This window comes from Schistocerca americana, chromosome 7, assembly GCF_021461395.2.
Source record: "Schistocerca americana isolate TAMUIC-IGC-003095 chromosome 7, iqSchAmer2.1, whole genome shotgun sequence".
Classification (NCBI taxonomy): Eukaryota; Metazoa; Arthropoda; class Insecta; order Orthoptera; family Acrididae; genus Schistocerca; species Schistocerca americana.
Window position 1 is genome coordinate 33,920,910 of NC_060125.1, and position 72,089 is coordinate 33,992,998.

General features: G+C 42.0%; 1 protein-coding gene and 1 non-coding gene across 2 annotated transcripts; both read right to left on the minus strand.

Moving 5' to 3' along the window:
* Nucleotides 1-15,141: 15,141 nt before the first annotated feature.
* On the minus strand, nucleotides 15,142-55,567 carry LOC124622466. Its single transcript, XM_047148170.1, has 3 exons — nucleotides 55,538-55,567; nucleotides 29,135-29,442; nucleotides 15,142-15,265 (listed from the first exon to the last, which is right to left on the minus strand). Exons 1-3 carry the CDS (start codon nucleotides 55,547-55,549, stop codon nucleotides 15,157-15,159), a joined length of 429 nt encoding a protein of 142 aa, XP_047004126.1. The 5' UTR covers nucleotides 55,550-55,567; the 3' UTR covers nucleotides 15,142-15,156.
* On the minus strand, nucleotides 22,579-22,653 carry Trnar-gcg. Its single transcript has one exon. It is a non-coding gene; the product is annotated as a tRNA-Arg (tRNA).
* Nucleotides 55,568-72,089: the final 16,522 nt, after the last annotated feature.

Below are 72,089 nucleotides of genomic sequence, written 5' to 3' on the forward strand. Positions count from 1 at the left end.
ATGTTCTGAGGCATCAAGGGATCACCAATTTAGTATTGGAGGGCAGCGTGGAGGGTAAAAATCGTAGAGGGAGACCAAGAGATGAATACAGTAAGCAGATTCAGAAGGATGTAGGTTGCAGTAGTTACTGGGAGATGGAGCAGCTTGTACGGGATAGAGTAGCATGGAGAGCTGCATCAAACCAGTCTCAGGACTGAAGACCACAACAACAACAACAACAACAACAACGGTACACAGATCGCTCTGGAGCGCTGCACACGTGTGGAACTGGTAGTGAGCGGTCACGAGGCGGTGCAGTAAGGCGTGCTGAGCAGGAGACGTGGCAGAGTGGCGCAGAGGAGGTGTCTCGTCTGCAGGTGCCCGTGACCACACCGTCAGCGAAGTTGCCGCATTTATTGGGGTATCGACACAGAGCGTCTGCTGTGCCTACAGAGGCTACTGCACAACTCACAGCATAATAGAACAGAGGTCCTAACGAGATTCTAACTGACAGGGAGACGAGTGTCGCGCCTTTTCGACGATAATTTCGTACCTGACAAGAACTGCTGCATTTTCGAGATGAACATTGTAAAGAGAACTGCACGTAACGAACGAACGGTGTTTGGTGCCTCACAGAAGGCCGTCATTCAGAGCTGCACGTAAAGCTCAAAGTTGCAGCTCGAGTTACGCACTGTAATTGAGTCGACAACTTCACGAGCGGTCCGTCATTCGAGTATTATTCTCGATGACTTTTACCTCGATTGTCTTCTCACACAGTTGCCTTTCTCAAATTTTCTCGGTGCACAGGACCTGCTACACAATGCCAAATATTACAGTCTGACTTCTTCTCCGTCTACAAAATACCGAGGGCGGGAAGAGAGCTTTGTAGTATTTACACTACTAAATGATGTAACAACTCTTTGAAGAACCATTATGTTTTCGGTTGTTCTTTCTAACAATTACAACACAGTGTGAGGGTAGTGGTGTGTAGTATCTGTAAGTGGTTGTTCTTTGGTGGGCGACAATGCCCAGTGGCGCAGAGAGTCGCTAAGTAGAGGCAGTTGTCGAGAGGCTGTGGACGGTGTAGGCTGCGTGAGCCGAAGGCGGTTACGTAGCGAAGGATTTACCTCTGTGTTTAATAGTAGTGGCACAGTTTGATTAATAGTGTGTTTATGTTTGTGCAGTGTGAGAAGGGAAAAAAATTTAATTTTACCATTTCTTAATGCGTCTCCATCAGTTAGTACCACACCACTGCATGTAACAATGAACGAAATCTCGATATACACGGTCAACTAAAACAAGAGGAATGTAACATAATAATCATTAGTTAAGCCATATAATCTCCAAGGAGACGGGAGCTTATAATTGCATCTCTTGTTAATCAGAAAAACATATCCAAAAGGAATCTCAGAACAGATCAGAAGAGAATGACACCTTTCTTCAGCTCCTTTCAACCGTCCGTCTGGACGTCGTCATTCTGGGTGGCCCGTCTCATTCTCTGCCTTCTGAGACACAGCCGTGCCACGACGCAAAGCACGAGTGACGCCTACACTACAGGTGGCGACACCTGACCGCTATCGCACCCTGGTGACATTCTGTGCTAGCTTGGCTCGCTCCGACTCTGCACACTCGTGAAACCGGCACGAACACAGTGGAAAATTCTCTGCAGCCCAACCACCTAAGCAATAGTTTTACACTGACACCTTCCATCTGACCGTGAGGAAGAGGTGGAGCAACCACGAGCTGCACACATTCGACGAGCCAAATGACACGGACTAGACAGTACCCAGTTGGAGTTGTACGGTTTGGTCCAGTGGGTCGTGATACTGCTCATTTTTGTACGACACGAGGTATCGAGTGTACTGGTGACCCAATGAGGTGTTTAATCTGCAGTATGTACCGTGACTTGAGCACTTTTGTTGAGGTTACTGTGAACATTAACAGTGTTTATTTCCACATTCTCAGTAACCAAACGTTTTCCTTCTGTGTATGTTCCTGATCAGTATGCTGTGGACCCTCCTGTCATTTGAGATGACAACAGCCATGTTCACAGGGCTGTAAGCATACATACCCAGTTTCATGAACATTCAATAGCCCTGCCACACCTTGACTTCTCCTCTATACCAGCCAGTATAAATCCCATTGGAGAATATGTGGGACTCATACAATGTAGGCTTTCACAGCCGGTGTTGTCTTCAGTTGAAACTTCCTGGCTGAGAGGCCGTGGTCGATGTATAAAATTTCCACCTGACGTTTCGTCTCCATCTGCGGGAGACGTCTTCTGAGGTCGACCGGCTACTGCCACTGAGGCACCATGTACTCTCGCATTTATAGAGCGCATAGAGGGCACCACCATTCGTCACGTGATGCCGACGGTATGCCTATCTTTGGGAGGCGTCATCATTCTCGATTAAGAGTAATTGATTGTCATTCTGCTGGCGCAACGTCGACATCCATATTTTGTCCAACTTTAAAACTTCCTCTTTTCTATTAAAGTTGTTATGGTGTTTGTGAATTTCTATTGCTTCTCTACACATGTGAGCATGATAATGGGATGTTCGTGCTAGAACGCTTGTCTCATTAAATTTAATTTCGTGATTCCCATCTCGAAAAACATGCTCAGCTACGGCCGATTTTTCGATGTGTCCTAAGCGGGTGTTTACACTTCTTTTCGTTGTTGAAATATATACTTGTCCACAACTGCATGGAATTTTGTATACCCCAGGTGTTGATAGGGGATGTCGGGCGTCTTTTGCAGTTCTTAAATATTCCTTAATCTTCTTGGTGGGTCTGAAGATTGTTTCGAACCCATACTTGGCCAGAACTTTCTCGATACGGTCCGTGACCCACCATGAAGTTTAAGGAATATTTAAGAAATGCAAAAGACGCCCGACATCCCCTAGCAACACCTGGGGTATACAAAATTCCATGCAGTTGTGGACAAGTATATATTTCAACAACGAAAAGAAGTGTAAACACCCGCTTAGCCGAACATAGAAGTAACTGTCGCTTAGGACACATCGAAAAATCGGCCGTAGCTGAGCATGTTTTCCGAGATGGGAATCACGAAATTAAATTTAATGAGACAAGCGTTCTAGCACGAACATCCCATTATCATGCTCGCATGTGTAGAGAAGCAATATAAATTCACAAACACCATAACAACTTTAATAGAAAAGAGGAAGTTTTAAAGTTGGACAAAATATGGATGTCGACGTTGCGCCAGCAGAATGACAATCAATTACTCTTAATCGAGAATGATGACGCCTCCCAAAGATAGGCATACCGTCGGCATCACGTGACGAATGGTGGTGCCCTCTATGCGCTCTATAAATGCGAGAGTACATGGTGCCTCAGTGGCAGTAGCCGGTCGACCTCAGAAGACGTCTCCCGCAGATGGAGACGAAACGTCAGGTGGAAATTTTATACATCGACCACGGCCTCTCAGCCCAGAAGTTTCAACTGAAAAATATGTAGGACTATCTCAAATAGTGGTGGGAAGTAGCAATCGATATCCCCACATTTTTTGTAGCTCTTTGTTTTTTTTTCTTTTCTTTCTTTTTTTTTTTTTTTTTTTTTTTAATCTCATTTTGTTCGTTGCATTTGCTCGGGGCGGACGTCGTAAGACGTCCATTGAAGTTCGTTGTTGATCGATTAACTCAGTTTTTTATTATAGAGGGCAGCTAACCCTCTGGCCGAACACGCTGAGCTACCGTGCCGGCGTAGCTCTAGATGATCTGAGCATTGACGAGTGGCTCCGGCTGGGTTTGGCATACCTGAAACAGCGTCTGGACTCTCAGCCACTGTGAAGGTGTTAATGTGATGTCTTTATGGGGTGAGTAACTTTGTGTACGGTGCACTTAGAATGGCACTCTCTGCTGGCACACGCAAATGTTCACTTAGGTCGTATCAAAGCCAATCACAAACTTGTGAAACTTGAATTTCTGCTGATGTATAAGATATTCAAACAACTTGAGGGAGCACAGTCAGGAGATGTTTTAGGCAACCAATGACACGTAGCCAGGTGAACAGCCCTTCATTTTCGCAGCACAAATGCAGTAGGGCAGCATTGTGTGAGGAAGTTTAAAACCTCAATATGCAGGTCACATTCAGATAAACACTGTGATGATAGATGTCAAAAGTTATCAATAGCAAATACTAAATGGTGACGTCTCTAGAAATGGAAGTTTTTGCTTAAATTCCATTTAAAATCCAGCTCTCTCCCTCTCTCTCTCTCCTGAAACAACAGAGAGACAGAGTTAATGTTGCTTCCTCTCCTGCTGATAATTAATATTCACAATCAATAACTTCCGGTGTTCATCATCTTTGGTTGTGCAGTGGAGCTAGTATTTACTCTCTCTCTCTCTCTCTCTCTCTCTCTCTCTCTCTCTCTGTGTGTGTGTGTGTGTGTGTGTGTGTGTGTGTGTGTGTGTGTGTGTGTGTGTGTGTGTGTGTCCTTTTTGACCAGCATACCGAGGTTTTAAACTTCCTTGCACAGCACACTCTCATCTCTCATTGCATATGTGGCTCTCAAACGGTGGGGTGTGTGCCTATCGAAATATTGGCGGTTGTCAAACACGTCACCAGCTGTGTTCTAATAAGACATTTGAACAAGTACACTCTCGAATAGTACCAGATACGAGAGTCGAGGAAAAAAATATTTGGTTTTTGGTTCTCCAGCACTTTTCATTGAAGATAATTGAAGAAAACTTATTTTACAACATATTTTGGTAGCTGAGCTACTTTTCTATGTAGCTGCCACTCAAATTTAAATACCTGTCACAGACTCATTTGCCATCAAGTTGTTGAGCCAGTCACTACTGACCTCTTTCAGTTTGTTGTCATTACCATTGTGCTCTCAGCTCTCAGTTCTTCATTTTGTGAAAAATATCATAATCATTTCATGACCAGATCTGGGCTATGACGTCGCTGTTCAAAAGCTTTCCACGTAAACTGCCATGGCGACGCAGCAGAATGCGGCTGAACATTATCGTGAAGAACCACAGTGCTGCCGGAAAACAACCCATGCATCAGTTTTGATTTGCCTGGCACAGTCTCCGAAGGGTCTGACGGCAGGCTGCAGCATTTTTGGTCTCTCCTTTAACCCTACAGCCAACGAGCAGGATGCCCATTCAATCCCTAAACACTGTGGCTGTAGCCTTTCTGGTGATCAGAATTTGTTGATTTTTTTTTGTTTTGATGTAAATCACGAATGGTGCCATTTGAATGACACGCACTTTGTTTCTGTACTTTTACATGGAACCCACGTCTTGCAACCAGTGACAATGCGATTACAAAAATCCCCACCATACTTGTTATGCTGTGTGAGAAATGTTGCTGCCAAATGTCAAGAATACCACCTGGTACACACTTTCTATAGCCGAAATCACCAGAATCAGTTTGATAAAATCCATGTGGTACACACTTTCTATAGCCCAAATCACCAGAATCAATTTGAAAAAACTGATCATGAAATTTCAGGAAAGTACAAGTTCAGTCCATCAAAAGTGGAACGTTTATGGCATCGAATTTTTTTCCTGGGTTTGTCAGTAGCAACTGCCAGTCTGGCTGATCGTTCTTCATCATAAATTTTCCTCTGTCTGCCACTAAATGTGATGCACAATTTTTGAACTAAAACTTCATTCAACACACTTCCATAATGTTTTGTTATGTGTTTATAAATTTCAATAGAGCAGACTTTTTGGCATTCAGAAACCACATTATGCTAAGAACCTCACACTTCATGATCATTACAAGGTGCTGTGACTATTGCCTACTTGCTGACACCATTTTCCATAGGTCAACTGCTTCCTGCGCTGGAATTTTCCTCTTTTGACTACATCCTACATTTTTATTCTACTCCTTCCCACTTTCTTCTGTGCTCTCACTGAACCTTCAAGAGCTGTTGTCAGAAATCCTTTTACTCATTTTATGTGTTCCGCTAAATCTCTTCCCCTTTTCTTAATGAAGTTTAGGAGATTTCTTTGCTTCTTTATGCTTTTCACTACCCCATTACTCCTCACTTTACCCACTCATGTTGTTTTCTCCATTCTTCTTTCAACCTCACATCTCAAATTCTTTAAATCTCCCTCACACACACACACACACACACACACACACACACACACACACACACTCTCTCTCTCTCTCTCTCTCTCTCTCTCTCTCTCTCTCTCTCTCTCTCTCTCTCTACATCTAGATCTACATCCACATAGATATTCTGCAAGTCGTCATATGGTGTGTGGCAGGGGGTGTTCTGTACCAATACTTGTCATTTCTGTTTCTGCTCTATTCGCAAATAGAGCAAGGGAAAAATGATTATCTACGTGCCTCCATATGAGCCCTAATTTCTCTATCTTATCTTCACGGCCCTTCACACAGAGTATATTACTGACAGTAGAATCGTTTGGCACCCTGCTTCAAATGTGGGTTCTCTACATCTTCTCAATAGTGTTTCTCGAAAATAACTTCACCTTTCCTCCAGAGATTCCCCTTTGAGTTCCTGAAACATCTCCATAACATTCACGTACAGTTCGAACCTACTGGTAACCAACCTAGCAGCCCACCTCTAAACTGCTTCGACGTCTTCCTTCAATCCGGCCTGATACAGATCCCAAACACTCGAGTAGTACTAGCTTCCTATATGCAGTCTCCTTTACAGGTGAACCACTCTTTCCTAAAATTCTCCCAATAAACTGAAGTCGACCATTCAGCTTCCCTGCCACAGTGATCACACACTCGTTCCACCTCGTATCACTTTGCAACGTTAATCCCAGATATTTAAATGACTTGACTGTGTCAAACACGACACTAGTAATACTGTATCTGAACATTACAGGTTTGATCTTCCTACTCATCCATATTAACTTACATTTTTCCACATTTTGGGCTAGCTGCTATTCATCACACCAACTAAATTTTGTCTAAGTCATCTTGCATCTTCATACAGTCACTGAACTTTGACACCTGCAAACAACTGCAGATTGCCACCCACCCTGTCCACGAAATCATTTACGTATACAGAGAACAACTGTCACACTTCACTGGGGCACTCCTGGAGAAACACTTGTCTCTGACAAACACTCACCGTCGAGGACAACATACTAGGTTCTATTATTTAAGAAGTCTTCGAGCCACTCACATATCTGTGAACTCATTCCATATGCTCGTACTTTTGTTAACAGCCTGCAAGGGGGTAGCGTGTCAAATTCTTTCTGGAAATCTGCATGTTGCCCACCATCCATAATTCTCAGTATGTCACGTGGGAAAAGGGCAAGCTGACTCACACAAGCGAAACTGTGCTGATCCGTGTACATAAGCTTCTCATTCTCAAGAAAGTTAATTATATTCTTCTTAAATTTATTATATTCTGTCTCTCTCGCCTTCAATTCCCAGCTTTCACAGCCATACAGAAAAACACTCTACACTCTCACTTGGTGGGATCATTAATTTTGTCACACGTTTAAAAATCATACAAATAAACAGTAAATGACACATGCTGTTTGTGTCATACTGGCACTGAAGACAATGAAGGTGTAAGACACAGTGGCGGGATTGGGGGTAGAATTGTGCAGCTCTCAGATCAAAACATTCTTTACTTTTTTTTGAAAGACCCTCTATTTCTCTGGATAAACTGAAAGAACCAGAGGATGTAGAGAGCTTCAGGGAAAGTATAAGGGAACAATTGACAAGAATGGGGGAAAGAAATACAGTAGAATAAGAATGGGTAGGTTTGAGAGATGAAATAGTGAAGGTAGCAGAGGATCAAGTAGGTAAAAAGACGAGGGCTAGTAGAAATCCTTGGGTAACAGAAGAGATATTAAATTTAATTGATGAAAGGAGAAAATATAAATATGCAGTAAATGATGCAGGCAAAAAGGAATAGAAACGTCTCAAAAATTAGATCAACAGGAAGTGCAAAATGGCTAAGCAGGGATGGCTAGTGGACAAATGTAAGGATGTAGAGGTGCATATCACTAGCGGTAAGATAGATACTGTCTACACGAAAATTAAAGACACCTTTCGAGAAAAGGGAAGCACTTGCATGAATATCAAGAGCTCAGATGGAAACGCAGTTCTAAGCAAAGAAGGGAAAGCATAAAGGTGGAAAGAGTATATAGAGGATATATACAAGGGCAATGTTCTTGAGGACTATATTATAGAAATGGAAGAGAATGTAGATGAAGATGAAATAGGAGATACGATAATGCATGAAGAGTTTGACAGAGCACTGAAAGACCTCAGTCGAAATAAGGTCCCGGGAATAGACAACATTCCATTAGAAATACTGACAGCCTTGGGAGAGCCAGGCCACATAAAACTCTACCATCTAGTGAGCATGATCTATGAGACAGGCGAAATACCCTCAGACTTCAAGAAGAATATAATAATTCCAATCCCATAGAAAGCAGGTGTTGACAGATGTGAAAATTACTGAACTATACGCTTAATGAGCCCCGGCTGCAAAATACTAACACGAATTCTTTACAGACGAATGGAAAAACTGGTAGAAGCCAACCTTGGGGAAGATCAGTTTGGATTCCATAGAAATGTTGGAACACGTGAGGCAATACTGACCCTGTGACTTATCTTAGAAAACAGATTAACAAAAGGCAAACCTACGTTTCTAGCATTTGTAGACTAAGAGAGAGCTTTTGACAACGTTGACTGGAATACTCTCTTTCAAGTTCTGAAGGTGGCAGGGGTAAAATATAGGGAGCGAAAGGCTATTTACAATTTGTATAGAAACCAAATGGCAGTTATAAGAGTTGAAAAGCATGAAAGGGGAGCAGTGGTTGGGAAGGGAGTGAGACAGGATTGTAGCCTCTCCCCAATGTTATTCAATCTGTATATTGAGCAAGCAGTGAAGGAAACAAAAGAAAAATTCGGAGTAGGTATTAAAATCCATGGAGAAGAAATAAAAACTTTGAGGTTCGCCAATAACACTGTAATTCTGCCAGAGACAGCAAGGGACCTGGAAGAGCAGTTGAACGGAATGGACAGTGTCTTGAAAGCAGGATATAAGATGAACACCAACAAAAGCAAAACGAGGATAATGGAATGTAGTCGAATTAAATCGGGTGATGCTGTGGGAATGAGATTAGGAAATGAGACACTTAAAGTAGCAAATGAGTTACTGATGATGGTTGAAGTAGAGAGGATATAAAATGTAGACTGGCAATGGCAAGGAAAGCGTTTCTGAAGAAGAGGAATTTGTTAACATCGAGTACAGATTTAAGCGTCAGGAAGTAGTTTCTGCAAGTATTTGTACGGAGTGTAGCCTTGTATGGAAGTGAAATGTGGACGATAAATAGTTTCGACAAGAAGAGAATAGAAGCTTTCGAAATGTGGTGCTACAGAAGTATGCTGAAGATTAGATGGGTAGATCGCATAACTAATGAGGAGGTGTTGAATAGAATTGGAGATAAGAGGAGTCTGTGGCACAACTTGACTAGAAGAAGGGATCGGTTGGTAGAGCATATTCTGAGACATCAAGGGATCACCAATTTAGTACTGGAGGGCAGCGTGGAGGGTAAAAATTGTAGAGGGAGACCAAGAGATGAATATACTAAGCAGATTCAGAAGGATGTAGGTTGCAGTAAGTACTGGGACATGAAGAAGGTTGCACAGGATAGAGTAGCATGGAGAGCTGCATAAAACCAGTCTCTGGACTGAAGAGCACAACAACAACAGTAAAGTGGAAAAGTGAAGGGACACATACAGCACAAAAGCGTACAGGCTGACCTCGTCTGTTGACTGACAAAGACTGCTGACAGTTGAAGAGGGTCGTAATGTGTAATAGGCAGATATCTATCCAAACCATCACACAGGAATTCCCAACTGCATTATGATCCACTGCAAGTACTATGACAGTTAGGCAGGAGGTGAGAAAACTTGGAATTCATGGTGATAAGCCGCACATCACACCGGTAAATGGCAAACAACGCCTTGCTCGGTGTAAGGAGCATAAACATACAATGGACGATTGAACAGTGGAAAAACATTGTGTGGAGTGACAAATCACAGTATGCAATGTGGCGATCCGATGGCAGGGTGTGGGTATGGCGAATGCCCAGTGAACGTCATCTACCAGCGTGTGTAGTGGCAACAGTAAAATTTATAGCTCGTGGTGTTATAGTGTGGACGTGTTTTTCATGGAATGGACTTGCACCCCTTGTTGTTTTGAGTGGCACTATCACAGTACAGGCCTACATTGACGTTTTAAGCACCTTCTTGCTGCCCACTGTTGAAGAGCAATTCAAGGATGGCGATTTTATCTTTCGACATGATCGAGCAACTGTTCATAATGCACCGCCTATGGCAAAGTGGTTACATGACAATAACATCCCTGTAATGGACTGGCCTGCACAGAGTCCTGACCTGAATCCTATAGAACACCTATGGGATGTTTTGGAGCACTGACTTCATGCCAGGCCTTACTACTGCCATCGATACCTCTTCTCAGTGCAGTGCTCTGTGGTGAAGAATGGGCTGTCATTCCCCAAGAAACCTTCCAGCACCTGATTGGACGTTTGCCTGCAAGAGTGGATGGTGTCATCAAGACTAAGGGTGGGCCAACAACAAAGTGAATGCCAGAATTACCGATGGAGGGTTCCACAAACTTGTAAGTCATTTTTAGTCAGGTGTCCAGATACATTTGATCACATAGTCTGTCTTACAACCTGCCTCATAACTGCTTGACAGAAAGTCACCTCAATTTTCTGCTCGGTCTATGTGACTAAATAATCTTAATCGGGGGCCAGTAAGCTCTATCTCACACAGCAATCCACACCTTTTATTTCTTCGCTTATGCTGTTATTATCAATTATCGGCACTTCTGAGCACTAGACTTTCTCTCATCTCTCACAGTTGGTCCCGTTCAACTCGATGTATTTCTCTTTAACAGCAGCATTTCTCCTGGAAGCAAAGAAGTACTGAGTTTTGATGTCGTCTACTCAAATGCTCAACTCTTCTGCTTTCTTTTCTAGTCTGCCAAATACTTGTTCCAGTTCTTTCAATTTTCTGGACAACATGCAATCATCATAGGGATATGCTCGGTTTTGGTTCACATGGTTAAACAGAGTACCACATGGGTTATTGATCTTTCCCCTTCTCATCACTTTCTCCAACACTATGTTGAAAGGTAGTGCAGATAGTAGATCCCCCTGTCGTAACTCTTGGTTAACTTCAAATTTTTAGAAGAATTTCTTTCTATTTGCACTTGGCATTTCATGCTGGTGAGGACCAATTGTACCAATCTCATTAGTTTATAATGAAATTTCATACCCATTACAATCTGATATAGCTTCTTCCTTTTAAAGCTATTGTAAGCCTTTTTGAAACCTACAATGAGCTGATGTACATCCACATTATGTTCATAGTGCTTCTCCATTATTTGCCTTATAGTAAATATACAGTCAGTCACTGATCTGCCCTGTCAGAAATCACACTGATGGTCTCCAAGTATCTCTTCTGCAAATGGAATGAGTCTCACAGGAATGACTTTGGCTAAGACTTTGTACACAACATCAAATAAGGCGATACCACAGTAATTTTCACAATCTGCTTTCTCCTTCTTCTTATAAATCGGGCAAATAATGGCCAAGTTCCACTGGTCTGACATCACTTCTTTTTCTCATATTTCAAAGATCAGCTGGTGGACAGGGTGTGTCAGATGTTCACCACCACCTTCAGTCATCTCTGCTGAAATGTTATTGTTCTCCGAGACCCCATTATTCTTCAGGCTTTTAACTGGCAACCTAATTTTCTCTACTATTGTTGTGGGTGCAAATATTTCATCCTAGCTACCACTGTGCATGGCCGACTGTGCCCTGTTTCATTTTCTTCCAGTATTACTACAGTGAAATCTCTCTATGATATTTTTTTTCAAGGGAACACGAATTCTCAACACTGCATCGAGGTAAACACTGTAAAGGTGAAGACTTCTAATTGATGATTATAAAAGTTGAGTCAAATTTTACTGAGGTTATACTACATAAGAAGACAGTAAATAGTAAAAATTAAAAAAGAATTAGCTACAAATAATTACTTTAATAATGAACTTGTAAAATACAACTTGTCAGACTTTCGCAAAAATCTATGAACTGACACAAATTGAACATCCTGTACCCAGGGTTCTTTGAAGTAATCAAGCAAACATGTTTGCTTCCTATTTCCTCTGGGCTGTATTAGAACCATTTCTTGCTCCAAATGAGAAAGTTGTGCTATTGTTGTACCCGAGGGGTCATCATAAATCTTCTGAATGTTTTGAATGTTTCAAATCCTTCAGCCACCTTTGTATAAATGGATCTTCAGGCCCCAGATTCCTTCTTCCCATCCAGGGTGAACCCAAAAACGTTTGTTTTTTTCATCACAGTCATTGACATCATCATCCTGCCCTCATCCTAATGGTTACAGGCACTGCCAGGGAAATATTCGAAAAACGGCTATGTCTACCGTGTGTAAATTTACGGCCTGTGTGGTTGTGTGTACTACTGCTGGAAGAAGAGTAAATGCTCAAAAGCTAGGATGAATGTTGTTGCTTTTAAGTGTTTCTATGTTCCACATACCAATCTGTTAGACCGTAGGTAATTGCCTTTCCCTTATTTTACGTATTGCTCCATCCTGGAATTTCCATTATTGTTATAAATTTAGATAAAGTGTCCTTGAGCAAACAACCATTATAATACAAAACAGTTGGGTCATAATTCAGAACAGTAATAAAATAATTTTGTGCTAGCTACGTAACAGAACAACAATTACTTTAAAAAATAGGAACCTCAAGGTCACACCTGTCAGAAATTTTTAATTCAAATGAATTATGTTACGAAAAATCACTAATTCTCCTTCCATTTTCACATTTTATTCCATCTAGTGTAAACACGCAGATTCGTGCCAGGGATACCCTGTGTGTACTGTGTAATTGGTTGACGTGAACCAATCTGCAGTTCCAAACACGTATGCCTGCAGTGCACCTCAGGTGTATAGTGTAATTGAGGTGGAGTGTTAAACACACCGTACAGCTGTTCACCATTTGCTCACACGAAAAACAAAAAAAACAGTGCCGACGAGACAAACGACAAGCACAATGTGTGTCACATCTCACATCTCACATCACGCGGGCACTGACGCTGACGTGTGGCTCACGCCCAGTGTGACCTTTCAGAGCTTGTGCAAGTACACAGGACGGGAAATGAAGCACCTCCACCAAAGGCTTAAATGCTATGAGGAGAGAAATAATTGGTTAGGGTTCCAAAAATATGAATGTTACATGGAGGAAAGTGTTGTACAGAGTAAACATACTAAAGAGGAAACTTTAGCAGTGGGCAAACGGGCTTTTCGTCGGGACTGGAAAAGAAAGACAGAACACGGGGGAAACATTATCTGAGGGAAAGTTATAAAGAGGTTTCCGTATATCTCTGATCAGCAGTTTACTAAAATATTCAGCCCACCATTCTAGAATCTGTTCTTCTCCTCCTATAAAATTTCCTCCTTTAGCACTGCAGAATACAGTACACGAATAAAAGCCTTTATTTAGTTCACGAACCCTTTCATAGAATTTTCTTACTTCTTCGCCGTTACATTTTTATTCTAGCTCCATACTTCGTGTCTTCTCTGATTTTCATTTCTTTCTTCTGTTGATTCTGTTTACTTCCTCCCTTTCCTTTGTGAAATCTTCCGTATTAGATTTTGTTGCCCTGTTTATCATTTTCTTTCTTGCCTCATTTCCCTCTGTCATTTTCTTTTTACAGTCTTCTTCAAACCATCCTGACACTTAACAGAGTTGGTACGAGGGTGAATCAAATACAAATGGGATTTTTGTTCCTGAGCACCAACAGTTGGTAGGACCGGACCTGTGCTGCTAGTATTGTCGGGTGGTTCCGTGAGGAGCAGGGAGAGCCGGCTATCGCATACCTCCGACAGCTCCGTCCGTAATGCGCAAGATATCTGAGTGACAGGTCTACCTCTCCACTGCGCGATGCATAATTATTACAAAAATTCTTGCTCGTGAAAGAGTTAGAGTGATAGAAATCTTCCAGAGACTGATTGCACAGTTCGGTGATCAAATACTGTCAAGGATGCGTGTGTTTTCTGGCATAAAGATTTTGAGGAAGAATGGGAACGTGTGGAAAATCAGCAATACGATCATCATCCTCGGACCAGTATTACAAACTGAGACATTTGTGCAGTTCGATACATTCTCGAAGGCGACCGATAGGTGAGAGTATCAGAAATAAGTTACGGGAGCTTTCGAGTGATCGTCACAAATTACCTACAGCTCCGGAAAGTTTGTTCCACATGGATACCTCGCCTTTTGATCAAAAATCAGAAGCTGACACATTCGGAGGTCTGTCAAAGTCTTACAGCAAGGTTTGAGAAATAAAGTGATGCACTTTTGAGTCGGATCGTCAGCTGTGACCTGTGTGTCGGTCCACCACTGCACTCGCACATCCAGACGGGCCAGTAAGGAGTGTTGGAGGAAGGGGGAGGAAGCCCCAGGGAAAGACAGGGCTCAGCTGTCAACTGGCGTGGTTCTTTCCACCATTTTTCATTTTTACCGGTAAGCCATTTTGCTCACTGCATTTTTACATGAGCAATGCACAATCGGTGCTGCACGCTACTGTGAGCTGCCGAAGAAGGTGAGGGCTGCGTATCGCCTCAAAAGACGAGGTCGACCGCTTTGACAGATCGTCGTCCTCTGTGACAGTGCTGGACCCGATACTGCAGCTCTGGTGATCTCCAAATTACAGAAAATGCACTGGACTTAACTTAGTCGTCCTCCTTACAGCCCGCACCTATCACAATGTGATTTCAATTTATTTAGACAGCTTGAAAAAAGCTCTAGGAGAGCACCAATTTGAAGATGACGGGGGTGTGGAGGAATCCGTGCGCAGTTGGCTTCTGACGTGACCAGCTGCATTCTATAATGCTGCAATAAAGAAACCTTCCTTCTCCCTGGGAAAAATGTACTTCTAAAGCAGGGAATTATGTGGAAAAATAAATTGTAACTGCCTTTTTTTCAATAAATGATTTTTTTAAAAATAAAATCTGATTTATATCGACTCAGCCTTGTACCTATAAATAGTGAGGAATGACTTACTGGAAGGCGAGAGAGATGAGGCGAGGCCGGTGCGGGCAGAGCTGGTTGCAGTGCAGTTCACACAGGTTGTGCAGCTCTCAGAGATCTGCAAACGTCGCGGCCTCCTCCTCGGGTGCCACGTCAAAGAGGCGCAGCTGCAGTTTCTCGAGAGAGCTGGCGGCCTCTTTCAGCACGGGAACCACACATCTGTCAGCAAGTGACACACTTTAAGCTTTTTAAAAATTTTTATTATACGGGATGTACAGAAATACCAAAATTTCCAATACCGGCTGTATTAGAGTGGAAAACATATTTTAGGTATTTATTAAGTGGACAACCTTACACTGTGTGTGCCCTAATTTTACGTCTGTGCAGATGAACTGTAAATAATGTCAGCTCCAGACATCAGCAAGGCACGACGGTGAATAAAACACTCCACCTGCCGTGGCAGAGCACTTTTTCTTTGGGATGTCGCAGCTCAGTGGTGGCTTGAAGGACGAGGAGTGAAAAGAAGTGTGCAAGAAAGTCAACAGAGAAATCAAATGATGAAAGTTGTTAGAACTGTCACTCAGTCATTGGCTAATATCAAAGCAAGACTTATGTATGTTGAGACTTCCTGAGACCTGTTCACCTAGAGTGTCACTGAAGTTGTACACAGAGAAGTAGTGAACATATAATACAGAAGATTTAACGATACACTGTTTACATCTTTGTGTAAATAGTTGACGTACATCTGCACTCTCTTACAGACTGAGTAATTTTTCCTCCTATCTATGTAATTATGTAGTTATGTAGTTCTCAATTCGTTCAAGCAATCAGTCATTCATAATAGGAAACACAATCATATCTCAGTCACTCAAATGATTCAGAAATTTTACTTGTTAGAATGAAATCAGGCGATGATTCTTCTTCTCTGCAGGCTCGTGCTTTGTGGCAGTCTGCTAATCTGTACAAATAAAATGCCTCGTAATTTTGGGAGCGTTGTATAATCAGTCGGGAAACCGCAGATTATGCGGATATTTGGCTTTGATGAAGTTTAACCTTCTGAAGAAGTAATGGAGCTCTTGGATTATTAAATGCAGGTTCGTATCCAGTCTTTCGGAAGGTCCCTTCTGATTAACAACTACGCAATATATTGATGGATATCATTAATTCTCAAATGTCAAATACACACCTTTTGTATAAAGGAGCAATATATATATATATATATCCCTTTTAATCGTACAATTTCGTATCAGTTATCTTTTGTCATAAATTTCAATATTCAGATTACAATTCTTCAAACAAAGCTCAGGCTAATCGGCACGAAGACAATCTCGGAAGCTTTTTCTGACAACCACCAGAGAGAGTACTACAAAGATTAATTATGTGCTCATGGCATAGCTATTGTATGAAACTACTTTGCGCATGGATTCTGGAAGTATGAAGATAGAAAGTTAGTAAACATCATTCAAGGGTAGAATTGTATCAGAATAATTCATCGAATATAAAGAGGTATTACAACCTCGACCTTCTGCAGGAGGAGTCGAAGTCACACGGCCAGAAGTAGTGGCACTGTGCAGCATTTCCACAGCGTCGAGAGAGCTACGAGAAGGCAAGCGTCGGGCTCAAATGAGACAAAGGTGATCGCGTGAAGCATCAGAATGACAGACAGATCTATAAACAAGGACTCGGTTACTACCGACAACCGGAGACCATTTTATTTCACTTCAGAACATGAAACTAACATGACGCTTGAGAATTATAGATTTTTGGGCAGGGAGAAACAAAATTAAAAGACATTCCTAAAATAAACACATTCTTGAGCAAAGTATTATGGAATGATCAATGTACAGTTGAAATGTTAGTGTGGTTGGGCACTGGTGAAGTCAATGAATGTGAATGGAAGAAAATGATCACAGTACACAAGGATCTGTAGTGTAGCTATAAGCCTAGGCTACTTTGGAATGTCACAGTTTGGTTGCAAGATGGTGAAGCCAACAAATGTGAATCAAAGAAAACTCACTGTGATGACAAACACATATGTAGCATAGCCTGAAGTTTATGTTAATGTGGAATGTTTAATTAATTGTCAGTTGGGGAAGCCATCAAATGTGAATGGAAGAAAACTGGCTGCCGCGGCAGACTGATCTGTAGTGTAGCCCAAAGTCTAAGTCACATCTGAATGTGGGAGTTTAAATAATAATCTCAAAAACGTAGCGTGGTTTTTGTTTTGTTTTGGAATGCTCCATTTTCCAAGGGCGTGATTTCGCAGGAGCCTAAAAGAACAGCTTAAATATTACACAGCATTAAATTTCATATGTCAGCATTCTGCACACCTATATTTCATTATACCGCCCTGTATTTTCAGTTACTCACCATGATTACATTTATCATACGCTTTTGTCTCACTGGTTCCCATATTTGATCTATTTCTCTTAAAAGATACTTTTCAGTGCACTGCTTAGCAATTTTGGTGATTTATATAAAATGACGTACTTCTTACAATATAGCAGAGATGCTGAGTTGCAGATAGGCACAACAAAAAGACTGTCACAAAATAAGGCCTTTGTAAAAATAGACAGACACACACACACACACACACACACACACACACATGCACGCACGCACGTGTCCACAGTCTCTTCAGCTTCCTGGATTTTTCATTGTTCGATGTACTTCTTACCTACATGTCAGTGCCTAAAATCTGATTTTGATATATGACAATCTCTTTTAATTGGATTCAGATATATTCTTAAGTTTTATCACACTGCCCCACACTCTCTCTCTCTCTCTCTCTCTCTCTCTCTCTCTCTCTCTCTCACACACACACACACACACACACACACACACACACACATCTTTCCCTGCTAATGAAGTTCGTGTGTGTGTGTGTGTGTGTGTGTGTGTGTGTGTGTGTGTGTGTGTGTGTGCACGTGCGCGCGCGTGTGTGTGTGTGTGTGTGTGTGTGTGTGTGTGTGTGTGTGCACGTGCGCGTGTGAAGGGGGATTTTGCTTGGTAAGTATATTTTTAATTTTTTGCGTTTTAAGAAGAATGTCGTGGATTTATTTGATATAGCAGAATGTGATTCAGTTGTATACCTAAATATATGAGTGTCAGGGCCAGTGAATGCTGTGTGTCTGATGCTCATAGGTTGGCAATGTGTCAGTTATGCATGTACATCAAGTGATGTTTTCAGTAACAGTTTTTGCAGCATGTTTTGCTTTCTTGGTACTGAGGACAGAATTCTAGTTATATAGGTCAAGTGGAGGTTTCAGTGCCAATTTTTGTAGCAAGTTTTGCTTCCTTAGTATCGTGGACTTCTTTCTAGCTATGTGGTCAATTGAAGTTTCCAATACGAGAATTTGTAGTGAGGTTTGGATTTTTGGTTAGACTTTTTTGATACATTTTCTTACAGATTTACTCATTAATTGGTATTATAAAGCTCGGTTTACCTAAACAGGTTAATAAAAAATGACAATACCAAATTGTGTGGGTTTTTGTGGCCTTCATGCAATGTAGATGTTATTGATTCCTGTGTATTATTTTGCTTGGGTATGTGAGTTAACACAGAAAGTCATTTGTTTTGTTTATCACTACCCAAAATCCCCTAATTCCTACGTGTTTCCTGTTACTTTCATGTTATTCTTTAAATTACTATAATCAAATTTTGTATTTGTTTTTGTTTTGTTAATTTACTGAGTTTGTCAATGTGGTGGACAGAGGTAATATGGCTAAGTATGCTATATTCGTGACTTCTTGGATCAAAGGTGACAGCCAGTAATGTCTCGACATTTCCACTGTCCACATTTCTCGTAAATTTTAACGACTATAACTCTGAAAGTAAGTTTCATGAAATTAGTAATTTTTGTCCCAGGTTGCTTTATGGAAATACTGTTTTGTATGCTTATTGCTTCAGCACTTAAAGGTAATTAGTAATACTTTTAGCTTAACAAATCCAGAAATTAAAAGAGAATCAGCAGACTTATTTTAAAGTTATTTGTTGCTGTTTAGTAAAACATTGCACCCGCCACAACGGAGCCTCACTGTGAAGGCTGTTCTCAAACATGGGATGAGATAGATGGAAATTGCCTAACTATTGTCAAACAATTGGAAACTGCTTTGAATATGTGTGTTGGGAGAGCTCCCCAGAGTTTTGTACCAGAGGTAACAAAGTTACCTCCAGCACTATCCTCTCCTGTCTCCTCTACAGAAGACTATTCATCCACTCGGCTGTGGGTGACGTGTCAGTGGGAGGGCTAGGCAACATTTCCAGGGGAGAAAGGAACCAGGAAGAACTCCGTGTGTTAGACCCATCTCAATAACAGACAAGTTCAAAATGCTGACTTTCCCTGAAACTACACTCAGCCAGTGAGACTCACTTTCACTGTCGGAAACCTGTTCTGTCTCAGGTCAAGAGAAGGGAAATGTGAAAGTGTACAGTCTATCACTAATTTGTAGTTCAAATGTATGGCAAATAATGGTACCTGTTAGGGAAATGTCAGCTAGGGATGTAAAGGAAGATAAGATTCACCTGCCTGGGGGGTCTCATTCAGCATACCGAAGAGGCTAGTCTGGCAGCCGTTGACAAAATGAGGTACAACCGAGAACCGGTTGTGGTGGGTGTTGGAACAAATGATGCCTGTCATCTTGGCTCCGAGGTCATACTCAAATTATCCCAAGCAGATGGCAGGAAAGGCTGAGGAGACCATCCTTGTTCAAAGGTCACGGTTTACAGCACTGACCCCAGAACTTACTGTGGCACCACAGTTCTGAATGGAGTGGAAGGGTCGAATGACAGGCTTCAAAGGTTCTGAAACTTTCTGGAATAGCAAGATAACATCGAGAACTGTACGGTCCCCCTAAATGGGTAAGAAATGCACTACATATCAGAGGCTGCTACCCAGGTAGCTGAATGTGTATTGAGTGCACCCAAGGGCTTTTTAGATTAGGTAACCCAATATTCACTCCAGACAATGACAGATGTAGGGGACGCAGAAGTGTCCGTATAAGATTCAAAGAAATGCCTCGTACAGGTGAGAGTCTTAAAATCCTACTGATTAATTGCAGCAGGATTCAGATGAGAGTGACTCACATAATGCTAGGTGCAGAAATCCGGTTAAAACCGGAAACTGATGGCAGTGAGATTTTTGTGAAAACTTTAAATGCGTATTGAAAGAGTAGGCTAATGTAAATGGATGTAGTGTATTTCTCATAGTAGATGAGAAGAATACAGTTTTATAAGTGGTGGGCATGGCAGGGTACCCTGCAAAACATTATTAAACCACCTACTTCATACTGTCTGGAAGACCAGTCACGATAGAAATATATTGGATATAACAATAATAAATAAACCTGAGCTCTTTGAGGATTTACACATAGGCCGGTATCAGTGACTGAGGCAGCTGTAGTAACAATGATTAGCAAAATACAAAAAGCACCAAAATGAGTAGAAACATTCACAAATTCAGTAAACTAGATAGAGATGACGTAGTGCCATATCTCAGTAAGGAACTCAAAACATTGAGCTCTAGTGAGAATACTGCAGACAAACTGTGGCTTAGGTTTAAAAAAATAATTGCCCATAAATTTGACAGATATGTACCTAGTAGAGCAGTTCATTTTCTTTAAACATTGGGCTACGGACAGAGAGGCGCTACAAATTTGGCTGCCAAGAGAGCAATGACTACCGTCACAGAAATTTATCGAAGGCCTGTCGAGAAACCAAAAGAAATTCAGATCGCGAGTAAAGGCTGTTGCTGGTATGTCTCCAGACACTCGTGGGCACGACAGGGACTGAGACTGAGAGTAGCAAAGCAAAAGCAGAAATGCTTAACTTGATTTTCAAATGTTCTTTTACAAAGGAAAATCTACGGGTGCTGACTCAATTTAATTCTTGCACCACTGCAAAGATAAGCAATATAGATTTTAGTGTCAGTGGTGTTGAAAAATAACTGAAATCACTAGAACTGAACAAATCTACAGGGCCTGACGGAATCTCCATCAAATTCCATATCAGACCTGTGGCTAATTTACAATAATCTATCGCAGATCACTCAAACAAAAACCTGTGCCCTTAGTTGGGAGAAAGCACAGGACACACACTTCCACAAGAAGGATGGCAGAAGTGATCTACAAAACTACCATCCAATATATTTATTATCCATCTGCTGTAGAATCTTAGAATATATTCTGAGTACAAATGTAATGCTGTATGTTGAACAGAATGACCTCCTCCATCCCAACCAGCATGGATTTTGAAATCATTGATCGTGTGGATCCCAACTCATACTTTTCTCACAGGAAATCTTAAAAGCCACAGATCAAGGCAGTCACGGAGATGCAACATTTCTCAATTTCCGAAAAGCGTCTGACTCAGTACCGTAGCTATCCTTATTACTGAAAGGATCATTGTATGGGCTGTGAAGTGAAAGTTGTGAGCAGGCTGAGGAATTCTCGGGAGGGAGGACACAGTGTGCTATCTTGATGGAGAGTCACTGTCAGGTGTTGCAGTAACTCAGGGTGTGCCCCACAGAAGTGTGTCCAGACACTTCTGTTCATGTTGTATATTAATGACCTTGAAGACAATATTAACTGTAATCTCAGACTTTTTGCAAGTGATGCAGTTATCTATAATGAAATACTATCTGAAAGAAGCTGCATAAATAATCAGTAAGCTCTTGACAAAATTTCAAAGTGGTACAAAGATTGGCAACTTGCTCTAAATGTTCAGAAATGTAAAATAGTGGACTTCGAAAAATAGAAAAAATGTAGTATCCTATGACGAAAATATCAATGAGTCACTGTTGGAATCGGCCAAATCATATAAATACCTGGGTGTAACACTTTATAGGGATACGAAATTGAATGATCACATAGGCTCAGTAATGAGTAAAGAAAGCAGGCAGTAGAGTTCAGTTTATTGGTAGATTACTGGGGAAGTGCAATCAGTCTATAAAGGAGATTGCTTACAAATCATTTGTGCGACCTATTCTAGAATATCGCTCAAGTGTGTGGGACCTGTACTACGTAGGATTAACACGAGATGCTGAACGTATACGGAGAAGGGCAGAATGAATGGTCACAGGTTTGTTTGAGCCGTAGCAAGAGACTGTCACAGAGATGTTGAAAGAAGTGAACTGGCAGGCTCTTGAAGTGAGACATAAACCATACCAGGAAAGTCTACTGAATTTCTAAGAACTGGCTTTAAATGCTGACTCTAAGAATATACTACAATGCCTTACATATCACTCACACAGGAAGATTTTCACTGTACAGCGGAGTGTGCGCTGATATGAAGCTTCCTGGCAGATTAAAACGGTGTGCCGGACCGAGACTCAAACTCGGGACCTTTGCCTTTTGCGGGCAAATGCTCTACCAACTGAGCTACCCAAGCACGACTCACGCCCCGTCCTCACAGCTTTACTTCTGCCAGTACCTTGTCTCCTACCTTCCAAACTTTACAGAAGCTCTCCTGCAAACCATGCAGAACTAGCATGGAGTGTGTGCTGATATGAGACTTCCTGGCAGATTACAATGGTGTGCTGGACCGAGACTCGAACTCGGGACCTTTGCCTTTCGCAGGCAAATGCTCTACCAACTGAGCTACCCAAGCACGACTCACGCCCTGTCCTCACAGCTTTACTTCTGCCAATACCTCGTCTCCCACCTTCCAAACTTTACAGTAGCTCTCCGCTGCAGAGTGAAAATCTCATTCTGGAAACATCCCCCAGGCTGTGGCTAAGCCATGTCTCCGTAATATCCTTTCTTTCAGGAGTGCTAGTTCTGCATGGTTCGCAGGAGAGCTTCTGTAAAGTTTGGAAGGTAGGAGATGAGGTACTGGCAGAAGTAAAGCTGTGAGGATGGGGCGTGAGTCGTGCTTGGGTAGCTCAGTTGGTAGAGCACTTGCCTGCAAAAGGCAAAGGTCCCGAGTTTGAGTCTCGGTCTGGCACACCATTTTAACCTGCCAGGAAGTTGCAAGATCAGAATAATTACAGCATGCACAGAGGCATTAACAATCATTCTTCCTGCACTCTGTACAAGAGTGGAACAGGAAGAAACCCTAATAACAGGTACAGTGGGAGGTACCCTCTGCCAAGCACCTCACAGTGATTAGTGAAATCTTGATTAGATGTAGATGTACGTTAGTGATGCTAAAAGTGCTGGGCACTATCTGGATTCTGACTGCCTCTGAACTGAGAATTTAAATTCAAAACAGTTGTGTGTGCGTGCGCAAACTACTGCAAGACCGCCTTACATTGATTTCGAGTCTGGACAATGGCTAGATTGCAGAGATGAAATTAGCTTCCACACTGCCACAGAGAGGAGAGGGACAGATATAGAAGAGATAAAAGGTTTCACACTTTATGCAACACCATCCATAACTTATCAAGCACCTCTCGTCGAGCTTGTAGTCGACACTGGAATGTATGTGCCAGCCAGCTAACTAATGGGCTGCTTCAAGTACAGACTACACAAACCTGCAAAGCTCAGATCCAGCAAAAATGTCTATTGGCACAGCTTTACCTTTCTTAGTAGATATGACACAGCTGATGAGGTAAGCTCTGTTGCCTCATCTCTGAGACAACTACATGCTCTCATTAATACAAGGGTTGCCCAGAAAATAATGCAAAGCATTTTATTTTTTCAGCCAGAAACAATGCTACAAATGCAAAACATTACATACGTATTATTTGAAGTCTCCCGAGAGAGTGTGCCAAGTTTCAGTCACTTCCGACGGATAGCGTAGCTTCGGGACAGTTTCAGAATGGCGTCTGTAGGTGACAGACGTTACGAGTGATGTGCCATCATCGAATGACTCGCTGCAGGAAAAGAAATTGTGGGGAATACTCAAAAACGCTTGTCCAGAGTTTAAGGAGCACCTGCTGTTGACAGAAGTACAGTCAGTTGTTGGGCACTGAGGGTGAAGTGACACGAAGGCAGTTCGGCAGAGCTCCACGATTTTCAGCGGTCGGGGAGACCGTTGACAGCTCTCGCACCTGACCTAGCCCCCTCGCACTTCCACTTGTTTGGGCCATTAAAGGATGCAATTCGTGGAAGACATTTTGAGGGCAATGAGGAGACGATTCAGACAGTGAAGCACTGGCTCTGGCCCCAGAACAAGGATCGGTACCGACAGGGCACACACGCCCTCGTCTCGTGCCGGAGGAAGGCTGTAGAACAGGATGGAGATTACATAGAAAAATAGGGTGTGTAGGTTAAGGAAAGGCAAACCTACGTTTCTAGCATTTGTAGACTTACAGAAAGCTTTTGACAATGTTGACTGGAATACTCTCTTTCAAATTCTGAAGGTGGCAGGGGTAAAATATAGGGAGTGAAAGGCTATTTACAATTTGTATAGAAACCAAATGGCAGTTATAAGAGTTGAGGGGCATGAAAGGGAAGCAGTGGTTGGGAAGGGAGTGAGACAGGGTTGTAGCCTCTCCCTGATGTTATTCAATCTGTATATTGAGCAAGCAGTGAAGGAAACAAAAGAAAAATTCGGAGTAGGAATTAAAATCCATGGAGAAGAAATAAAACGTTTGAGGTTCGCCGATGACATTGTAATTCTGTGAGAGACAGCAAAGGACTTGGAAGAGCAGTTGAACGGAATGGACAGTGTCTTGAAAGGAGTTACTTTAAATCCGTCTTGATTGCAAATTTTTTTTTATTATTCATATAATTTGCTAATTATATGAATAATAAAAAAAAAATTTGCAATCAAGACGGATTTAAAGTAACATAAAATCACTGATTGCTGTTATCCCAATAGACATTATGTCTGTTTTTGCAAAATCTTGAAAGGAGGATATAAGATGAACATCAACAAAAGTAAAACGAGGATAATGGAATGTAGTTGAATTAAGTTGTGTGATGCTGAGGGAATTAGATTAGGAACTGAGACACTTAAAGTAGTAAAGGAGTTTTGGTATTTGGGGAGCAAAATAACTGATGATGGTCGAAGTACAGGGGATATAAAATGTAGACTGGCAATGGTAAGGAAAGCATTTCTCAAGAAGAGAAATTTGTTAACATCGAGTATAGATTTAAGTGTCAGGAAGTCGTTTCTGAAAGTATTCGTATGGAGTGTAGCCATGTATAGAAGTGAAACATGGACGATAACTAGTTTGGACAAGAAGAGAATAGAAGCTTTCAAAATGTGGTGCTACAGAAGTATGCTGAAGATTGGATGGGTAGATCACATAACTGATGAGGAGGTATTGAATAGGATTGGGGAGAAGCGAAATTTGTGGCACAACTTGACCAGAAGAAGGGATCGGTTGGTAGGACATGTTCTGAGGCATCAAGGGATCACCAATTTAGTATTGGAGGGAAGCGTGGAGGGTAAAAATCGTAGAGGGAGACCAAGAGATGAATACACTAAGCAGATTCAGAAGGATGTAGGCTGCAGTAGGTACTGGGAGATGAAGAAGCTCGCACAGGATAGAGTAGCATGGAGAGCTGCATCAAACCAGTCTCAGGACTGAAGACCACAACAACAGCAACAGATGAAACACCATTATTTTGTGTGTGTAATTCTCATTACGTTCAATAAAGAGTTGTTGAAGAAAAAAAAATGTGGTGCATTACTTTCTGGGCAACCCTCGTAAGTCGACGTGGAAGGAATCGTGCAATAGAAGGCAGGACCCGACCTAAAAATAGTACAAATCAATGCAGTCCAACCAGTTTTATTCCAAATACCTTAGTATGGGGGTATGCTGGAATGGTAGAGTGGTGATTCCGAAGTTTAACGATGTTGCTTACTTAGCCTCATAATTGTGTGACACACTACTGATCCTCGTGTTAGCACATTGACGAGATATCTCTGAGGAAGACGGAGGTGAAAAATTGGCTCAGTCAGTCATCCAACACTCCCTATTCCAGTGCTGTCACCCTATCAGGGGCCAGGCCTTCTGTGAAAGCAGCCACGCCATTTACCAGCTCTGTTGCAACCACTCCACAGCTTTTCATATCAGTACGACTACCAGCCAGCTGTCCACCGGGAGGAACGGCCACTGCCAAACTGTGGCCGAGAGCGAAGTGGACCGCCCTGGGGCACGGCGTGCAGCTGAACATAATTTGCTCGATTTCGACGCCTGCATCATTACCTGGGGCATCTGGGTCCTCCCATTCACTACCAGCCTTTCCGAACTGTGCTCCTGTAACTATCCCAAACTCAACCTACAGTAACATACTGTTCCTGCACTCTGTATCCGACAGTTTCCACTCCCCTACATTCTGTTATCTCCTCTCCATTCCCATCTCCCACCCTCCTTGTTTGCTATTCTCTGCCATTACACCTGCCCACGTTTCCTCGCTCCTCTCCTCGTTTGCTCCTTGTTTTCCCTACCTACCTGTCCCACGACCTCCTAACGCCGCACTCGTCAGCATTCGAGTCCCCACTCACTCCGCTAGGCAGCGTTCGTCTCTCTCTGCACTCGTACACTACCGCCCCTTCCACTTCCTTGCCCCTCCAGATTGTCGCTCGTATCCCACATCGCAGTCGCATTCCGGCCCGAGAAACTGAAGTCGGTGGTCGTGTCTGCGTGAGGTATGCTTTCTTGTATGTACGAATGGCACGTGTCTCTCTTTTACTGATGATGGCTGTGGCTGAAAGCTTTATATAAATGTCTTTAAATTGTGCTCGTCTGTAACTTAATATGTCTTCTTTACGGTAAGTAGCAATCTGTCTTTTCCTACATTGTCGATATTCCTACCCTGAGTTTCCATTACAACAAATCTTCTCGAGAGAGAAAAGCTCGTATCCAAAAATCGATAGGGATCTAGATATCACCATTCCGGTGAAACTCGGCTCGTCCTCTTCTCACACGATGTCCTGCAAACTGTAAATCGAGGGCAACAGGCAAACTGCAAATTCCTAGATCTGCAGGAAGCATTCGACACGGTGCCAAACAGCAGACCATTAATGAAGGTTCGAGCTCGTAGAATAGGTTCTCAGATAAGTAAGCATCTCTAAGAGTGTTTACGTAATAGAAAAGTTAGTTAGTTCATTTCGTGTTCCACGGATCATTTTTGCATGATAAATCGTAATCGTCAAACGAGTCTTGTTTGATGTTCACACTGCAAATTAATTTGTAAATATGGCTATATGCTGAACATTTATAAGTTTTTTTTATTATGTATTAAATATACAGATGTGAGTTAGTAACTCTTACCCACAACATTTTACATGTTACAATAATGGAAATTCTTGTACAGAACAGGAGTTGTCAAGTAGAAAGTTTTTTAATTTCTTTTCAAATTTTACTTGGCTGCCTGTCAGACATTTTATGTCCTTGTGTAAGTGATCAAAAATGTTAGTTGCAGCACTGTGCACGCCTTTTTGTGCAAAAGACAACCTTAATGTGGAGTGATGAATGTCATTTCTCCTTCTCCTATTGTAATTTTGTACATCATTGCTCCTTTCGAACTGTAGTGGATTATTTACAACAAACTTCATGAGGGGATAAATACACTGGGAAGCAGTAGTCAGAACTCCTTAAACAGATGTCTACAAGTTGATCACAGGTGAGCAACACATATTATTCTTACAGCCCTTTTTGAGTTATGAAGACTTTATTTTTTAAAGATGAGTTATCCCAGAAAATTATTTCATATGACGTTATAGAATTAAAAGATACAAAATGTCAGCTTACTGTTTTGTCTTTCCGTGGGATTTTCAATGTTTCTAAGCGCAAATGTGGGTGAACTAAGTTGTTTCAGGAATTCCAAAATTTGTTTTTTCCAATTTAAATCCTCATCAATGAGGACAGTGAATGTTCCTCACAGAGAAAGTAACCATCAGGATTTCCCCAGGGAAGTGTGCTAGGACCACTCTTGTCCTCTGTACATCTATATACACAAATTACCAGACAGATAGGGTGAACAGCAACAATTTTCTGACAATCTCAGTCGGTCCGTTGCAATTAGGGGACATCGGCTAGTATGTACTTTTCAATGTCAATAAACCTTACCGACAGCTGTACACTTTAAGATATTTTATTTTATTTTGAAAGCAACCAGTTTCGGCAATTTGTGTTCGTGTTGCCATCTTCAGGCCCCGTACACTATACAATAAGTTCTGCACGGTTCACAGAAGAGTTTCTGTGAAGTCTGGAAGGTAGGAGATGAGGTAATGGCAGAACTGAGGCTGTGAGGATGGCTCATGAGTCGTGCTCGGGTAGCTCAGACGGTAGAGCACTTGCCCGAGTTCGTGTCTCTGTCTGGCACACAGTTTTAATCTGCCAGGAAGTTTCATACAATAAGTTCATTGACACTGAAAATTTTCTGATGCTGTAGTTTATGGAAAGTGTCATCTTTGAGTGATTGTAGGAAGATTCAGGACGTCTTAGACAGAGTTTCTATTTTATGAGATGGATGGCAGCTTGCTCTAAATGTGGGGAAATGTAAGTTAATAAAAATGACTACGAAAAACAATTCTGTAATGTCTGAATACAGTATTAGTGGTGTGTGACCTGACAGAACATCTAGGCATAATGTAGCAGAGTGATAGGAAATGGAATGAGTGTGTAAAGAGAAGGCAAGTGGTTGACTTTAGTTTTTTGGGAGAATTTTATGGAAATGTAGCTTAGCTATAAAGAAGTCTGCAAATAGAATACTTGTGTTTTGAATGCTGCTCAAGTGTTTGGAATCCGTACCAGATTGGATTAAAGGAATACATGCAATTATTTCAGATTTGAAATCTGTTACAGGTTTGATCAACGCGTATTGCAGAAATACTCTGAGAACTGAAATCCGAATGCCTGTAGGGAAGAAAATATCATTTTTGTGAAGCACTATTGAGAATATTTAGATAACTGGCATTTGTGACAGACTGCAGAATGATTCTACAGCAAGCGACATACGTATCACATAATGACCACAAAGGTAAGGTAAGAGAAATCGGCACTGGTACAGAGGAGAACAGATAGCCACTTTTCAGCTTGCTCCATTTACAAGTGTAGCAGGAAAGATAGTGACTAGAGGTGGTAAAAGGTATCCTCCGCCACGCACCGTACACTGGCTCGTGGAGTATTTTACGTCTGTGTGAATTTAGGTGACGTACCAGAACGCGGAGAAAGATGCCGACAGGCTCACCTCTTCCCCGCCATGGTCCAGCGCACGGTGGCAGAAGTGAGTGTGTCCCTCTTGGCCTTCACGAAGTACTCGACGTCCTCCAGTGGGTGGTAGTCACAGCTGAGGTTTATCTCCCGCAACTTCGAGCAGGTGTCTGCCAGGAAGCGCAGCAGCACGGGCCCCGCACCTCTCCGATTCTCGAACACTTCCAGGCTCTGCAAGTGTTCCAGGCGTGACACCAACTCCGCGTACTGTCGGTCGGCCAGTAAGTTGTTGGCGATTATCAGCTTCTCTATCTTCGGACACTTCTCAAATATGTACTTCAGGAGCTGCAGGGAGAACAAATTGCAGTGTATTTGTTAGTACATCAGTATTTTCCATAGATTACATCTCATTATGGGGTGTAACTATTCCTTTACTATTGTCATATTTCATACACTGAAACCAACCTTCTCAATACTAGTATTGCTATTAATATTCTCTACGAATTTATACAGCTGCATTCTCGTTAATGTGAAAATGAGTGTAAGAACACCATCTACATCCACACTCAGCAAACCGCAGTGAAGTTGGAGCGCGCCGGGACATGTATCGTGTATTAGTGCCACTTAAAGTTCATGTCACAACTGGATGAACCGGTTTTGAAACATTTCCTCACCCAGTAGATAGTGCGCAGTGTTCTCGACCTACCTTGCTTTGCTTATTCAATATTGTCTTCCCGGTAGCTGCGTCTGTCTCACCTAAATCACACTGAAATTAAGAAGCCAGGATCCTAGGTTAAGTTTTCCAAAATCAAAAGTCAAGATCGTATTCACTGTTGAACATTTATGTCAACCACAGTGCGATTTATTTGTTATCACTCGCAAACACAATATTCATGTGACCACGCCTCTTACACTTAATCGTCAAGTTAATATATCATACTTTATAATTTCCCAGGGTTAAAATGATCCTTTCTAATTGGTTTTGAAGTTAACTATAGGGTTTTATTACTTAAATAACATGAGTGAGCTGTATCAATTTAAATACAGGGAACTAACTTATGCATCCGCCGTGGGAATTCCCGACTTATAACCATGGCACGTCTTGAACAATAATTTTTACATATTCAAATTTACTTAATTCTTAATTAATGCACTTACAAAGTTGAGACTGGAGTCATTTTACGAAGAAAATATAGGCAGCAAAAGTATCAAAACAGATCTCGGAATTATACAGTAGTTTGGTCCCAATTGGCACTTAAAGTCATACAGGCTGCAGATTTCAAGTCTTAATATCTATTTAATTAATAGACTTTAGGTTAATTTAAACACTTTGCTGGAATCAGTAAAATTTAGGCTTTCTTTTGGATGCAGTCTTCTAGCTGAATTCGATCTATTAGCTCACTCAAATTTTATTTAATATGTATTGCACAATATATGTCATTGTTCATAACTGTTAATATGATGCATTTCCAATAAAACTAATTAGCTCATTACTTTCAGAATGGACATTAGAATGTACTGAAATAATAGATTTTACAAGGGGAATTTTATTTAAACTATTTCTGAATTCTGTACGATGAGGCTGAATGTCACAGAATCTGTAGTCGGAATCTGAGTAGTGAAAATGAAAAAAAATACAAGTTCATTGCTTAACTAAGTTACTAAAGCAGTGTAAAACCAAAACAGGATATCAGTGGGCAACCCTGCTTCATTACAAAGTGAGTGGAAGAGGGGATGACCCACTGTGTCATCTATTAGGGTTTCTTTCCATTCCATTCATGTACGGAGCACAGGAAGAATGATTGTTTGAATGCCCCTCTGCATGCTGTAAATAACCTACTCTTGTTCTCACAATCCTTATGTGAGCAATATATATAAGGGGATGTAGTATATTTATAGAATTATCATTACAAGCATGTTCTTGAAGCTTTTAACAGGCTTTCTCAAGATATATGTAAACTATACGAGTTGGTCGACGTTCAGAAGCAGTCGGAAATTACCACGACTACTGACAAACGATTGACAGCTGCTGCGAATTGGTGTGTCGGAAGAACTCCCGAGAGTCGTGTACCTGTGATACCTCTACCAGAGGTACCTCTTCTCCTGTGGATCCTGCCTCCTCTGCAGAAAGTACAGGATCTGTCATTACCTGTCCAACTGACTTTGCGTGGCTTGTACAGGGCGGACGGTGACCAAGGAGGACTCAGGCTGTCGTACCGATCCCCCTAACCGACAAGTTCGAAGTGCCGTCTTTCACTGAAACTGAGCCAGTGGGACCCACTACACCTGTTGTGGGGAAACCTGTTTTGTCCAGTGTCGGGAGGAAGCAAACGCAAAAGGGTAGGGGTCAATTAATCGTCAGCACTTTGAATGTACGGTGAATGGTGGTACCCCTCAGGGAAATGGCAGCAAGGGACGGGAAAGAACATCAGGTGCACTCAGTGCCTGGGGGGGGGGGGGGGGGGGGCCTCATTCAACATGTTGAACGGGCTGTTCCAGGAGTCATTGAAAGAATAAGTTGCAGCCAACTACAGACTGTGGCACACATTGGAACAAATGATGTCTGTCATCTGGGCTCTGAAATCATTCTTGTGTCATTCCGACAACTGGCAGAGAAGGTTGAGAGGACCAGCATTGTGCGTGGAGTTTCAATGAAGCTCACAATTTGCAGCATTGTCCCCAGAAGTGATGGTGGCCCTTTGGTTATGAGTAGAGTGGAAGGACTGAACCAGAGAATTCAAAAGTTGTGTGACAAACTAGGCTACAACTTCCTGGACTTGCACCATAGGGTTGAGAACTGTAGGGACTCCCTAAGTAGGTCAGGCATGCACTACACATCAGAGGTAACTCACTGTGTGTGGGATTCACACAAGGGTTTCTCAGGTTAGGCGACTCTCCATCCAATCCAAATAACAATAGATGTAGGAAACCCAGAAGTATCAGTGTAAGATCGAAAGAAATGTCTCCCACAGGTGAGAGTATTGAAATCCTAATGGTTAACTGTACAATACAAGAAGAATGGGCAGCTTTGAGAGATGAAATAGTGGAGGCAGCAGAGGATCAAGTAGGTAAAAATATGAGGGCTAGCAGAAATCCTTGGGTAACTCAGCAGTTATTGAATTTAACTGATGAAAGAAGAAAATATAAAAATGCCATAAATGAAGCAGGCAAAAAGAAATACGAACATCTCAAAAATGAGATCGACAGGGAGGGCAAAATGCTTATGCAGGGATGGCTAGAGGTCAACTGTAAAGATGAGCGCAGATGGAAAACCAGCCCTAAGCAAAGAAGGAAATGCAGAAAGGTGGAAGGAGTATATTGAGGGTCTATACAAGGGTAATGTACTTGAGGGTAATATTATGGAAATGCAAGATGACGTAGATGAAAATGAAATGGGAGATATGATACGGCTGAAGAATTTGACAGAGCATTGAAAGACCTAAGTCAAAACAAGGCCTGGGAAGTAGACAACACTCCACAACACTCAGCCATGTGAGAGCCTGTCATGGCAAAACTCTTCCATCTGGTGAGAAAGATGTACGAGACAGGTGAAATACCCTTAGACTTCAAGAAGAATACAATAATTTCAATCCCAAAGAAAGCAGGTGTTGATAGATGTGAAAATTACCAAACTATTGGTTTAATACGTCACGGTTGCAAAATACTAACACGAATTTTTTGCAGACGAATGGAAGAACTGGTAGAAGCTGAGTCACCGAAGATCAATTTGGATTCTGTAGAAATGTTGAAAAATGTGAGGCAATGCTGGCCCTACAACTTGGAAGATGGGTTAAGGAAAGGCAAACCTATGTTTCTAGCATTTGTAAACTCAGAAAAAGCTTTTGACAATGTTGACTGGAATAATCTTGTTCAAATACTGAAGGTAGCAGGTGTTATTTACACGGAGCGAAAAACTATTTACAACTTGTACAGAAACCAGATTGCAATTATAAGAGTCAAAGGGCATGAAAGGGAAGCAGCAGTTGAGAAGGGAGTGAGACAGGGTTGTAGCCTATCCCTGATATTATTCAATCTGTATATTGAGCAAGCAGTAAAGGAAACAAAAGAAAATTTGGAGAAAGAATTAAAATTTATGGAGAAGAAATAAAACCTTTGAGGTTTGCCGATGACTTTGTAATTCTCTCAAAGACAGCAAAGGACCTGGAAGAGCAGCTGAACAGAATGGACAATGTCTTGAAAGAAGGAAATGAGATTAATGTTGTAAGGGATCTGTGATCCCACGAACACAGATACTAGTATCCGACGCCCAGGTCAATAGTAGACAGGAGTCGATTGTCGAGCACTGCAGGAGGCAGTGAGAGGAGTGTCGAGTGAGCGGCAGTACTGAGAAGACGGGCAAGAAGGGTGGTCGAGCCAAGTATGGTGTCAATGGCGGATGTGCCGAATGAGGAGTAAATTGTAAATTCACGGAAGTGTAACAAATGAGCGCGTCCCCATTATCGTTGTGGGGTTGACCCTCATCAATACCGATTTGTGAGTGATATAAAACCGAAAGTGACAAGTGCCGAATTTTGTGTTTCGCATGAACCGCGTCTGCCAGTAACGACCGTCGATTGCATTGAGGATTGTTGTGAATGTTAACCATCATCATTGTGTGTGACAAAGTACTTAAAAATCAGCAACCAATAACAGATATAACCGTAATTAAGCGTGTAAGGCGAAGGTAGCCACTGCCTCAGAATTTGCACGCAGGTTGCAGGCTGAGCTGTCTATTTGTAGCATCGTACCCAGGGTCGATCGTGGTCCTCCGGTTTGGAGCAGAGTGGAAGATCTAAACCAGAGGCTCAGACGACTCTGTGGCAGTATCGGATGCAAATTTCACGACCTCCGCTATCGGGTGCAGAATTTTAAGGTTCCCATTAATAGGTCAGGCGTGCACTAAAGTGCGCATCATTTACGACGGCGGGCAAGTTTAGGTTCTTTCTGCGCATCTGACGTCACAAAACACAGTCAGCCGATGAACAGAGAACGACGTTGCCAGAACTCGACTGCAGTGCAGAGCACGGATGAGTGTCTTAAGTTTTAGAAACGTTCAGTCATAAATAAAGTAATCGAACAAAAGCAAAGTCTTGATAGCAGACTTTTTTTATAGAAAGTTTGGAAAAAGCATTCTTTATACCAACTGCTTCATATTATATTAATTAATTAAGCCAAACAAGCAATAAGCCTCCTAATTCAGGTGATAGCAAGGAAAGGTGTTTGTATCATTCTCACGAACCGCTTTTTTGCAATAAAGAAAAGCGGTAATACCAACAGTGTTTGTCGGTATTTTGCTTGATATTTTAGAGTACTCCAGGACTTTTGTTAAACGGAATGCGGGGAGCACGTCTCTTAGCAGCGAAAGGGTTAGTGCGGCCGTGGTGGCTTTACTTCATAAACTGCGCGCTCCCGCCTAAACGTAAGTTGGCGCTGCTTCTCTTGGCGTGTACGTCGTTTGCAACTGGCAACGCAGCAATCTCCCGCATCTGGGCGGGCATGCGCAAGCCGCCAAGATAAAAGAATTGAACTATAAATGCAGGATGCGGCTACTACAGTAGTGGAGTACGTGTGGTGTGCACACGGAGCTGTTTCAGGTTAGAGAACTCCTCCCTTGGGAGCAAAGATGATTTGCATGTCAAATCAACCACAGCAACCACGGAGATTCTTGGTCCTCGCAGATCAGAGATAGAAAGATTAATATGATTTTAGTAAACTGCAGGAGCATCCCAGGAAAGGTCCAAGAATTAGTATCGCTTACTGAAGGTGGCATTGCACAGTTAGTATTGGGAACAGAAAGCTGGTTGAAACCAGACATCAGTGACAATGAAATCCTAAGTTCAGACTGGAATGTTTATCCTAGGGATAGGTTAGTCGCCAATGGTGGCAGCGTGCATATTGCAGTAAAAAATTCGATAATATCTAGTGAGGTTACCACGGACTCCGAATGTGAATTAATCTGGGTGAAATTGAGTATCAAATAACGGTCAACAATGGTTATCCAATGCTTTCATAGACCACCTGGGTCAGGATCTGTAGTTGTAGAATGCTTCGGACAGAACTTGCACAATATCATTAGTAATTTTTCTGATTGTGCCGCTGTAATAGGGGGTGACTTCAACTTGCCAGGTATAGATTGGAAGTGTTATGCCATCAAAAGTGGTGCCAGAGACAGAGAATCATGAGCCATTGTCCTGGATGTCTTGCCCTAAAATTACTTTGAGTAGATAGTTAGAGAACCAACTCGAGAGGATAACGTTTTAGACCTCCTGGCAACAAACATACCTGAACTTATAAAATCAGTTAACGCAGAGAAAGGTATCAGTAATCACAAGGCTGTGACAGAATCTATGATGACGGGTCCTACAAGGAATGTTAAGAAAGGTAGGAAGACATATTTGCTCAGCAAGGGTGACAGGATATAAATTTCAGAATATCTCAGCAGTTAGTATCAAATATTCGGTGATGAGGACAAAGATGTGGAGAACAAATGGAAAAAATTCAAAGGCATCGTTCAATATGCCCTACACAAGTATGTTATGAGTAATGTTTTAAGAGATGGAAAAGATCCACCATGGTGTAATAGTCATGTTAGAAAAGCACTACATAAACAAAGAGCACTTCAACTCAGATTCAAGAGAAGTAAAAACCTAGGTGACAAACAAAAGCTGAACAAAGCAAAAATGAGTGTAAGGAGAGCAATGAGAGAAGCGTTCAATGATTTTGAAAGTAAGACATTGTCAACAAATCTGAGAAAAAACCCTAAGAGAGGCTGTGTCGCCTGGCCACCAAGAGCTGTTGCACAATGATTTGAATCACGGATCCAGTTATATGGCTCCCTCCGTGTATAGCAATTTTACGACTATGACGTGTGGGGCCTGAAGATGGCATCAATGTAATGCCGAAACTGATAGCACATAGAATTTCATAAAATAAAATAAATTTCTACAATACATACGGCTGTTGGTAAATTATCGCATCAGGAAGTTCATGCCAGCGTCCATAATGGATCAACGAAGACTACGAGATTTTGGTTGTATGTAAAATCAGTAAGTGGGTCAAAATCATTTATTCATTCTCTTGGTGACCACACTGGCACCAAAATGGAAGATAACAAAGAGAAGGCCAAAATACTGAATTCGGTCTTCTGAAGTTGCTTCACCGTGGACTTTCAACCATCGTACGAACATCGAAGTGGCAGATATTGAGATAACTGATCACGGAACTGAAAAGCAGCTACAATAGCTTAATAGTGGAAAGGTTTGAGACCCAGATGAGATACCTATAAGATTCTATAAAGATTATGCAAAAGAACTTGCTCCCCTTCTAGCAGTAATTTATTGCAGATCGCTTGAGCAATGAAAAATACCTAACAACTGGAAAAAAGGCAGGTCATTCCCGTTTTTAAGAAAGGCCGTAAGACAGATCCAGACAGTTACAGACGTATATCATTGATTTCAATCTGTTGTAGAATTATGGAACATGTTTTATGCTCAAGAATTATGACATTTTTGGAAAATGAACATCTCCTTTATAAAAATCAACATGGATTCCACAAATAGGAATCCTGTGAAACTCAGCCCACTCTATTCCTCCATGAGATCCACAGCACAGTGGACAATGGTGCTCAGGTTGACGCCGTGTTCCTTGATTTCAGTAAGGCATTTGACACCGTCCCTCATTGCCATTTAATGAAAAAAATATGTGGTTACGGAGTATCACAGCAGACCTGCAATTGGATTCAAGACATTCTTGCAGACAGAACTCAACATGTTGCTCTTAATGGAACTAAATCGACAGGTGTAAAGGTAATATTCGGAGTACCACAGGGAAGTGTGATAGGACCGTTGCTGTTAACAATATACATAAATGATTTAGAAGAAAGCATCGGATGCTCTTTAAGGCTATTCGCAGATGACACAGTTGTCTATACCAAAGTAGCAACATCAGAAGATAATAAGAATTTGCAGAACAACCTGTAGAGAATTGATGAATGGAACAGACTCTGGCAGTTGACCCTGAACATAAATAAATGTAACATATTGCGCATACATAGAAAAAGAAATCCACTACTGTACAGCTACACTATTGATGACAAACATATTGAGACAGTGTCTGCCATAAAATATCCAAGTGTAACTATCCAGAGTGACCTTAAGTGGAATGACCATATAAAACAGATACTGGGAAAAGCAGACACAAGACTCAGATTCATCGGAAGAATCTTAAGGAAATATAACTCATTCACAAAAGAAGTGGCTTATAAGGCACTTGTTCATCTGATTCTTGAGTATTGTTCATCTATCTGGGATCCCTATCAGGTAGAACTGGTAGAGAAGATAAAGAAGATCCAACAAAGAGCAGCACATTTCATCACGGGATCTTTTAGCTGGCGAGAGAGCATTACAGAGATGTTATACAAACTCCACTGGTAGATGTTACAACAGAGGCATTGTGCATCACGGAGAGATTTCCTATTGAAATTTCAGGACAGCACTTTTCAGGAGGAGTCCGACAACATATTACTTCGCCCCGACATACATCCCGTGTATTAACCACGAGGAGAAAATTCAAGAAATTAGAGCCAATACAGAGACTTACCGACAATCAATCTTCCCACACACTATTCAGGAGTGGAACAGGGTTGCAGGGTCAAAAAGTGGTAGTGAAAGTACCCTCCACCACACATCATTAGGTGGCTTGCAGAGTATGATGTAGATGTAGATGAAAGGGTGAAATGCTTAACTCAATTTTCAAATGTTCCTTTACAAAGGAAAACCCAGGAGAATTGCTCCAATTTAATCCTCAAACCACTGGAAAGATGAATTAAATAAGTGTTAGTGTCAATGGTACTGAGAAACAGCTGAAATTGTTAAAACTAAACAAAGCTCCAGGGCCCAATGGAGTTCCTGTCAGATTCTCTGCTGAATTTGCAGCCAAGTTATCCCCTCTCCTCACTACAATCTATCGTAGATCCTCGAACAAAAAGCCGTGCCGAATTTTTGAAAAAATGGCACAGGTCACACTCATCTACAAGAAGCGTTGTAGAAGTGATGCACGGTTTTTTAAAAAATTGATCATGTGAAAATCCCAATTTGCACTTTTCTCACATGTCATACTGAAAGCTTTGGATCAAGGCAACCAGGTAGACGCAGTGTTTCTCGATTTCCAAAAAGCATTTGTCTTAGTACTGCAATGTCAAAAGTTTGATCATATGGGTATCAAATGAAATTTGTGACTGGGTTGAGGACTTTTTGGTAGGGAGAGTGCAGCCTGTTATCTCGGATGGAGAGCCATCATCAGATGTAGAAGTAACTTTGGCTGTGCACCAGGGACCATTGCTGTTCATGTTGTATATTAATGACTTGTAGGCAATATGAATAGTAAAACCAGTCTTTTTGCAGATGATTCAGCTATCTATAATGAAGTACTAATTGAGAGAAACCGCATAAATATTCAGTCAGATCTTGATAAGATTTCAACATGATGCAGAGTATGGCAACTGGCTCTAAATGTTCAGAAATGTAAAATTTTGCACTTCACAAAATGAAAAAAATGTAGTAACCTATGACCAAAATACCAATGAGTCACTGCTGGAATCAGCCATCTCTACAACCAGGTGCTTGTATATGCTTTGTAGGTACATGAAATGGAATAATCACATAGGTTCAGTCATGGATAAAGCACGTAGTAGACTTCAGTTTATTGGTAGAATCTAGGGAAGTGCTATCAGTTTACAACAGAGATTGTTTACAAATCACTCGTGTGACCTATCCTAAAATATTGCTCCAGTGGGTAGGAGCCGTACCAGATAGGACTGACAGGGGATATTAATGTATACAGAGAAGGGGAACACTAATGGTCACAGGTTTTTTTAATCTGTGGGAGACTGTCACAAAGATACTGAAGGAACTGAACCAGAAGACTCTTGGAGATAAATGTAAACTATCCCAACAAACTCTGTTAATGATCCCTCAAGAGCTGGCTTTAGATAATTACTCTAGGAATGTACTACAACTCCCTACGTATTGCTCACAGAGGTGGCGCGATGGTACGATTAGAATAATTACTGCACACACAGAGGCATTTAAACAATCATTCTTCCCATGCTCCATACACGAATGTCACAGGAAGAAACCCCAGTAACTGGTAAAACGGGACATACTCTCCGCCGTGTAGCTCACCGTGGTTTGCAGAGTATAGATGCAGATGTAGATGTAGATGAGTCTGTCAATTCAGTATCCGCAGTATATCTGTGACACTCTCTCACGGGTCAGACAAGCCTGTGATCATTTGGGCTGCCTTTCTTTCTATCCTCTGAATATTCCCTATCAGTCTTGTCTGGTATGGGTCTCACACACCTGAGCATTATTCTAGAATGGATTGCAGAAGTGTTTTGCAAGCAATCTCTTTTGTGCACTCATTCTATTTTCTTAGTGTTCTACCAATGAACCAAAGTCTGCCACCTGTTTACCTATGGCAGAGGCTACAAAACAGTTCAGTTCAATTTCCCTACAAATTCTTACATCCAGAGATTTGTATGAGTTGCCTAGTTTGATGCAGCTGTCTGCCTCTTCATCTCTGAATAACCACTCAGCCTACACTTGTTTGAATGTCTTTCCTTCTTTCCTGTAATTAAGTTCTGGTCTGCCTCTAAAATATGTAGTCTTACTAACATTCCCTGCCCAAATGACATCAGGCAAACATTCATAATTTTATACTTCACAGCATTTACGTTAGCTTCATCTCAATACATTTGGCAGTGGCCTTGCCATAGTGGTAACATCTGTTCCCACCAGATTACCGAAGTTAAGCACTGTCGGGCCGGGCTAGCACTCGGACAGGTCACCATCCGATCTGCCGACCGCTGTCGGCAAACGGGGTGCCCTCGGCCCTCGCGAGGCAAACTGAGGAGCTACTCAATCGAGAAGTGGCAGCTCCGGTCTCTTAAACGTACGTACGGCCGGGAGAGCAGTGTGCTGACCACGTCCCCCTCTGTATCCGGTGACACCTGTGGGCTGAGGACGGCACGGCAGCCGGTCGGTACCGTTGTGCCTTCACGGCCTGTTCGGGCGTAGTTTAGTTTAGTTTCTTTTCGATACATTTACTCAAATGTTTTCTCATTCTCCATTTCGTGTGGAGTTTACAATACTGACAGTGTGGTATCATCTTTCTCATCTGATGCAACACCAGGCACCACGATTTTTTAGCTGACAGTCAGCAAAGGTGAGAACACGGCAGCTGTATAGTCAATAAAAAAAAGGTGACGGCTCTGTAACTGTACCGTGTAATTTATATTAAGAAAATGTTCAGTTATTGCCTATTGCCAGTAGAATTATTTTCCACCTGTTCATCATAGGAAATGATTTGTGAATGTATAATGTAGATTCATAGTGAGTAGTGAGAGGAATTATCACAATTATCACAATTCACAATATCACATTATCTGTAGTGAGAGGAATTATCCACAATTTAAAAAAATTTGCAACTGGGTATTTTTATTTATTTTGCACAGAGTTTGGGAAGTTAGATGGAAAAGAAGCATTAAAGACCCATTTAGCCCAAATGGAAGATTGCAATTAGAAACTCAGAGAATGTAATAAGCCTTTTATTACAGCAATGAGTGGTAGTTGTCTTTGACTTAAAAATAAGAACAAATTATTTTACTAAATCCAAGAAAACTGATCTACTAATAGTTTTCTACACTGAGGTGGGTAAACAAAAGAAGGAAGTATTACAACAAAACTATTATATTATTGCGATGAAATGGAGATTTATTATGGTGTACAGAGTTTCCTCATATTCCTTCAAAGTCCGCTCCATATAGCAGGCACCAGTAACTGAAAAGTATTTTGAACTTCAGTCCAAGTAAAGCATTATAATCAAATATACTTCCCTTCACCACCAAATTAATTACTCCTCAATGCCGCAGATTGTGCTGTATCGAGCTACTCCTTCCTTTAGCCATATTGTGCCAGGGAGTTATTTTCCCCCCAATTTATTTATTTATTTATTATCATCCCAATGATCACACTTGTGATATAGGATTTGTCAGGATACATTTCAACAACTATATAATATCTTAACAAAATGTTTTTCTATGCTGAATTCATATGAATCTATCTTATGTTTAATACAATATACAACTAATAAGTGTTTTTATAACATAATTTCTTATGTGCTTAACAGACCTATTCCTTGATGTTGTGATTTCATTTGTCACATTTATGATATCATATATTCTTATACAGTTGAGCAGAGCTATTCACTTATCCTGTAGTGACATTTGTCAAGCATGTGGTTCTTTATATTCTAATACAGTTGAGCCTAGAAATTCACTTACACTGTATCAACATTTGTCAAGCATGTGACTCTTTATAACAGTTTTAAATTTATCTTCATTTTCCAGCTCTTTGATATGTTTTGGTAGTGCATTAAAAAAGTTTGATGCCTTGATTACAAACATGTTTCTGACTTCGGGTCCTTGTTACAGCTTGTAAGGGGAGATCTTTACATTGCTGTGTATCGTAATTATGATAGTCTGTATTGGTTTTAATTTTGTCCTGATTTCTTTTGATCATCAACAGAAATTTCAGAATGTATAATTATGGAATTGTTAAAATGCTTTAAAAAGGGGCCTACAATGTGTTTGAGGTGGGCTCTGGCTCATTATCCGAATAGCGCATTTTTGCAATTTGAAAGTCTCATTTAGACGACAATTTATTTTTTCCCAGAATACTATCCCATAGGACACAATGGACTGAAAATAGCCAAAATATACTAATCTGGTACAGTCATTACTACAAACTCTTGAAATTATTCTACGTACAAAACATGCTGAATTTAGTTTTAGTGCTAAGCTCACCAAATGGTCCTTCCAGTTTATCTTCTCATCACTGTGCATACCGAGGAATTTTGCACACTGTACTCAAGTTGTTTGTCCTCCATGGTGGCATTTAGGTCATCATGTTCACTTATTTTTCCATATTGCACATAATTAGTTTTTTTTTTTTTTCATTCACTGTTAGCTTGTTTGCACTAAACCATTTTTGTATATCTTGTAAGACATGGTCCACAGCACTGTGCAATGACTGCTTCATATCACTAACTATTAAACGTATAATCAGCAAATAACACGATTCTAGCTTTTCTCTCTGACACCCGGATATCACTAATGTAAATGAGGAATAGCAAAGGGCCTAATACACTTCCTTGGGGTACTCCTACAGTGACCTCCCTTGGACCTGACCTTAGTTTAATTTTTTGGTTAATATTTGGTGCTGTAATTTCAACTACCTGCCTCCTCTTTTCCAGATACGACTCAAACCACTTTTTTACCGGTCCTCTAATACCTATAGCTTCACGTTTTTCCAAAAGTATGCTGTGGTCAACAGTGTCAAAGGTTTTTGACAGATCTAGATTTAATCCAACTACACTTTTTCCCTCTCTCAATTTACTGATTATTTCTTTTGTGTATTCCAGTACAGCTGTTTTGGTACTTCTCCCAGCTTGAAAACTGTGCTGATTACTGTTTACCAGATTGTGGATATTAAGATTAAGGTTTTACAGATACAAATGAAATATAGAGTCACACATTGAGAAAGTTGGGAGAAGTGAGACAGGTCTGTAGTTTTCTATTTTAAGCTTAATTCTCTTTTTCAACAGGGGGACGACTTTAGAAATTTTCAGTTTCTGTGGAAACACTCCCTCAGCCATTGACACGTTTGCTACGTGCACCAATGGTTTCACTATTTGATTAGCTGTTTTCTTTGCTATTATTATTGACACCTCAACTACTCCAGCTGACATCTTGGACTTGAGACTTTTAATCATTTTTAAAACTTCCTTTTCATATGTTGGGACTGCCATCATACTGCTGGGTGCCTTGGGTGCTGCTCTCCTCATCTGCTCCCCAAAATTCCTGCTTAATGTCTGGGGTGTATTTAAAAAGTAATTATTTATATAACTGGGCATGGCATATTTATCTAACATTTTATTCTCCTCATCTTTTAGAATAATTTCCTTATCTTTGATAGGTACCCCAGTTTCTTTTCTCACAATTTCCCATGCTATTTTAGTTTTATTTCTGGACTGTTTTATTTCCATGTCATTACTTATTAACTTTGCATTTGCAATTACTCTGCAGTATATTTTCCTATACGTTTTGACATATTCTATAAAATCAGTATCTGCACACTCCCTCAACTCTGAATTGAGTTTTTTCATTTTTTCACATGATTTATTAATGCCAAGAGTCATCCGAGAACCTGACTTTATGTGTCCATTAGACTTGATTCTGGTCAGTTTCTTTGGGAAACACATATCAAAGTTCATCAGATAATTCGATGAAAATACACTATATGCCTCATCTGTACTTGTTTGTTTCATAACATCTAACCAGTTTTTCTTTTCTAAGATACTTATGAACAGATGACAGCTGTCCACAGAGAAGTTTCTTTTGTAAATATTATTTATACCTTTACCGTCGTTTGACCTTAAAGGGATTTCAATGGTGAGAGCATTGTCGTCAGACAATCCTAAATCTATGTTACCTCTATTTCACAGAGTACCTCTTTGTCAGTTACTCATCTAACCTTCAGCTTTCTTCTGTAGCACCATATTTCAAAAGGATCTGTTTTACTGTTGTCTGAATTGCTTATCAATCACGTTCCAATTACATACAAGTGTAGACTCCACACAAGTGCCTTCAGGAAAGGTCTCCTAACATAAACGTAAACACCGCTCACGGATTAGGCCTCAGGCCTGTTCTGGCTGGCCAACTGCTGCCTAAAAGGCACTACGAGGAGCGGTCTACGACGGTGGAACGTGTGATCGGCATGCTGACAATTGCTCCAGCCGTTGTAGCCACCAGATGAATCCTGATGATGCTGTTGCTTCTTAATTTGACCTCACAAGGGCTGAGTGAATACCGTACCATATCTCCCTATCTCAAAAGATATCTGAAGAGGTACCAGGAATTGAACCTGCGACCTCCACACTGAAGGCAGCAACATTAATCGTTTGGTTGCAGAGGTGGACTTTCTGACACTTAAGTTTGAATTTGATGTTAACAGAGTCCTCTTTTTCAGAAATGCTTTTCTTGTTATTGATAACCTGCATTTTATACATCCTCTCTAATTCAGCAATTATGTTATTTTGCTACTCAGATAACATAACTCCTCCACTACTTTTAGTGTCCAATTTCCCAATCTAATTCTCTCGCCACAGCCCGTTTTAATTCGACTATATTCTGCTACCCTGTCTTGCTTTTGTCGACGTTCGTCTAATATCCTCCTTTCGAGACATTATCCGTTCTGTTCACCTACTCTTCCGAGCCCTCTCCCGACACTAACAGAAATTACAGAGTCATCAGGAAACCTCAAGCTTTTAATTTCTTCTTCCTGAACTTTAATTCCATTTTCAAATTTATTCCCAGTTTCCTTTACTGCTCGCTCAGTGAACAGACTGAACGACACCTGGTTTAGGCTACAACCCCATCTTCCTCGCTTTGCAGCACTGCTTCCCTTTCGTCGGATCCGCACGTGGCGGGTGTCATGGAATAGCGGGTGCTTAGACAGAGAGCAGATACGATTAGAAGTATGCACAATCGCAGTGGCACTGCTGTTTACGTAAATTCATACAGCATGTCCAAGAGATTCCATTAGACAGAGCCTAATCATTATAAATGATCAAAATACAGAAATGCCACTATAACCTTCACTCATAGACTACTAGTTGGCTCATTGCAGTGTCTTCTTATCCAGTTCAGCAGTGGTGCTACATACGTGTATGACCAGAGATGTGGCTTCAAGACGGCAGCGGATGCGTTCTGCCTGGCACGGTATCGATACTGTACGGCACTGCAACTTTCGTGCCCTTAAACTCTTACATCTGCAGTCTACTTTCTGTACGTGCCATAAATATCCTTTCACTCCCCGTATTTTATGCCAGCTAACTTCAGGGGCAGTATTGCCCTGTGTGTTTCTACATTTCTCTGGAACCCAAACTGACCTTCCTCCAGGCCAGCTTCTACTAGTTTTCCCGTACCTCTGTAAGCATGATGGCGTGTCAATAAATAAGTTGCAAAACAGGCTAGAGGCAATAAAAATCGAAGTAACTTCCTGAAATTTGTTTCACTTTGCTACATATTCACACTGTACATTCAGACACTTATCCCACCTTTTTACAAGCCTTCAATAACTGGCAGCAAAGAAGTCTTCCGAGGGTAAGTTGGGACCATAGGGCAACTGTTCAAAGCATTCCCAATTAAATATCGGTAACAGGTCCCGTATTTGTCTTTCTGTACGAGGGCAGGCACTGTCATCTAGAGGAATCACTACATTTGTGGTGAATGGTGTGTCAAGAGTTCCCACACACTGGTGCAGTATGACACGGCATTCGGTGCCTCACCGTGAGGCCGGAATTTCACCAGTACAGCCCTCACGTGTCCCAAAACGTGGTGAGCAGAATCTTGCAGGCTGATGGAATGGCCTTCAGTGTTTTTATTGTCGAGGAGGTAGAATGCTTCCGTTCCGTGGATGGTCGTTTGGTCTCTGGTTGAAAGTGGTGAATCCAAAACTTGACCCCTGCAACAATTTGTGCCACTAAATCCTCTCCTTCCCTCCTTCCTTCCCCAGAGCATCGAATGAGGTGCTGTTGAGAAAAGCCCATTATATTCATTTTGTGCTCCTCAGTCACCATGCTAGGCAACCACTGTGCACAAACTTTATGAAACTTCAGCTGCTCACCCATTATAGTGTAAGCTGTTTGACACGAACAGCCTACAGCACGTGCTACGTCACTGATCACCACATACCACTCGTTACGAATTATCTGCTCCACACACTGCTTCTCGGTTTCAGTTGCAACCACTGCAGGACAGCAAGCACGCTCCCAATCTCTGACGCTTTGCCTTCCCTTTATAAACTCCTGATCCGAGTGAACGCAGATTTCTGTGATAAACAGTTGTCAACATACACGGGACCCATTTCACGATACACTTCCCCTGTGAACAGCCCTTCCACCCACAAGAAATGCACGACCACATACTATTCTACTCGTGTACACTTCCCTGCAGCCTCTAAATGTGTACACGTGCCACTATCTGCTGGCAAAGTATGTATGCGCGATTTAAACACAGTATAAGGTAAACTGATATTTGTGACTTATTCGTTGACTTGTCCTCACGGTGTCAGTATTTTGCAACAATGGTTTAGTAAACCGTTGGTCCAGTAGAATACACAACCGTAAGTACAGCAACTGCCTTCTCTGGAATTGGAATCGTGACACCCTCCTTGAACTCGGAGAGTATTTTGCCTGTTTCATACACCTTACGAGGTCTGTTCAAATAATTCTAGAACTTTGTCCAAAAAATTTGTCTATGCTTACCTTCTATTTCTACACGCTCTCTTTCGAAATACTCTCCACCACAATTGATAACACCGCTCGCAATGTCGTTTCTACATGTGGAAGCAGTCCTGGTACGCCTCTAGACGGATTACGCAAAACGCTGTTTTAAAATCTTCTTTTACATCGTCTATCATTGCAGATCTTCGTCCTTTCAAAAGGGATTTCAACTTCGAAAATAAAAAAAGTCCACAGAGGCCAGGTGTGGAGAGTACGGAGCATCAGGCAGCACAGTCATTTCATTTTTTGTGCTACAGTCGTGCAGCAACAGGGAGAGATGTGTGGACGCGTTATCGCGAAGCGAGAGCCGTGAACTGTCTCGCCACTTTTCAGGCTGTTTCCTTCTCACATTTTATTGGGCTTCGTAACACGTCCCAATCCTACCATCGGTTAACAGTTTGTCCCTGTGGAACAAATTCGTGATGAAGATGAACTAATCATTCAAAGTCAAAGAAAACTGTCCGCGTCGCTTTGACATTTGATCTGACCTGATGAGCTAGTTTTGGTGTCGGAGAATCCTTCCTGATCCATTGTGAAGATTGAACCTGAGTCTCAGCATCATAACTGTAGACCCACATCTCATCACCCGTTATGATACTCTTAAGGACCATCTCATTCTCATTTGTGCGATGCGAGAGCCCTTCACAGGTTGCATGGCGAAGATCTTTCTGGTCTCAACTCACGAGCTGTGGGACGAATTTGCTGGCAACACATAGCACTCCAATATGCTGTGTCAAGATTTCATGACACGGTCCAATTGAAATGTTACATTCTTCTGAAATCTCTCGGACAGTCAGTCTGTGACTGGATCGCACAATTTTGTCGATGTTACCGACACGAGTGTCGGTGGTAGACGTCGGAGGGTGTCCCGAATGAGGGTCATCTCTAACTTCTGTCCAGCCATTTTTAAACTGTGTCAGCCATTTGTAACACAGAGTACGACTTAATCACTCATCATCGTAGGCTTCCTGCATCGTTTGGAGTGTCTCTGCAGATTTTCTTGAGTTTCGTGCACAATTTAATGCAGATGCATTGCTCCTCTAGCTCTTCCATCTCGAAATTCACAAACTGTGCAACACAACATTCTACTAAATGCAGCACTCAACAATAACTAACAGAAATACAACAATGAAACACATTAAACATAAGCATACGCAGATGCCAACCACATTTCACTCTAAATTACAAATGTTCTGGAATATTTTGAACAGACCTTGTACACACACAATGGAATAGTTCTGTCATGGCTGACTCTCCCAAGGATCTCAATAATTCTGAGGGAATGTCATTTTCTCTAGGGGCCTTATTTCAACCTTCAGTGCTCCAACAAATGCTTCTCGCACAATAAGATCCCCCGTCTCATTTTCATTTACGTCATCATCCCTTTGCTTTCAAGTTGATTTCCATTGTAAAGTCCTTCTACACACTCCTTCCACCGTTCAGCTTTCTATTCTTTGCGTAGTACTGGCGAGCCACTTGAGCTCTTTATATTTGTACAGCTGTTTCTCTTTTCTCCGAAAGTCATTTTAATGCTCCTCTACATGGCATCTATCTTTCCCCACAGTAATGCGTGCTCCTGTAGCCTTGCATTCATCCATTAGCCATTCCTGCTTAGCAATTTTGCACTTTCTGTACAACTGACACACACACACACACACACACACACACACACACACACACACACACACACACACACACACACACTAAGAACCACAAGGGCCTCAAGCAAACCATCATCAAACCGAATATCAGAGAAGCCAGTGAGATAGCTTTTCGTGACTGTTCATACATACAATGTGGATCTAGAGCACAGACAAACGTGACACAGCCTAAGATTGATGGATGTCAGAAGCATAAATAAATGCTACAGTCTCAATCAATGATGATACGCTTTGGCCTCTTATGGTTCTCAGTGGCTCATATAATTTATGGTTGTATAATTTTATCAAGCAGTGTAATATAATTAACACAAATTTCCTTATGTCTCTCAGTAATTCACATACATTTGTAAATTGATTAAACATGTCCTATTTTTTATGTGTAATTTATGCAGTATACTCCTGATTACATGTTCACATGCAAAATTAAATAATTAAATACAAGTACATTCTAAATTATTGAAAATTAGATAAAAATTTAAGAATTTTTTAAATTAAGGAACTTAGTACTGTAGAACAGTACAGGTCATTGTCCTAGGAAGTATTATTATTGATGCTGAAATTTATTGACTGCACGGTACTATGAAATATCAAAAATCAGGTTGTTCTGCAAAATAAAATTTCGTCACAAACACTGACTGTCTATCCTAGCATTTACCCCATCATAAGGCACTACTATTTAACACGATTTGGCAGATTTTGTTTTTATTTTAAATTTGAGGCCAGATACCCTTCCTGGTGCCACAGTCACCAGTTAACGTCAGGGAGGAGAGCTGTGGCTGCCACACGACTATGGAACGTGTAAACTTTGTCCTTTGTGTAACCGTATATTACAGATATTTGTACCGAGTGGAGATTGGGGACCAGCCCAGCATTTCCCTACACGAGTGCAGGAAACCGCCTAAAAGCCACACTCGGGCTGACCGAAGTACCAGACCACCGGTTCCCAACCCCTCACGGGACTCGCCACTCTTCGTCGGGTCCGTGCTCGGCTACCGTGAGGCCGCTGCGTTTGCAGCACGGTTTCCCTTCGGTGCTGCACGTATATCCTCACACTGTTCTATTTCTTCTCCCTCGGGGAACGTGTCCGGAATGTTTCTGGAAAGGTGTTTTGCATTTTCAGTGGCCAATATCAGAACAGTCTCTGCACTGTTTTTCATTTCTTTTTTCTTTCCTTGTTCCCCTTCTCCTATCCTTCCTCCGTTTCGGCGTTCGAGGTCCTCCTTTTTTCTTCTTCCTCCCCTCGTAGAGGCCGGGCCTGAGGAGAGATGATTGCCCGAGCTGCTAGCTTCTCAAATTGCCAATTGGAACGTCTGTTAGGTATTCGTGAGGTGCAATCTGAAGTGTGAACAATCGTCTGAGGCAAGTGTGTCCCCTTCTGACGTGTGCCCCCCAGTAGTAAGGAGCACGCCGTCGGAGATGCCGAAAATCATTGGGGATTTTCTCGCAACGAGCCAATCGTCTTCACCTTCAACGTCTACAAAACATAAACGGAATGAGGCCAATGATTCAAAAGACCCTCCCAGCTGCACCACGGTTCCACGTGGTTTCACATATTGAAGACGGTCAGTCACTACGCTAAATCCGTATATTACCTGGAAAGGTGTCGATGCAACTGCTGGCCCTGTGAACTCCTGCTCTCATTTACACAATGTCACTTTGCTTTCAAAGGCTACTTCTGACTCGCAGGCGCGACACTATTCGCAGCTCTGCTCCTTCGCGGCTATCCCGTCGGTGTCGAGGCCCGCCGAATGCGGAATTCTTCCTGCGGTGTTATTTACACTACACCGCTCGACGGTCTGACTGAGGCAGAAATCCGAACATACCTCTCCGATCGGAGTGCCATCGCAGTCTATCGTGTGATGAAAAAGGTAGATGCCTCCTCAGTGCCCGCACGCACTCTGTTTCTCACTTTTGACAGAGTGGTTCTTCCGTCAAAGATCAAAGCAGGTGATGAAGTTATCACAGTCAGACTGTATATTCCAAACCCGACGCACTGCTACCGGTGTCACCGTTACGACCACACCTGAGAGTCCTGTCGACTCCCGGCCAGATGTGTAACCTGCGGTAGTGACGCTCACGAGGGCGAGTGCCCACCTCCTTCTCCCTGCTGCAGCGACAGCGCTGACGACCGTGCCAAATCCTCCTGCGATTATCCCGCGTATCTCGACGAGTCGGCTGTCCGGGAGGTATGAGTGAAGGAAAAACTGCATTACCCGGCTGCTCGTAAGTTGTCGGCTACTCGTAAACCCCACGTCCTACCGCCTGGCACCTACAGTATCGTTCTCGCTCTACGGAGGAACCGGCCGTGCAGACGTCCAACTTAATATTTAGCACCGCGATTGTGAAATTGCTCGGTGTCCCTGTAGCGTCCCCGTCTCCTCCTCCAGCTGTGCGACAAACTTTCGCCTCCCAGGGTTAAGCCACCTGCTACACAACCGGCAGGCATAAAGGACAGAAGGAACACTCCTACAAAGACTTTGTACATCCCTCCAGCCAGCCGACATCAGAGTCTTCCTCTGCCAACCGGAAAGGCTCCGAGAAGTGGAACGGAGGCGGCCGGTCTCCCCTGTGACGCTGTCGCCACGTGATACCCTCACCTGGCCGAACTCTGTGTCGCCGGTGTGCACTCTCGGCTGTTTTTCTGCCCTGGAATACGCAGGCCGACAGACGGAGAATGCCGACACTCCTGTAGACTTCACGGAGTGGGATGTTCCCGCTTCCGTGTCCCGTAGTGACAGGTATACGTAGGCCGGCACTTGGCAGCCGCCGAGGTGACACCCCTCCGTGTTTTCCTCGTCGTGACTCTCCTCCGGTGGAACGTTTGCGTTCTTCGATCCGACGACGACAATTTATGGGTGGTCTTAGAATCACAGTGTCCACTCGTCCTCTGCCTCCGGGAAAACAATATTGCATCCTCACGACCACTTTGAGCTCTCGCATTTCTTTCCAGTCTGTTTTGACCTCCTCCCCCTCGTGGAAGAGCCTTGTAGCTCGTACGGGATGATGTTTACAGTCGATCCACCTCTCCGATTACCCATCTCCGAGCTGTTGCAGTTTGCCTTTTCTTTCCTCACTTGACCTTTTCCTTCTGTACCATTTATGTCCCTCCGTCATTTGATATCGCCGGGGCAGACTTTCTAGAGTTTATTGGGCAGCTACCTCACCCCATTCTGCTGCTCAGTGACTTTAATGTGCATCAGCCCCTTTGGGGTTCTACCAGAATGTGTCGGAGAGGTGACCTCTCGGCTGACCTTCTCAATCAAATTAACCTCCTCTGCCTTAATGTAGGAGCACCCATGTTCCTTTCAGACTTCACGCACACCTATTCCCATTTGGAGCTATCCTTCTGCACTGACTAGCTCGCCCACTGTCTGAGGCGTACGTTCTCTGACACGTAATCGAGTGACCGTTTTTCCCGTGTAATATGCATTTGCTGACTCCTATCCCATCTACGTGCACACCCAAATGGCAGCTTACTAAGTCTGACTGGAGGCTCTACTCCTCTCTGGTGACCTTCGACAAACATTGTGCTGACCAGGTAGAGTATCTTACAGATGTTATCATTACTGTGACACAACATTCCATTCCTTACACTTTCTCTTCACCACGCTGCGGCCCCCGGTCCCTCGGTGGACCGAGGCGTGCCGCGACGTAATTTGTGTGTGGACACGTGCTCTCTGCATTTTTAACCGTAATCCTACAATGACAAACTGCATTCATTGTAAACAGTTGTGTGCACAGTGTCATCACCTTCTTCAGGACAGCAAACAATCTAGTTCGGTTTCATTCATTAGCTCTTTTAACATTCCATCCCTCGCCCACCATGTGGGCCAATCTCTGACAGATCTCTGGGATTTTCGGTCCTGACAGTAGCAGACAATGTCACAGTGGACCCTACTGCTATCTCCGACACCTTGGGCTGCCATTTTCCTGCCTTCTCATCCGTCGGAAATGAGTGGAGGAGGCTCGGGCAGGGCAAGCACTTTCTGCTTAACATGTACGACTGCATCTGGGCAGAGGGCACATTTCCCACAACGGCTCTCGATCTTCCACCATAATCGAGTCCGTCAACACGAGGTGGCGAAGATGAGGTAGCCGAGGAGGTGGAAACGTGGGTTCAACTATGCCAAGACTGCTCGGTAGCTACAACAGGAAAACACAATTAATTAGCAGGAGTACAAAATAAGAAAGAAGTTATTACTTAACTTTGCTGCAGTCCACGATCAGTTGGTCATCAATTATAGAAGGTGCGACTAGACTAAGCGTCTGTAGAATGACATAATATACATGTCAAAAATCGTGCAGTGATGACTTAATGTCTTGTAATCTCAAATGTCGAATCCGGTGAATTTGAAGACTAACTTGGAATGAAGCAACAAAGACTCGATGGCAGCAATACTGAGCTGCAGATGATGACTAACGTCGGCACTGGCTGACCACTGAGCGCGGCTACGAACTGTGGACTGGCACAACTGCATTACTGTCCTGCTGCACACGAAATGGCCCAGCAGTGCCTCGTGGCAAGCGTAAGTACTGTGACTGGCTGTGTACTCTTTGGCTAACACAGCCATTCTTCTGTTCCATTTATTGAGAGAATCACATCCGGCGGATCGGTGTCTCAGGCGGTGGTGTGGTCGTATGACTGATGACATCACATCCCCGATTCTGGCATGAAGCCACTGTCATACCCATATCTAAGGCCAGTAAGGACAAACACCTCCCTTCTAGCTACTGCCCCATTTCTCTCACCAGCTGTGTTTGCAAGGTGACGGAACATATGATTCTCGCAATTTACTAAACATTGCACACTGTGGATTTAGTTGCTGTCGACCATCTCTTCATTTTGTCCACCCGTCTCACGAACGGTTTGCTGCGGAACTCCCAGATTGTGGCCATGTTTTTCGATTTGGAGAAAGCCTACGACCACTGCTGGAGGACCGGTATCCTCTGTCCTCTCTACAGGTGGGGCTTCGGTAGCCGCATATCCCATTTTCTTCAGGAATTTTTAAAAGACCGAGTTTTCAAAGTACGTGAGGGTTCTGCCTTGTCAGACACCTTTATCCGGGAAAACAGTGTGCCTCAAGGTTCCATCCCAAGTGTCGTCCTCTTCGCTATCGCCATTAGTCCCATAATGGCCTGACTCCCACTGGACATCTTTGGCTCCCTTTTTTTCGACGATTTTGCATCTATTCCAGTTCTCCACTGACTCGGCTCATCGAGCAGCATCTTCAGCGATGTCTCGATCGTCTCTACTTGTAGAGCATGGACAGTGGCTTTTGTTCTTCTGTTGACAAAACTGTTTGTACATATTTCTTGTGGCGCAACCGGTTTCTTCCGCCATCTTTGCACCTCAGACCTGTACCTCTTCAGTTTGTTGAAACTATGAAATTCTTGGGTCTCACGCTCGATAGGAAACTTTCTCGGTCCTCTCACGTGTCTTACCTAACAGCCCACTGTATGCAGTCCCTCAATGTTGTACGTGTCCTCAGTGGTACTTCCTGGGGAGCAGATCGAACCACCCTCCACTGTTTGTACCGGTCCCTTTTCCATTCAAAACTAGACTAGGGGTGTTTCGTTTTTGCATCTGCACATCTGTCCCTCTTATCCTGTTTCAATACTATTCACCACTGTAGTATCTGTTTGGTCACTGGCACCTATTCACTGGACCAGCTGAGAATCTGTATGCTGAAGCTGCCAAACTACCGCTATCCTACTTTCTCCTCAGCAGGTAAGCACACCGTTTGTCTGCCGTGCAGGCCACCCACCCTATGCCTCCTTCTTCAATGACTCCTTTGATCGCCAGCATGGGGCACGTCCCTTTTCTCTGTTACCTCCCGGAGTTCACTTTCGGCTCTTCCTCTGACAGCTTAACTTCACAATACCTGCCACTTTCCTGACGCGTGTGAACCCTTCACCAGCTCGACTTCACGCAGCGGCCCGTGTTCGCCTCAGCCTCCATTCGCTTCCTAAAGTCACTACCTCCAGCCTTGCTCTATCGCCTTCAGTTTCACGACCTTCACACGGAAATTCACAATAGTACCTTTGCATATACTGACAGCTCTCGAACTGACCGTGATGTCAGGGGTGCCTTCGTCATTGGCACCGACATTCTACATTTCTGACACGGGTGCGTACGACCCTGCACCCTGAAACAAAAACAGAAGACCTGGTCATTAATCTGCTGCACAGAGCTGATCCGTGTCTGGTTTCCCTCACTGTCATCCGAGGTAGCACGCTGCAGCTAAGCTGTACGAGAAGCTGCTTCCTCGACAAGACTAATTACACTCTACCGTAATGATAAAAAATTACAGCTGAGAACATGACATCTGTCTTCAGAGTGAGACTCCAGATGAGGAGAGAAGCCAGTATCAAGTAGTATCTGTCCCAGACAGCAACAGGCATCACACAACAGAGCTTGGCACAGGCTCCTCCATCATCTGGGGTCTCAGTCTGAAGTCAGTTTAATGACTGAAACCAATTACTGACACCAGATATAAAACAAATTTGTGATCCCGGTTGCTACTTTTTATTATTCTATTAACCGTGATTGCCGAGTTTGGTCATTGCATCAAAAATTCTCACACTACAGAAATAAGCAAATTGTCAATTGCATCTTAATCAATTTCACCCAAATTTGGAAGACATGCTGCTTGCTGTATCACATTCAGCACTATGGCAGTTAGAACTTCCTAGCTTCCACAGGAGTGGTTATATGGGCACAAAAGGGTTTCCTACCACTGACATGTAGGCTGCCCTGCATGACTGGCATGTCATGTGAGTAGTATCTGCACGACTTGCAGTGGCACAGCTGAGCAAGGTGGGGTGGGGGCACAGGAGAGACTGACGGTGAGAAAGGGAGGAGGAGGAAGCTGAGAGAGAAAAGGGGAGGAAGAGATGGGTAGAGAGAGAGAGTAGGGAAGAGGTGGGAGTAGGGAAGAGGTGGGAGGATGAGGGAGACAGGGAGAGGAAGAAGTGGACACAGTGAGCGAGAGGAGGACGTGTGTGTAATATATGTGTCAAAAGTGTATGTGACCGAAGCCACAGGGAAAAGGCTAGTTAACGATAATACGAGAAATGTAACCTACAATATAATTTTAACAGGTAACTGTAGTCCAAAACTAAATTAAAAAATGAAAAAAAAGAAACATACCATGTATAAACTCTAAGAGTGATCTCAAAGCAAGATGAGAGGTCCCACATTGCTACATTTTGAATCACGTGCACTTTCTGTTTCTCAGAAGCACACGTATCTTTTAACCCGTCCAATCCCTCACTATAAAGTACAGAAAACAGGAATTGTCCATCTGGTTAAAAACAGTACTCGCACAAGTGGGCCCTCATTTATATCTCACACTATAGCTGAAGGTTCAACTTACCGAGTAGTTCATCTTCTGACAGCCGTGAAGCTGCAAAGTTCCTGCAGATCTTACGTAAGATGCGAGCTCTGGTACCGCGCATCATCGTAAGTGTCCGGAGTTGTGGCATCATACCGGCTGTCCGTAAGACCTCTCTGTCCGTCTTCTCACACCTGCAGTGGGCGCACTCGGAGCAGGTGACACCGCAGCAGCTCCTCCCATTCTGTGCCCTGCAGTGTGAGAGGCGCACAATGAGAAACACATAATGATCGAATTCTTATACTTTGACGTAAGTTTCGTGTGTAAAACTACTCTCGTTAACTGTGTAGTCCATTTATAGTGAATTAATCCACAAGATCTTGAAAGCAGCAAATACTGGTGCCCAGGTTGACGTTCCTCGACTTTTGGAAGATGTCTGACAGGGTTCCACACTGTAGCCTAATAAACAAAAGATGAGCGTACGGAATATTGGACCAGTTTTGTGACTGAACAGAAGAGCTCCTAACAAATGGAACATAGTATGCCATTCTTAGTAAAGACAAACCTTCAGACATATTAGTAACCTCTGAAATATCCCAAGGGAGTTCTTAAAAGATGTCATTTTCACTTTTAGCTGTAACTGTTTTTATTGTGCTATTGCAATTTTGGATTATAAGCCACTGTCTTGTAACAAGAACCGACACGACTTCACTGTGCCAGTACTGCAAACAGTTAAATGCGGCAGGAAAATACAGCTGTTAGTTTTCCTGGGGGCATGCTGCCTCTACTGTGTAGTTAAACGATGATGGCATTCTCTTGGGTAAAATATTCTGGAGGTAAAATAGTTCCCCATTCGGGCCTCCACGTGGGTCCGATAAGGAGGATGTCGTCATCGTGAAAAACCAAACATACAATCTACAGGTGAGGTCATAGACTGCTAGATCCCTTAATTGGGCAGGTAGGTTAGAAAATTTAAAAAGGGAACTGGATGATTTGAAGTTGGATATTGTGGGAATTAGTGAAGTTCTGTGGCAAGTGGAAAAGGAGTTTCAGTCAGGTGAGTACAGGACCATAAATACAAATCAAATAGGGTAGTGCAAGAGTAGGTTTAATAATGCATACAAAATAGGAGTCCATGCAGGCCAAAAACAGATATGAAGCCAACATTCACCACAGTAGTACAGGTTTATATACCAACTAGCTCCACAGATGATGAAATAAAAGAAATTGTTCAGACACATAGTTAAGGTACAGAAAAATTTAGTTGTGACAGGGTACTAATTCCTGCTGTCGATGTGCACTAAGGTCGTAAGCTGAAGCGAAGACTTGTTACTTTTCATATATCAAACAATCGAAACTCGAGGTACGAACACCAACAATGTAGGAAGAGACGGACTGCTAGTTACCATAAAGAAGACACATCAGGTTGCGGTCAGATGAGATTAAAAGGCGCTCACACATATAGCTTTTGGCCACAGCCTGTGTCAGTAAAGACACACACACACACACACACACACACACACACACACACACACACACACACACACACCATGCACACATGACCACCAATCCAGCATCTTGGGCTGGAATGCACATCACATTGATCACATTGGTTGCAGCAGCTATTTGGAGACGTAGGGGCTTGCACAGGAAAGAGTGGCAGGGGGAAGTGCATCACACGAATCTTTGGAATGAAAATCAGAACAATAACAACAATACGGCACTGAATCTTAAGTGTGACAAAGGCATGTAAGCCAAAATTGCAATAGCATTATAACAAAGGAAGTTGATACCCCAAAGGAGTGCTGTAGGACCGTAACTATCCACAGAGTGTATAAATGACCTTGTGGAGAACATCAAGAGGCCCGTCAGTCAGTTTGCAGATGATGACTGCAGAGGACTGACACTTGGTGCAGTGACTGTTAGTTGACCCCCAAAGTAAACAAATTAACATATTGCGCATAAATAAACAGAAAGACCCATTACTGGACAATTACACAATTGCCAAACAATCCCTGGAAGCAGCCATATTTATTATGTTGGAATATGTGCACAGAGCATTTTAAAATAGAATATCCTTGTAAAACTAAGTGTAGGAAAACGTTGATGCCACACTGAGATTAGCTGACCACCCACAAAGGAGCTAGTCCAAAAGTCCTCGTTCAGCCAATACAGTGGAACCTCACTTAATAAGCAGCTCCCACAATGTGCAATTCACATAATGAGCTAAACAAATTATTAAAAACAGACACGCATAACAAGCACGAGTCATGACGATTTAGTGCAACATCACCAGCCGTATGCACGCGGTGGGGGAAACGGTTGCCAATATGAGCAACTTTCATTGTCAGCAGCAGCATATCAATAATGTCTTTAGTACATACCACAGTCCGGGCTTAGCGCTCTTTCTGCTACCCACCTTACTGCAGCTTGCAATCACACATTTTTTCTAAAATAGTGTTCCCACAGTGTTTTTTATGCACAAATTTTAATAAGCTTCTTAAAAATGTCCCAGAAGCTAAAGCTGCAAGAATATGACCGTAAGAGTAAGAAAATGACCTTAGAAATGAAACGTAAAATAATTGAAAAATGCAGACGTGATGTGAGCATTGCTGATTTAGCATCACCTATTTGCACTATCCTCAAGAACCGGGACAAGATTAAGGAGATAGAGGCTGCAAAGCGAGTGGCATGAACATCCAAACAATGGTTTCGTATTCTGGACGATACTGACAGGTTGTTCCTTATACGGATAAAATGGATAAATGAAAAGCAATTGCAAAACACTATTAATGAGAACGTAATATGTGAAAAGGTGAGAATGATTCACTGAAGTGTTTAAGGGAAGCGGTGGGTGGTCCGAGAAGTTTAAGAGAAGAACTAGCGTCCACTGCATGGCGGACACAGAGGCAGCAGAGAGCTTTCATCAGAAACTTCAAAATGCTCGTAGATTCTGAGCGTTATCTGCCACAGCAGGTTTTTAATTGTGATGAGACAGGTCTGTTCTGGAAAAATATACTGAAGCATACCTTTGTAAGAGCAGGGGAGAATGCATTACCCAGGTGTGAGACAACCAAAGCCGATCTCACACTGCTATTCTGTGCCAATGCGAGAGATTATTTGAAAATTAAACCTCTCCCTGTTTACCATTCAGAAACTCTTCAAGCCTTCAAAAAGTGTAAAGGGCACAAGAGCAGGTTAAATGTGATGTGGAGATCCGACAACAAGGCTCGGGTGACACACGATCTTTTTTGTGATCAGATCGACGAAGTGTTCGGTCCTTCGATGAAAAAATATTCTCTCGAGATTAATCTACCACTCTGTATCTTGCTCATTATGGACAACGCTCCTGCCTATTCTCCAATCCTCCAGGCCTACAAGACCACTTCCTTGAAGAATTTCAATTCATCAAAATCCGTTACTCCAGCCTATGGACCAGTAAATTATTTCTAATTTTAAGAAGCCCTACACTAAGGCACTCTTCAGGCATTTCTTTGAGTCGACTGAAGTTACCAATCTCACTCTCGGAGAGTTTTGGAAATATCACTTACACACGATTACCTGTGTCAAGATCACCAAAAAGGTGTGGGATGGGATTACCGAGAGAACTCTCACTTCTACTCAGAAGAAACTTTGGCCAGAGTGCACTGTCGAATGTGACTCGGAGGCAATAGAGTCAGTACCTGTGGAGCCTGTAGTCAATGAGATTGTGTCTTTGTTAAGAGCACGGGACTAAAAGTGGACAACAGTGATATCAATCAGCTTGTGGAAGATTACAGCCAAGAAATGAGCACCGAAGAGCTTATAGAGTTGCAGTGTGTTTCACGGCAGGGAGTTGTGGAGAGGAGTTCTTCAAAGGAGGAGGAAGAGGAGAAAGAGGAGGCGGCAGTAACAGCAAAGCAGCAATCTTCTGGTCCAATACGAGAAATGCTGAAAGTGTGGGAATTGGTTGCATCGTCCACTGAAAATCGTCACCCCAAAAAAAGTCAGTCCATAAGTTTAAGTAAACGCAGTCAACAATACAACATAAGAATCAGCTTAATTTTTCAAGGAACTCCACAACAGAATACAAGAAGTGACCCGTGAGGAAACTCTTCAGTTTCGATTTGAAAGTGCGTGGATTACTGCTAAGATTTTTGAATTCTTGTGGTAGCTTATTGAAAATGGATGCAGCAGTATACTGCACACCTTTTTGCCTACGAGTCAAGGAAGTACGATACAAAGGCAGGTTGGATTTATGCTGAGGATTAACTGAGTGAAAGCTGCTTATTCTTGCGAATAAGCTGATATTGCGAATAATCTGACATTGCTAACAAGAAACAGCAGTAAAGAATATATATATTGAGAAGCCAATGTCAAAATACCCAGACTAGTGAACAGGGGCAGACAAGAGGTTCGCAAACTTACACCACTTATTGCCCAAACCACCCATTTCAGAGCCAAAAATATCCTTTTAGAATGAGAAGAGTTACCCCAAAATATAATACCGTATGACATAAGTGAATTGAAATCAGCAAAGTAGACTAATTTTCATGTCGAACCATCAGTTACTTCAGATACCATTCGAATAGTACAAATGGCAGCATTAAGTCTTTGAACGAGATCCTGAACGTGGGCTTTTCCACATCAGTTTACTATCTATCTGAACACCCAGAAATTTGAACTGTTCAGTTTCACTAATCATAAGCCCATTCTGTGAAATTAAAATGTCAGGTTTTGTTGAATTACGTGTAGAAACTCTAAAAATGAGTCTTACTGTGATTTAGTGTTAGTTTATTTCCCAGAAGCCATGAACTTGGGTCATGAACTGCACTATTTGAAACCAAGCCATTGTTGCACACAACATCCCTTATTACCAAGCTAGTGTCGTCAGCAAACAGAAATATTTTAGAATTACCCATAATACTAGAGGGCATATCATTTACATAAATAAGGAACAGGAGCGGCCCCAACACTGATCCCTGGGGCAACCCCCCATTTGACAGTACCCCACTCAGATCCCACATCACAGACATTCTCAACATTGTGAGTAATGACCTTTTGCTATCTGTTTCTAAAGTAAGAGATGAACCAATTGAGCTACTCTCCCTATTCTGTAATGGACCAACTTATGGAGCTATAGTCGGTGATCAAAACAATCGAACATCTTAGTTAAATCAAAAAATATGCCTAGCATTCAAACCCTTTTGTTTAACCCATCCAGTACCTCACAGAGAAAAGAGAATATAGCATTTTCAGCTGTTAAATGATTTCTAAAGCCGAACTGTACATTTGATAGCAAATCATGTGACATAAAATGATCAATTATCCTTACATAAGCAGCCTTTTCAATAACTTTAGCAAACACTGATGGCGTAGAAATAGGTCTAAAACTGTCTACATTATCCCTTTCTATAAAGCAGCTTTACTTCTGACAAGGGAACCTCCCCATTGCACCCCCCTCAGATTTAGTTAAAAGTTGGCACAGTGGATAGGCCTTGAAAAGCTGAACACAGATCAATCGAGAAAAGAGGAAGAAGTTGTGTGAAACTATGAAAAAAATAAGCAAAATATACAAACTGAGTAGTCCACGTGCAAGATAGGCAACATCAAGGATAGTGTGACCTCAGGAGCGCCGTGGTCCCGTGGTTAGCGTGAGCAGCTGCAGAACGAGAGGTCCTTGGTGCAAGTCTTCCCTCCAGTGTAAAGTTTAATTTTTTATTTTCAGACAATTATCAAAGTTCAGGCACTTACACATAACCAACTTCGCTCTCCAAAATTCCAGAACATGTTCAGATTTGCTTGGACATATGCAGGATTTGACAGTCTGCACACGGAAAAATTTGAAAATGTTAAAAACATATGTTTTGACAGAGCACAGGAAAACAGTGTGACTGTGAAACCGTTGCATTCATTTGTTGCAGTTTATGAGACAAACTCTTATGTTTTCATCACTTTTTTGGGAGTGATTATCACATCCACAAGAAAACCTAAATCGGGCAAGGTAGAATCTTTTTACCCATTCGCCAAGTGCACAAGTTAGGTGGATCGACAACATACTCTTGCCATGTGATGCACATGGCGTCACCAGTGTCATATAGAATATATCGGACGTGTTTTCCTGTGGAGGAATTGGTTGACCTATGACCTTGCGATCAAATGTTTTCGGTTCCCATTGGAGAGACACATCCTTTCGTCTACAGTGCGGTCGCAAAACACAGACACTAAACTTATTACAGTGAACAGAGACGTCAATGAACGAATGGACAGATCATAACTTTGCGAAAATAAAGAAAAAAAACTTTTCACTCGAGGGAAGAACTGAACCAAGGACCTCTCGTTCCACAGCTGCTCACGCTAACCATGGGACCACGGCGCTCCTGAGCTCACACTAGCCTTGATGTTGCATATCTTCCACATGGACTACCCAGTTTGTATATTTTGCTTATTTTTTTGATAGTTCCACACAACTTCTTCCTGTTTTCTCAATTGTTCTGTGTTCAGTTTTTCAAGGCCTATCCACTGCGCCAACTTATAACTAAATCTCAGGGGAGTGCGATGTGGAGGTTCCCTTGTGAGTATTTTAATTGTTCAGGAAACTGACCATACCTAAAGGAAAAATTACAAATATGGCTAAGTACAGGGCTTACATGTGCATCACTGTACTTTAATACTCTGCAAGGAACTCCATCATATCCATGAGAATCCTTAGTCTTCAGTGATTTAATTATTGACTACATCTCCCCCTTGTCAGTATCACAGAGGAGTATTTCAGACATCAGCATTGGAAAGGCATTTTCTAAGAGAATTATATGATTCCCTGTAGAAATTAAATTTTTATTTAATTCACCAGCAATGCTCAGACAATGATTGTTAAATACTGTACATATATCTGATTTAATAGTAACAGAAATATTTTTACTACGAACTGACTTTATATTGTCAACCTTCAGACACTTCCTTCACAACTGACCATATGGTCTTAATTTTATCCTGTGAATTAGCTATTCTATTTGCGCACCACATACTCTTGCCTTCCTAGTAATATTTTTAAGCACCATACAATACAGCTTGCAATGGGCAACTGTAGCTTGTTTGTGACTACTTCTAACATTTTGATATAATTCCCACTTTGTTCTACATGATATCCTTACCCCAGTAGTCAGCCACCCAGGCTGCCTTTTACTGCTAGTACTCCATGTAGAACGTTCTAATGGAAAGCAGCTCTGAAAGAGCAGGAGCAATGTGTTAAGGAAAGCGTTATATTCATCATCTATGTTATCGGCACTATAAACATCCTGACACTCTCGTTCCTTGACGAGTTTTAAAAAACTCTCGATTGCCCTTGTATTAACTTTTCTACACAGTTTGTAATTATATGTGACATTCGTTTGAGTACACAAGCCTTTTAGAGCTAAAATTTGTGCATCATGGTCTGAAAGGACATTCACCCTTTTACTAACAGAATGCCCATCTGGTAATGAAGAATGAATAAAAATATTGTCTATGGCTGTGCTACTGTTCCCCTGCACCCTAGTAGGAAAAAACACAGTCTGTATCAGATCACACGAATTTAGGAGATCTACCAACACCATTTTTCTTGCACAATCATATACAAAATTAACACTGAAGTCACCATGTATAACTAATTTCTGGTACTTATTATAAAGTGAATCGTGAAACCTCACTAGCTTGAGCAGAAATGCTCTGAAGTCGGAGTTGGGGGACCTATAAGCAAGAAAAAATACAAGTTTAGTTTCATTAAATTCAACTGCCCCTGCACAACATTCAAATATCTGTTCAGTACAGTGCCGTGATACGTCTATGGACTCGAATGGAATACTATTTTTTACATACATAGCCACTCCCCCATCCTGCAAGGAACTGCTTGAAAAACAGCCAGCTAATCTGTATCCTGGTAAAAGAAGCCTCTGAATTGTCAAATTATTTATGTGGTGCTTTCATATACCAATAATTTCAGAGTCAACATCTATAAGCAGTTCACTAACTTTATCTCTAATACCTCTTACATTTTGATGAAATACGCTAATTCCTTCTCTACTCGGGAACATGACGTCCTCTGATGGTGATTCCTTAGTTAGAGGGGCTTCCTTTAAGCAGGTATACCTATCAGCTGACTTCAATCTAAAAAAGGTGCAGCTCTAACACCAACTACTACAGGAATTTTTCCACGAGTGATCCCACCACCCCCTCCCACTACACTGTCACCTATAAGCTTTGCCAGCCTCCCCTCCCTATATCTTTTGAGGTGCAGGCCATGCCTAGTGAAACCTGATCTACTGATAAGACTGTACTGGCACAATTGCAATGTGACCCATCCCCTCTGCCACCAGTGCCTTCTCCAGCACCATGTTAACGTGCCTAACAGCCGCATTAAGATGAGGCCAATTGTGATGCTGAAACGCTGCACGAAATGCACATAGTGTTATGTTTGGGTAGCTATCTTTACCAGGTCACCACCTACTTCACATTCCCTGACCCTATCACGTACGTAATACTGTATGCATGATTTTCTTTGAACAAATGGCACAAGGAAGATAAAACTTTTAGTACTTTTTCTGCACGGAACGCATTATCATATTTTACATCACTTTATACAGGATAAATTATTTCCCTTAAAGAGTGTTTTGCACTACGAGTAAGATTCCGGAACGAATTGTGCTCACTGTGCGAGGTTTCACTGTATTTGAATACTGCTCGTGAGTCTGGGATCTGTAACAAATAGGACTGATAGAAGAAACAGACAATACCCAAAAGTAGAGCAGAACATTTTGTCATATAATAATAAAGATTTTATTGTCTTTAGGCCATTACAGCAATTGACAACGTCAAATGAAGTTACAATTTATAATACAGTGTGATAAGGTATTGACTACTGAAATATTTTAGCTTATATTACAATAAATGTACAGTGGGTCATCTGTTGGATTACTGCATTTTACAGTTGAAGAATTCATTGATATCATAGAACGGGTGGGCAATAAACCATTCATGCAGTCTTTCTTTGAATGTATGTTCAGGAAGATCCTGTATAGCATGTGGGAGCTTATTAAATAGTTTGTGCCCTGTGACTTCATAGCTATTTATTGATTTTGATAGTCTGTGGTAAGGCGTGTATATGTGTTTGATGCTTCTTGTGTTGCAACAATGTACATTTTCTCTACGTTTCACATCTTGTAGGTTCTTCTTCGTAAAGGTTCATTTAGTAAGTGCGAAAGCATCGAGGAGATGTCCAGTCAACTCAAATGGTAAACACTGCGAGAGGAGTGTCGTGTACCACAGAATAGCTTACTTTTAAAATTACGAGTGCGTACGTTCCCAGAAGTCAACCTCCCGGAAGTCCACCAGTATATCGATCCTTCCTTCGTACAGCATATCCCAACAGGAACAGTCAATATTCGGAGGTACGACAGGAATGATCGATTGAAGCAAAAAATTTTGTAGGAATGGGCTGTAAAATGTGCCTGTGGTCATACCTTAAAAGCTATGACCACTGGTTCATCTTTGCTATTTTGAAAAACATCTCTTCTACTGAATAAATGTTTGTAGCTCTTAAGCTATGCACTTAAGAGCCCCTGCTTACTGGAAATTTTTTCTTTGTTTTGATCCATACCACCACCTCTCAAAATGCGGAAAGCAGAGAGCTTGCAGTACAAGGGACTTGTTACACAATATACAGGGTGTATTCATAGCTCTTATGGTATGTACTTTAGAGCCCATGCTTATGTGACGTTTTTTGTTTACAATGATCGTTTGTCACGTTCCCAAATCCTGGGACACTCTGTAGATGCAGATGTGGATATAGGATAATGCTAGAATATTGCATACTTTTTACTTGCTTTCGGTACAACATTGAAGGTTTTTTCTTACCTCAAAAATAAGATGTGTACTGAAATTACTTAATTCTATTATTAGATACTGTGTGAATGTCACCCTAAATAGTTTATAACACTGGTTTGGTGCAAGTGGATTACAACTGAACAGGAAAAGAACTAAATACTACAGTTTAAAAAACCAAAATCAACGGACTTCCAAATTATCCATAAAAACGAGGAACTTGGAGAAGCAGAATCTGTCAAATTCCTTGGGGTATTTTTAGAAAAAAAAATTATCCCGGTCTTCTCATATAAGCCTATCTCAATGACAATACTGTTCTATGCAAGTGACACGGACACTAGGAAAGTTCTCCGAATGACATTTTCACTATGCAGCGGAGTGTGCGCTGACATGAAACTTCCTGGAAGATTAAAACTGTGTGCTGAACCGAGACTCGAACTTGGGACCTTTGCCTTTTGCGGGCAAGTGCTCTACCAACTGAGCTACCCAAGCACGACTCACGTCCCATCCCCACAGCTTCAATTCTGCCAGTACCTCATTTCCTCTCTTCTAAACTTCACAGAAAAGCTTCTGTGAAGTTTGAGTCTCGGTCTGGCACACAGTTTTAATCTGCTAGGAAGTTTCACTAGGAATGTTGTTTACCACAACTCTTTTGAATCTATTATAAGATATAGTATAATCTTTTGGGAGGGGGGGGGGGGGGGGAAGAAGTAGTGTAAATAGAATATTATTAGTTTGAAAAGTATTAGTATAAATATATGAACTATTGATTCTACAGCGTCATGCCGACCTTTATTCAAAGGTCTAAAAATTTTAACTACTTCATGTATTTACATTTATGAACTGTTTGTCTTTGCCCATATCAATCCAGAATTATTTATGGGAAACCATTTTCAATTTATATATGGCACAAGAAATGAAGATAATTTTCTGTTGCTATATCATAGGCTAAATCTCTACTCCCAGGCTCCTCAATAAACAGCTATAAAAATTTATGATAAATTAAAAATGAAAAACTTTCTCAGTATGGAACTAGGTTCACTGAAGATAAAATTATGCACCATCCTAGTGCAAAAATGTTATTGTTCATGCATGGAATTTCTGAATGACGGGGAAGATTCCTTTTGTAGAATAATGAAACAAATTTGTAATGATTTTTATAGATTAGGTTTCTTTCCACATTGTATGTACCTCTGGTACATTATTTACAATTACAAGCATCCTCTACTTTAAATCAGTTATGTATGTCATGAGACAATAAAATTGTGATTCTGACACAGACACACACACACACACACACACACACACACACACACACACACACACACACACACACACACACACACACAGACATACACTTTCAGTGACTAGTCTCCTTTAATCTAAAAAGAGTTTAAATTCTATCAAAACTTTGCTAGAATATTATAAACAGCTTGATTCATGCAAGGCACACCCCCTTCAGCTTCAAGATACTGACACGAGGTTTTCAGCAATTGGTAGTAAGCACAGGGGCATCTAAATTTGTTATGGAGTGAACACAGTTAACCCTTTTCCCAATCATAATTTGTTTTAATGGAACAGCATTCATTTTAATGGCAATCAAAACCTCTTTTTTTTAAATGGCAATCAAAATATCTCAAAAAGACGAGTATGGCGTTATACCACTCATAAATACTGGTGTTGAAATTTTTCATAAAAATATCTGTCAAATATGCTGGAGTTGAGAGGCAAGGTGGACAGATACTGATACTGGGATGTAAACACAGTCAAATTGGGCTCTTGTGCAAGAGAGTGTATTGTGTGCAGTGAGAAGAAGGACTGAGGCTGATAAAATGAAACATATTTCCTCTTCGTTTTGGCACTACAGGTCTCGGTGGACCTCGAGCTCCTCAATACTCTTCCTCCATACGTATCTGTTCTCTGTTTTTCTCCTCCATCAGATCTCTATCTCAGTAAGGTCAGTGGATACAGTATCCCGCCATCTAGCTCTCGGTCAGCCCTTCCATCTGGTGGAACACAACCTGTCTTTCATTATTCATTTGGGCATCTTGTCATCTGCATCTTCCCCACAAATCCCAACCAGAGTATGCTTTCAGAGTTAACAATATTAGGGAAGGAAAGTTGCTACTCACTATATAGCAGAGATGCTGAGTTGTGATAGGCACAACAAAAAGATTCACACAATTATAGCTTTCGGCCATTAAGGCCTTTGTCAGCAATAGACATGTGTACGCATACGCATACACACACACACACACACACACACACACACACACAAATGCAACTTGCACTCACATCTGGCATCTCAGACAAATGAAATCATACTGTGGCACCTACTGCACCTAATATGAAAGACATACGTTTCTAGGGGTGTCTGTATACTTTTGATCACAGTGTATGTTCAATTCAAAATCAAAATGAAAAACCTAAGCAAGTGAATTCTTATGAAATGGAGTAAACGAATTTCAGTTTACAATTTAATTGTGCCAACCATGTTGAAGAATAATTCAACTGTTTCACTTTAACAGCAAGCTTTCCAATTAAAAGAAAATAATGCAAATAAGTTATGTTGATAATAAAGTAGTACTATGCTGTCTACTTAATGACACACTCATTTCATTAATTTACACAGCAATTGTGAATCACAACATAAAACTTGTCACAGCAAAGCACAGCAAAACAAAGAGAGCTCTGGCACCAGCTGCCGATTAAAAACTGTACATCTCGACACGACTATCACTTGTCGGTTCAGAAGCATGACGAAGAGGAACTTCTTACTTACTTCGCTACACAGTATTTTGCACTCGGGCATTAGGCGGTGTGAGAGAGAAACAACCAAAGCATGCAAAGTATAAAAGCTGTACATTCAGAAGTTCATAACTGTATACTATCAGAATTGTGGCCCAAACTTTAGTGCAGGCTCGATTGCTGAGCAACTACAATTTGTGACCACACTGAGGACTTCTCAGTGAGGAGAATGAAGCATTTTATCTCAGATGGAGTGCCGTCGGCAGGTGTAGAAGTAACTTCAAGTGTGACTGAGGGAAGTGCGTTAATGAACTGGCACACAATAGTAACAGTAGCCTGTAATGGGCTTAACACTACACAGAAGTGAGACATATCCCTACGTCTTCTTACCAACAAATGATACTCTAAATAAAAGTAATTTATAATAACAGAACATACAATAATACACTGAGGCCACGAAAGTCATAGGATACCCTTTAAATTGCTGACGGACCTCCTTTTACCCGGCACAGTGCAGCAAGTTGACATGCACTCGACAAGTCACTGGAGTCCTCTACATCTACATCTACATCTACATCTACATCCATACTCCGCAAGCCACCTGACGGTGTGTGGTGGAGGGTACCCTGAGTACCTCTATTGGTTCTCCCTTCTATTCCAGTCTCGTATTGTTCGTGGAAAGAAGGAGTGTCAGTATGCCTTTGTGTGGGCTCTAATTTTATTCTCAGGGGCTCTTTGCATGATAAACGTAGGAGGGAGCAATATACTGCTTGACTCCTCAGTTAAGGTATGTACTCGAAACTTCAACAACAGCCCCTACCGAGCTACTGAGCGTCTCACCTGCAGAGTCTTCCACTCGAGTTTATTTATCATCTCCGTAATGCTTTCGCGATTACTAAATGATCCTGTAACGAAGCGCGCTGCTCTCTGTTGGATCTTCTCTATCTCTTATATCAACCCTAACTGATACGGATCCCACACTGCTGAGCAGTATTCGAGCAATGGGCGAACAAGCATACTATAACCTACTTCCTTTGCTTTCGGATTGCATTTCCTTAGGATTCTTCCAATGAATCTCAGTCTGGCATCTGCTTTACCGACGATCAACTTTATATGATCATTCCATTTTAAATCACTCCTAATGCGTACTCCCAGATAATTTATGGAATTAACTGCTTCCAGTTGCTGACCTGCTATTTTGTAGCTAAATGATAAGGGATCTATCTTTCTATGTATTCGCAGCACATTACACTTGTCTACATTGAGATTCAATTGCAATTCCCTGCACCGTGCGTCAATTCGCTGCAGATCCTCCTGCATTTCAGTACAATTTTCCGTTGTTACAACCTCTCGATACACCACAGCATCATCCGCAAAAAGCCTCAGTGGACTTCCGATGTCACCCACAAGGTCATTTACGTACATTTCCTCTGCGGAAGTACTGAGCCGCGCTGCCTCTGTAGCTGTTTACACAGTAGTTGCAAAAGCGTTGCCACAGCACAGTACTGTGCACAGCCCGACCTCTCGATTACGTCCCACAAATGTTCAACGAGATTTGCATTACAGGCATTCCGGGTGGCCGAATTGTTCACTCGAGTTGTCCGGAATGCGGTCCAGTGATATGGTACATTGCCATCCATAAAAATTCCATCACTGTTTGCAAAAAAGAAGTCAATGAATGGCTGTAAATTGTCTCCTAGTAGCCAAACAGAACTGCTCCAATGGACCAGTTTGGTTCCGTGTGAAGACAGCCCACACCATTGTGGAGCCACCACCAGCTCGCACAACACACTGTTGACAACTCGGGTCCGCAACTACATGGGCTACGTGCCACACTCAGACCCTACCGTCAGCTCTTACCGACTTAAATCGGGACTCGTCTGGCCGGGCCACAGTTTTCAAATAATCTAACATTCGACCGATACGCTCACGAGCCCAGGAGAGGCACTGCAGACAGTCTCGTACTGTTAGCAAAGGCACCCGCATCGGTCGTCTGCTGCCGTGGCCCCTTAACGCCAAATTTCCCTAACGGACATGTCTGTCGTACGTCCCCAGTTCGTTTCTCCAGTTATTTCACGAAGTGTCGCTCGTGAGTAAGCAATGACAACTCTAAGCAAATGCCACTGCTCTCAGTCATTAAGTGAAGGCTATTGGACACTGTGTTGTCCACGGTGAGAGTTAATGCCCTAAATCCGGTATTCTCGCCACACTCCAGACACTACCGATCTCAGAATTTTGAATTCCCTAACGATTTCTGAAACGGAATGTCCGACGCGTCTAGCTCTGACTACTGTTCCACATTAAAAGTCCGTTAACTTCTGTCGTACGGCTATAATCACGTCGGAAACCTTTTGGCAGGAATCGGCTGAGTATTAATGACAGCTCACCGATGCACTGCCCTTTTATACCCCACCTGTATACGTGCACATTGCTATTCCGTGAGTTTTGTCACCTCAGTGTAAGTCTAATATAAACAGGCACATATTGTGTGCTGGTTTTATTTTTATTGCACATTTGGTGGGCCATATCTACATCTACGTCTACACAGATATTCCACAAGCCACTGTACAGTATGTGGTGGAGGGCACTGTGTACCACTACTTGTTATTTCCTTTCCTGCTCCACTCACAAATAGGGCGAGGGAAAAACGACTGTCGATACCCCTCCTTGTGAGCTCTAATTTCTTCTATCTTATCTTCGTGGCCCTTACGCACAATGTATGTTGGCGGCAGTACAATCGTTTGGCAGTCAGCTTCAAATGCAGGTTCTCTAAATTTCCTCAATAGTGTTTCTCAAAAATGACATTGGCTTTCCTCCAGGAATTCCCATTTGAGTTCCCAAAGCATCTCCATAACACTCGCACATTGTCTGAACCTACTGGCAACAAATCTAGCGGCCCACCTCTGAATTGCTCCGACGTCTTCCTTCGGTCCGACCCAGTACGGATCTCGACCACTAGAGCAGCACTCGAGATGAGGTCGCACCGGTGTCCTATATGCAGTCTCCTTTACGTTCGAACCACTCTTTCCTAAAATTCTCCCAATGAATCAAAGTTAGCCGTTCACGTTCCTTACCACAGTTCTCACACGCTCGTTCCAGCTCGTACCGGTATGCGATGTCACGCTCAGATATTTAAATGACTCGACTGTGTCGACCAGGACACTAGTAATACTGTATCCGAACACCACGGGTTCGATCTTTCTACTCTGTACTCTGCCAGATCTCTCGCTAAAGTATCACGTCGGTAGTTGTTGTATGCTTCGCGTGTAGATCTCACAGACACACGAATCTCTACTGACCTTCACTTGTCGTCAATTATGCACTCGCTTTTGAACCGAGAGTGCAACAGCCTCTACTTCCACAGCATCCGACGAATTTTGTTATTAAACCGTGGTGGGTCTTTCCCATTGTTTTCTGCTTACGAGGCATGTAACTCTCCAGACCACGATTTACAATTGGCTTATACTTTGGCCATAATTCCTCAACATCCATGGTACTGGAAGTAAATGATGCCAATAAACAGTCTAAGTGAGATGTTAATAACTGCCCATATGCTCTATCGAGCAGAAACTCTCTCCTAGTCTTCTTGACTGAATTAATAACTTTCGTACTCATAATTGCTACAATGACATCACGATCGCTAATCCTTGTTTCTGTACTGTCTCTGTCAATAAGGTCAAGACTGTTTATTGCTACAAGGTCTAAGATATTTCCACTGCATGCGGGCTGCTGAGCTAGCTGCTCGAGACAATTTTCAGAAAACATGTTCACAAGTGTTTCGCATGACTGGATGTCTGTATATTCCCACAATGAATCGACAGACATCCCAGTCTATTCTCGGTAGGTTAAAATCACCTTCAGTTAGTACTACACGATCTGAGTATTTATGCATGAAGGTACATTTTCTTCTAATGACTCTTAGAAGTGTCACAGCAGAATTGGGTGGACAGTAAAAACATCCAACAATTAACTTGGTTTCACCTACACCTGTTATATGTGACTTCTTTGT

What these genes read in the sequence shown, in the direction of transcription:
- LOC124622466 (XM_047148170.1), bottom strand. An exon ending in TGGACCATGGCGGGGAAGAG is followed by an intron (nt 15,266 to 29,134) that starts GTGAGCCTGTCG and finishes ACTTGCTGACAG; the next exon opens with ATGTGTGGTTCCCGTGCTGA.